Raw genomic sequence first — 72,089 nt, 5'->3', positions numbered from 1 at the left:
TCTGTGATGAGAGCAGGAGGTGATGTCACCAGATGGGGGTGTGGCATATAGCTGTTATAGTCTATGTTACAGTTACTAAGTTAGATGTGTTCTACAAGCTCTATACTTCTATGCTCTGCAATAAAATAGTGTTGTACCTTCTATGCTGTGTCCTGCATCTCATGACATGGTGTCAGAAGTACTTGCCTGCGCTTCTGTTTCCTGAGTAATGGTGATGTCGAAGTTTACCCCACCTGAGGCTTTTGCTTTCTCTCAGCCTGCAGCTTGGCCCATATGGCGTCAGCAGTTTCAATGCTTCACGATTGCTTCCAAGCTGGACAAGGAGAGTGGTGAAGTACAAGTTAATTATCTTTTATACTCTATGGGGAAAGATGTGGAGCCAGTGTTTGATGCCTTTACATTCCAAGAAGGGGAAGAATTTGACTTTGAAATAGTTATGAACAAACTCAGTGCTCACTTTATGCCCAAAAGAAATGTGATTCATGAGAGAGCTTGTTTTCACAAACATGCTCAGCGTGTGGGAGAATCTGTGGAGTCATTTGTGCGCAGCCTGTATGAACTAGCTGAATTCTGTGAGTTTGGTGTTGATAAAGAAGAGCAAATCAGAGACAGAATAGTCATAGGAATTGCAGATGCTGAGGTCTACAGTTGGAAGTTGAATTGACGTTAGATGGAGCTATTAGAATGGCCCGCCAGAGTGAACTAGTGAAAAAACAAAGTGCTGATCTGAGGTCTGAGGTATTGTGGATGAAGTGCAGCAGTTCAGGAGAGCTGCAGGTGAAAGGCACAGTGTGAGCGGTAGACCAAGGGAAACAGATAGGCCCAGAAGCAGATGGGCGCAGCAGGCTCGCTGCACACCCATGATCAGAATGTCATATGCCCCGCTAAAGATAAAAGATGTATAAAGTGTAACCGAATCTGCCATTTTGAAAGTGGCGTGTAAAACTGAATACATTAAGGAGATGCAGGTGGATAGTGACCAGGAGGGTCAAGAAGTGTCCTTTGTAGGGTCTGTTGTTGAACAGTCTGGTTCAGACGAAGAATGTAATCTTCTGTAATGGGAGCCAAGGTTGCCTTCAAGATTGACACAGGAGCAGACATCACTGTAATGTCCTTTGCAGGATTCATAAAACTGCCTCAACAGCCTCAGCTGGCAAAAGTTACAATGAAAGTTCATAGTCCTGGTGGCCACATTGATTGTGCAGGGAAATTTCTTGCCAGCTGTGAGTACAGAGCCTTGTCGACAGAGTGAATGAGATTTTGGAAGACATGTTTGGTGAATTGGGCCTACTGAATTGCAACCCAGTCCGAATATCACTTAAAAGTGATGCAATCCCATAGAGCATTACCACTCCTTGTAGAATTCCTTTCCCGCTCATGCCTCAAGTGGAGAAGGAACTTCTGCGTATGAAGAATATTGGAGTTATTGAAGAGGTTGTTGAAACAACTGACTGGTGTGCCCCTATTATGCCTGTTGCGATGAAAAACGGGAAGGTACGCATCTACGTAGGTTTCAAAAGGCTGAATGAGGCGGTAAAGAGAGAGAGAGATATGTGGTGTTGACGCTTGAAGACAAAGCTCCGAAACTGGCTGGGGTGAAGATCTTCTCTAGTGAAGTTCCAGCGGCTTCTGGCAGATACCTCTAGATCCACAGTGCCGCAAACTGACCACCTTCATTACACCGGTAGGTCAGTTTTGCTTCTGCAGACTCACCTTTGGGATATCCTCTGTTTCTGAAATCTTTCAAAGAGAGATGAGTTCCCTCCTAAGGGACCATGAGGGCATGGCAGTCGTCATGGACAACATTTTAGTGTATGGGTCTACATTGGAAGAACATGATCAGCGATTGTGCTGTGTGCTGCAGACGATTAGAGAGTCCGGGCTGAAATTAAATAAAGAGAAATGCCATTTTAGAAAATCTGAGTTATGTAACTTTGGGCATATCATCAATGGAGATGGCACCAAGCCGGACCGTGATAAAATCCTTGCTATTAAACAGATGAAAAGTCCTTCTGCTGTACACGAGCTAAGACAAATATTGGGCCTTGTGAATTATGTGCGCAGATTCCTTCCAGATTTATTCACAGTACTAAACCCTATCACAGAGTTGTTGAAGAAAGATGTTGCCTGGGTCTGGGGTGCTCCACAGGAAGAAGCTTTTGTACAGGTCAAGTCCTTGCTGGGGTCTGTCTAAAAAGACAGTGGTTAGTGCTGATGCCAGCAGTTATGGGCTAGTGCTGCCTTCCTCCAGCTGAATGAGAATAAACTACAGCCCATCGCCTACTGTTGCCGTACACTGATGGCTGCTGAGTCGAAATACGCCCAAATTGAGAAAGAGTGCCTGGCTTGCAGTTTAGGCCTGTGAGTGCTTCCAGCGTTATCTAGTGAGTTTAGAGAAATTTAGTCTGTAGACTGACCATTAACCACTAGTCTCTCTAATCAACTCCTATGATATTGACAAAACACCCCTAAGATGTCAGAGACTTCTGATGAGGCTGCTCAGGTTCAACGTTCAGGCAGTGCATGTGCCGGGGAAACAACTGGCAGTGGCAGATACACTTTTCAAGCTCCCACTGGTTGTTGCTGAAGAATCTTCAATGGAATCAGATGTGAAGGTGTATGTGGATTTAGTTCTGGCATCCAAATCCATTTTGTCAGGAAAGCTAGAGCAAATAAGAAAGGAGAAAAGGTTTAGATACAGACCTTCAAGAAGTTATTAAGTACATAAAAGAAGGATGGCCCGATAGCCAGGCAACCTGGATGTCTTTAAGTTCTTACCAGTCAGAGAGGTTGCAGCTCACAGACCTAGATGGGTTAGTGCTGTTCCAAGACCGCATTGTCATTCCTGTTAGCATGCGGCAGGAGATGTTAAGCAGGATTCATGATGACCACTTGGGCATTACAAAGTGCAGAGAAAGGGCAGCTATGGTGGTATGTTAGCCTGGGATCCTTTCCGACATTGCAAGCCACTTGTCAAAATGTGCCTTTTGCCTGGAACGCCGGCCTACTCAGAGAAGGGAGCCCTTGATTTCTACCCCACTGCCTGCAGGCCCATGGCAGAAAATAGCTGCAGATTTGAGCAAACTGCATGGGGAAAAGTACCTAGTCATGATTGACTACTATTCCAGGTATTTGGAAATCGCACCCTTGAATGAGATCACCAGTCAAGTCGTTATCATTTGTCTCAAGAGCTTGTTCGCCCGGTGGGGCATACCAGTGGAGTTAGTGAGTGATAACGGAATGAAGTTTGCTTCCATGAAGTTCAGTTCTTTCAGCAGTGAATATGATTTTGTCTTTTCTAAGTCAAGTCCACATTACCTGCAGGCCAATGGAATGGCTGAAAGGGCAGTTCATACAACAAAGTTCATTTTAAAGCAATCTGAGCTGTACCTACCTCTCTTGGCCTATAGGGCAGCCCGCTCTGTTCCTCGGGACGATGTCATTAGGAGGGATGAAGAGCAAAAATGGGGGCTACTGATTCTTCTACGACAGAAAGCACTCTGTGAGACCCTTGCAAGAGCTGAATGTGGGCCAAAATGTCAGAGTTAAGCTCGATAATGAGAAGAAATGGAAGACGCCTGCTACGGTAATAGGACCAAAGTCTTATGTAGTCCTTACTGAAGAAGGGACAGTCACACATCAAAATAGAAGACATATTCAGCCAGTACCTGAGAGTTTGGGACTGGATGCCTCAGAGCCACAGCCGGTGGGATCCACCCCAATAGAAGTCTTTTATGTGAGGGATTTAATGCACCCACGCTATCCAACATGTAGATGCTAAACTATCATTTGAGCAATAAAAATAACAGTGCAAATATAGAAGTGCTACTGATTGCTCTTGAACAGTGTTAATGAACAATAGTTTTAATATTTTTATTCTCCACTGGTTATATAGGCCAGTATGTTTAAAGGGACATAAACATTTTTTTTCCAAAATATATTTACTAGCATTAATATAAATAAAAAACTTATTCCTGTTTTTAAAATGTTACCTTTTTCCTCTCTGTTTTGATCCTCTGCTTCCTCACCTTCCAAAGTAACAAGTCTCCCTGTCAATTATAATTTACATATTAGAGTATGGTCTGTGTATGCCCTTTTTGCTGCTGCACATGCTCTGTAAATGTGTGGTGATGTCATCCTCCCTATAACACCAGGCGAGTTACATTTCCCCTTCTGATTGACTCCCTCCTAACATGGGACATGTTGCATTCTTTGTACTTAAGACACATAGAGAAGATAATGCCCACAGTAAAGTTTCTTTGTCTTTTTGCTAATTGCACTCTCCTCACCAGGGCCGTATTGGCCTAACGGGATACCAGCACCTTTCCTTGCGGGCTGCCTGGCTGGGGACAACAGTAGCTGTGAGGGAAGCCACACGTGGCGCCACAGGCTGCTTTGTTTGAGCACATAGCGCCCACATGAACAAGGCAGCTGCTTAGCTAGCGCAAAATTAGCACTGCGGGAAGAGGGAATTGATGTGAGTGACGTACTCTGTGTCTGCTGCCTGCACTGGTGCTGCACAGTACCTCAGCCGTATTAGCACCCTCAAATCAAAATTTTAAAATAGACTTCATTCAGTTGGTTAAATCTTTGTTAGATCAGGTTTGATCAATTATTATTTTCGTTAGATCTAGCATACAAGGAGCGGCATTAACAGTCATTTGGAGGGGGCCTAACCCATCATCAGCCCTCCCATTATCAAAAAATTGTACAAAAAGTTATTTTATTTGATAGATATTTCTTAGATCAGGTATGAACAGTCAGTTGTTTTCTTAGATATAACATAATCACAGAGATATTAGTTATTAAATTAGGGGTGGCTGCCCCCCCCAATCAAATTTTCAGACTAAAAATAATTCAAGCTAATAGATATTTGTTAGATCCGGTTTGATCAAGTGTTGTTAGATCTAACAAACTAAAGCTGTTATAAAAAAATATTTGGAGGGGGTTAACCCCTTAACAAAAATTAGACAAAAAGTTATTTAATTTGATAAATATTTGTTAGATCGGGTATGATCAGTCAGTTGTTTTGTTAGCTCTAAAATAACTACAGAGATATTATGTAATAAATTAGGGGGGCTGCCCCCCAAATCAACATTTCAGACAGAAATCAGGCTAATAGATCTTGGTTAGATCAGGTTAGATCAAGTGTTTATTATGTTAGATCTAACAAACAAAAGGTGGTATTAATAATCATATCATGTAAGCTTCTATGAATTCAATATGCGGTTGCCAGCCCCCCATAACAAAAATAAACAAATAGTTATTACATTTGACAGGTACGACCAGTCAGTTGTTTTGTTAAATCTAACATAATTACAGAGATATTAGGTATTACCAGTGGCGTCACTAGGGGGTGGGTGGGGTTGCGGGCCGCACCTGGGTGACACCCTCCAGGGTTTTTTTTTTTTCATTTTATTTTTTTAATTTTAAGGAAATTCAAAGAAATACAATGTTGAGATGCATAGATTATTTTATTAGAGGGTCTGGCATTTATGAACATTAGTGGGACCCGGGAAGTTGTAGACACACAATTTTTTTGCCCCTTGAGCCAATGCTGCAATTTCAACAAATAGTTTTCCCAGCTGATTTTGCTTGTTTGTACTTTGCTCCTCCCCTGCCCAATTTCACTATGAATGTTGTGGGCATGCCGTGGGGCTTGCAAAGTTGCGCTGCTAGCCTAAACCTGCCTGCCTATCTGTGCTCACTGATCAGTGACATGAGGCCCAGGGCTGTGCACTGACAGACTTGGAACAGGGTCAGAGAGCAGAATTTTCATAGTTTGGGCGCCTAAACCTTTTCTTCAGTGATTTATTTTAGAGTGCTCTGTTTATCTTTCATTTGATGCTCTGCTGAGCCAGGCAGCAGCTCTAGGCATGAGCTTTATAATTAATGCAGTGCAGTTTACATATTTTGTATGTGTGTGTCTGAGTTTTTGTGTGTGTGTCTCAGTGTTTTTGTGTGTGTGTTTGAGTGTGTTTCTGAGTGTTTGTGTGTGCATCTGAGTATGTATTTAAGTGTGTCTTAGTGTTTGTATGTGTGTGTGCCTGTGTTTTTGTGTGTCTACTTTCTGGGGGGGGTGACACCATAACTTACCGCACCGGGTGACACCAACCCTAGTGACGCCACTGGGTATTACATTAAGGGCTAACCTACCACTTAAAGATTCCAGGCAAAAAAACATTCAGCCTAATGGACCTTTGTTACATCAGATAGATGATGTGTTTATTATGTTAGATCCAACATGCCAAAGGTGCTATTAAAGGAACATAATATGCATATGCAAAATCTCTTGAATGTGGTGTAGCCTAATTGTAAAAATCTGACAAGAAAATATCACCTGAACACCTCTATGTAAAAAAGAAAAATATTGTAGCTCAATTTTTTTTCAGTTTATAAGTTTAGTAAGTGCTTTGTGAACAGTAATCCTGCTGCTGCTGTCAGCTGCATGTTAAATAAAACAATCAATCAGCTTCATCATTGCTCATGTACTTTGCCTAACTGTGATCTTGCGAGATTTCATAGTAAACATGACTATGCTGCACATGCCTGATGCATGACCCCTTGCCCCTCTCGGGACTAATATCCTGATTGGCTGCTTTTCCCCTTCACTGAAAGTGCCGGGAGAGAAAGTCTGCGGCATCACCTGACCACCAGGATGAATCAAACAGAAGCCGAAAGGTAACAAAAAACTTGCCAAAGAGCTTCCAATAAAAAGTTACAATTTATTGAGGCTTGCAGTATAAAAACAAAAGCCCAAAGGCTGTCACATCAAGGGAGAAGGGTCAAAGGAGGCAGGAGACAGACATGTTTTTTGTGCGGGTCCACCACACTTGTTCACTGCTGACTACTGCCTCTCTTTCACTCCTATTTAAAGGAATATACTAAGTTAAAAATATTGATTGCATTAACCCCTTCATACCTGAAAAATCCCTTACTCTGGAGAAACACAGTACACATTTGTTAGAGTTCTAAAGTAACTACCCTGTAATATAAACATTAAACAGTAGAATACTTAAATACCAATTTGCATTACCACTCCTTATGGATTAAACATAAAGATAGAGAACAAGAGGCCGTTAAATGAAAAGATTTACATCACTCTCCTTATTAATACCTAAAGGATGTCTGGTGTGGAGATTGAAAATCCACTGCGCCTCTTTATAACTGAGTGTGTATTCTCTATCACCCCCCCCCCCCCTTTTGGGTGGGCGTACATGATCAATGGCTTGTATGGACAAAAGAGAGGCATTTGCCTCATGCATGTTTTTAAAGTGTTTAGCAACTGGAGTGAAAACATACGGATTTTCTATGTCCCTAATGTGCTCCAAAGCTCTGTCCTTCAGAACACGTTTTGTTTTTCCAACATATTGTATATTGCTCCCCCCTACATTTAAGGAGATATACTACATGATTGGAACTGCAATTTAAATTATATCTCATTGTGTATGTTTTGCTTGTTACAGTAGAACTGAAGGTTTCACCCTTAATAACATAGTTCTAAGTTTTACATTTCATAGCTTTACATTTATAGAAACACTTCATACCTGCTAACCAAGTCCTAACATTCTTTGCAGGAAGGTAAGAAGGTGCAACCATGTTGCCAATAGTTCTCGCTTTTCTTGCCACAAACCTACATCCTGTAGATGCAATGTTTTCCAAGGCTGGATCCATGGTAAGGATGGATAAACATCCCCTTATTAGATCACAAATCGTATTCAATTCTAGGCTATATGGGGTACTGAAAATCAATTTGCCACTGGAGCAAGACTGGTTTTGGTTTTCACCTTCCATTCTTGGTTTTCTATATTGTAATAGAGAATCCCGTGGCATCTGATCCACCAATGCCTTAGTCTTATTCAATAAAATATCCGGATAACCCCTCTCTCTGAGTCTATCCTGTAATACATTGCATTGCTCAATATATGCAGAATTAGTGGAGCAATGTCTCTTAGTTCTAATATACTGGCCTTTGGGTATTGCCCTTAATACATGTTTTGGATGACAGGAATAGTATTTTAAGATGGTGTTACTAGTCTGTGGATTTTCTAAACAAACAGGTCTTAATTGTGTGTTGCTCTTAAAGGGACAGTCAACCATAGAATTGTTATTGTTTTAAATGATAGATAATCCCTTTATTACTCATTCCCCAGTTTTGCATAACCAACACAGTTATATTAATGTACTTTTTACCTTTGTGATTACCTTGTATCTAGGAACCTTCTTCCAGCCCCCTGATCACATGACTGTGACTGTTTATTATCTATTGTCTTAAATTTAGCATTGTATTGTGCTAGATCTTAAAGGGACAGTCAAGTCCAAAAAAACATTCATTTTTCAAATAGGGCATGTAATTTTAAACAACTTTCCAATTTACTATTATCAACATTTTTGCTTTGTTCTCTTGGTATTCTAGTTGAAAGCAAACCTAGGAAGGCTCATATGATAATTTCTAAGCCCTTGAAGGCCACCTCTATTTTATTTACTTTTCACAGCAGGAGAGCACAAGCTCATGTAGGCCATATAGATAGCATTGTGATCACGCCCGTGGCTAGTGGCAGACACTGCACTAATTGGCTAAAATGCAAGTCAATAGATAATAACTAAAAGTCATGTGATTAGGGGCGGTCAGAAGATGCTTAGATACAAGTTAGTCACAGAAGTAAAAAGTGTATTAATATAACAGTGTTGGTTTTGCAAAACTGGGAAATGGGTAATAAAGGGATTATCTATCTTTTTAAACAACAAAAATTCTGGTGTTGACTGTCCCTTTAAATAACTTTCTGTGCCTGAACACAGTGTTATCTATATAGCCCACGTGTACTTTCTGTCTCTTTGTGTTGAAAAGAGATTTAAAAAGAATGTGATAAGAGGCAGCCCTCAAAGGCTTAGAAATTAGCATATGAGCCTACCTATGTTTAGTTTAAACTAAGAATACCAAGAGAAAAAGCAAATTTGATGATAAAAGTAAATTGGAAAGTCAATTAAAAAAGTCCTATCTGAATAATGAAAGTTTAATTTATACTTGACTGTCCCTTTAACTCAATATCAAGAAATCTGATTGTGCAAATATGTTGTTCACCCACAAACTTCAAATTGAGAGAACTCTCATTCATAGACTCCATAAAAGATACAGCAATGTCCTCATCTCCACCCCACACCAGAAACAAGTCATCTATATAACGTCCATAGTAAATAATATGCTTCTTGTAGGGCAGTGTTTCTCAACTCCAGTCCTCAGGACCCTTAACAGGCCAACATATATTTATTATATCTTAACTAGAGCACAGGTGAAATAATCAGCTGATGGGTGAGAGCAGGTTAGTAACCATGGTTACTGATCAGCTGATTATTTCACCTGTGCTCTAGTAAAGATATAATGAATATGTGACCTGTTAAGGGTCCTGAGGACTGGAGTTGAGAAACACTGTTGTAGGGGTTAGTATCTCCATAGATGCGGAACAGCTCCCACCATCCCATGAAGAGATTAGCGAAGGAGGGGGCAAATTTCGCCCCCATTGCTGTTCCACGTCTCTGGAGAAAAAAAAAACCCTTTAACAAAAAGAAATTATGTGTGAATAAGGACTTAATAGCAGTAATAACAAAAAAGCAAAAAAAGATTTACATCTTCAGAGTAATTAGAAACATTATTAAGAAAAAATGAAATAGCCTGTGGACCCTGCTGATGTGGGATGGAGGTGTAGAGCGATGAAACATCCATGGTAATAAATCTGTAGGAATTTTTCCATTCTAAGTTCTGTGTGGTGTCCTTAATGTAACTCATTAATTCACTAACCAAAGGCTGTAAAAAGGAGTCTACTAACTCAGAGAGTGACTCCAAAAGGGACCCCCACCTCCGAGATGATAGGTCTCCCTGGGGGGGGGGGGTTACAACTGTCCTTGTGCAACTTAGGTAGAAAATAAAAAATTGGAGTAAGGGGCGATGGTGGTAAAAGTGTATCAAAAAGAGATTCAGGAAATACACCGCTTTATTGGAAGCTCTCTGGCAAGTTTTTTGTTGCTTTTCGGCTTCTGATTCATCCTGGTGGTTAAATGATGCCGCGGACTGTCTCTCCCTGCACTTCTGGTTTTCTGCAGTGTCGTGATGAAGACGCTGTCTGTTCGAGCTCCTGGACCGAGGATTATGCACTGGCAAGCTGAGTGACTGTTCAAACGCTGAAGAGACGCTGCCCAGACGCTGCCACTGTTGTGGTTTTTCCTTATCCCCTTCACTACTGGGACATTCAGAGAAGAACTTGCCAAAAATACTGGCGAATTTTTAGCATTTTTGCTATCACTCAACTTAAACAGAAATAGAGCCTTGTTTTTTTTTTTATTTGCCTTTCAAAACTATATAAGTAGAGACAACCCAATGTATTGATCTAGGCCCATTTTGGTATATTTCATGACACCATTTTACAGCAAAATGCGATCAAATAAAAATTATTGTTTTATTTCACTTAAATTTTTTCACAAACTTTGGGTTTCTCACTGAAATTATTTATATACCGCTTGTGCAATCATGGCACAAATGATTGTAAAAACTTATCTGGGATGCTCTTTGTTCAGAAATAGCAGACATATATGGCTTTGTCATTGCTTTTTGGTTATTAGAAGGCCGCTAATTGCAGCTGGGCACCACACTTCTATTATTGCCGGCAGTGAAGGGGCTAATCAGGTAGCTTGTAAGGTTAATTTTAGCTTTAGTGTAGAGATTATACTCCCACCTGACACTTCCCACCCCTAATCCCTCCCAAACAGCTTTCTTCCCCACCCCTCACCCCCAACTGGTCACCATCATCGTAGGTACTGGCAGGCAGTCTGCTAGTATACAGTAGATCTAACATTATAAATACTTGAAGTAACCTGATCTAAAAAAGGTCTATCAGCCTGATTGATTTTTTTTGACTGAAATTTTTATTTGAGGGGCTAGTCTCCCCTAATTTAATACCTAATATATCTGTAATTATGTTAGATCTAATAAAGCAACTGACTGATCATACATGATTTAACAAATAAATATAAAATTAAATAATTTTTTGTCCAATTATTTGTTAAGTGGAGCTGATGATGGTCTATTCCCCAACCAAATAATTGTTAATACCAGCTTTTGATTGTTATATCTAACATAATAAACACTTGATCTAACCAAGATCTATTAGCCTGAATTATTTTTTGCCTGAAATTTTGATTTGGGGGGCCAGCCCCCCATTTAATAAATAATATCTCTGTAATTATGTTAGATCTAACAAAGCAACTGACTGATCATACCTGATTTAACAAATATCTATCAAATTAAGTAACTTTTTCATCCAATGTTTTGTTAAGGGGGGCTGATGATGGGTTAGCCCCCGCCAAATAATTGTCAATACTGCTCCTTGCATGCTAGATCTAACGAAAACAACAATTGATCAAACCTGATCTAACAAAGATCTAACCAACTGAATGAAGTTTGTTTTAAAATGTTGATATGGGGGGATATCCTGGCTGAGGTCTGCACAGTCTGGCCCTGCCCATTACTTATTTCTCTCAGCAACACTACCCAGTCTTCATACAATACTCTAAGCTATATATACGTTGGCACATATTATTGAGATGCTCCAATGCTTTTATGACCACTAAACTCTAATAATATCAAGTAGCATAGCTGCTCACTACTATTATATCTGTGCCTCAGAAAGTGACCATAAATCTCCCTTTAAAGCATCTGATTGGCTGTGATTGCAGTCATATGCAGCAAATAGTAGATAACGGAGAGTGTGTCACATGACCAGCCATAAAGGTGTCCCTTTGAGTAAATATGTCACTAGACTGTTGCCTAGTGTAGAATTTGGACACTGCAATATTCTCTCTTAAAAACCAGAGCACTGTATGATCCATTTTCAGATTATCAGCACTGAATTATGTGCTCCTCATACCCAGAGCACTGCATTCTACCTACTCACACTAGCAGCACAGAATTCTTCCCTCCTAATATTCACAGTGCTGCCTTCTCCCCTTCTAATATCTGCAATGCTGCATCCTCACTCTCAACACCTGCAGCTCTGGATCATCCCTTCTAATGTTAATTAGTTTGCCATTAGCTTGGAAGCAAAACTTAATAAACTTTACTGACAATGAAATGCAAATTTATGACAATGGAGCAGCATAATTGCATCTAATATTCATACCCTATTTATTAAAGTGTCTATACTTTAATGTGCTATGAATTTCTAGGTTAGATAACAAGTGTAAATTTGTTGTGAGTGTTATATTATAATAAATGTGGTAATTTTACAAATTTATAAATTAAGACGATCACTTTATGTTACAGTAAATCTACTAAATTTCTGAATGTTTGTATTCTGCCTGCATTACTTATTATTCAAAAAAGGGGTTAACAAAAGACTTAATTTTTGTATTATGTTCAGAATCTCACATCTCAATTAAAGTTCAAGAAAATAGAATAACATTCACAGCTTATTCCCTTAGATACACGCTTCTACAACTTCTGATTAAGATGGATTCTTATTGAGAATTACAAATCTTGTTACTCCTAATCAGGACTTTAGTTATGTGTTTAACCCCATAGCATGGCTTAAATACATAGTAAGCTTGAGTATTTAATGTAAAAAAAAAATGCTTTAACCAGCTAAGGTATCTTATTTTTGCATTTGAATGCCACTTAAATACATTTTTTTCAATAATCTTACCATATGTAAAAACCATGTTTTACTTTAGAAAATCTTTAAATAGGGTAAAATGTCAAAGCAAACTTACTTTTAGGGAGACTGTACTGTAAAATGTCTTTCCCCTTAAAGTAAAAGTCAATCCTAGCGTTTTACAAATGCTACGATTGACTATTGAAACAAATAAAGGGGACTTTAATTTATGAAGTATAAGCCAATAGCCGTGCAGTAAATCCAGCTCCCAAGGGCGCCAAGCCGGATTTACCGCACGGCTATTGGCTAAGGGGTGAAAACGTCACCTCTTAGCAAAACATTTTTTTTAGCCGTGTGCTGCTGTAGCAGCTAAGAACGGCGATCGATTGAAACAAATAAAGGAGCTTTCTACATGAAGTATCTTATACTTCATGAATGAAAGTCCCCTTTATTTGTTTCAACAGTCAATCCTAGCGTTTGTAAAACACTAGAATTGACTTTCACTTTAATGGCTTCCAAATGACTTGTTATACTTACTGCAGAGTATTAAATGTATCCTTCATGTTTTTTTTTTTGTATTTGAAACAAACCATCACCTACTGTTCTCAAGGATATGCTTTTTTAAATGGGCTGGTCCTTCAGAAAAAGCCGACCAGTCTAATAGTTAGGTATTGAAATGCTAATTAAAGCATCGGGAGTTTAAATGATAAAACAGCTATTCCAGATAAAAAAATATCTCTCTTTTTAGCCTCCTCACACACTGGGAGTTCAATGTATGCTGTTCTCTCCTGATTACATAACTTTTCTATTGAGCATACAAACATTCATATTTTCAGTGTGGATGGCAGTTTAAACAGGCAAAATCAGCTATTTAAAATGGTAAAATAAAGTTAAAGTTGTTTGAAAACACTTTAATATACTCCAGCAGGTAAAAATAATTGGGAACACATTAACCCCTTAAGGACCAGCAACAAAACCTGTACATCGCTGGTCATTCTATGGAGATTGCATTATTATAGGTACACTGAACCCAAATTTTTTCTGTCATGATTCAGATAGAGCATGCAATTTTAAAGGGACACTGAACCCAAATTTTTTCTTTTGTAATTCAGAAAGATCATGCAATTTTAAACAACTTTCTAATTTACTCCTATTATCAATTTTTCTTCGTTCTCTTGCTATCATTATTTGGAAAAAGAAGGCATCTAAGCTTTTTTTTGGTTTCAGTACTCTGGAGAGCACTTTATTATTGGTGGATGAATTGATCCACCAATCAGCAAGGACAACCCAGGTTGTTCACCAAAAATGGGCCGGCATCTAAACTTACATTCTTGCATTTCAAATAAAGATACCAAGAGAATGAAGAAAATTTGATAATAGGAGTAAATTAGAAAGTTGCTTAAAATTTCATGCTCAATCTGAATCACAAAAGAAATTTTTTGGGTACAGTGTCCCTTTAAGCAACTTTCTAATTTACACCTATTAACAATTTTTCTTAATTCTCTTGCTATCTTTATTTGAAAAGCAAGAATGTAAAATTTAGAAGCCGGACTATTTTTGGTTCACAACCTGGGTTGTCCTTGCTGATTGGACAGCACCAATATTTAAGTGCATTGAACCAAAAATTATCTGGTTCCTTAGCTTAGATGCCTTCTTTTTCAAATAAAGATAGCAAGAGAACAAAAAAATGATAATAGGAGTAAATTAGAAAGTTGCTTAAAATTGCATGCTCTATCTGAATAATGAAAGAAAACATTTGGGTTTATTGTCCCTTTAATAGTGCGGTCGCGTCCAAAAAAATATACATGCTATGAACTAAAGTAGATTAGTTTAGAATTAATGAAGACAAATAGGGAGAATATGTTAGGTTCAATTAGAAAATAAAACTGTTTAAATTTAAATAGCACAGTCATTTTTATGTATCAGCAACAATATAATATTATGTCTCATGTTTGTGTATCCATAGCTTAAATAGAAAAAGTTATTTGTTTTTCCATATAAAAGATTCACATTTTGGAACGTATGATTGGGATTTTTGAAAAATGGATCTTCCTGTGCTAAATAAACCTAATTTGTATGTATTGTTCCTACCAGCCAGTGAACCAGGAGCACAACCACGTACCTCTAGCTACATTCACTCTAAACAGTTTTTACCTAAAAAAAACAATTTTAACCATATTTACCTATTGCTCTTTCAAATATATGATAGAAAAGTTTCCATTATAAATATCAGTTTCCACATGCTTCTGTCTAGGAATCTATAAAGTGACTGTTCTACTGTCAATAGCTTCATGCTAATCGATCAGTATTCCCATGTGACGTACCTGATTTGGCTTTTTTAGGGTCTTCAAATTTGAAACCATTCCAATCCATTAGAAAACCTATAAATAGCCATTTATTAAAAGCTTTTAAAGGGACACTCAAGTCAAAATAAACATTTATGACTCAGAAAGAGCATGCAGTTTTAAGACACTTTACTTCCAGTTCCATTATCAAACTGTGCACAGTTTCTTTATAATCACACTTTCTGGGGCACAAGATCCTACTGTGCACGTGCACAAGCTCACAGGTATACGTATACTAGTCTGTGATTGGCTGATGTCTGTCACATGATAAAGGGGGCCGCAAAATGGGATAAAAGATAAATTTGTCAGAAAAAGAATCTGCTTCTTATTTGAAATTCAGTGTAGGTGTTATTGTCTTGTCTTTTTATTATGCACTTGTTAATTATGTAATTCTGCTGCATTGAGTGGTCCTTTAAAAATAATTTGTGGTACAATAACAATCCCACATATTGCAGAATTGTCACAGTTTTACAACTCGTCCCCACTGTCCCTAGTGCTGTTTCAACATCAGGGCAAAAGTCCTGGTTTCCAGAGTGCAACGAAAGACTGTTCTAGTTCAGCCAAAGGCTCTGACTCCATATAACGTTGCTCATGACGCACTTAATCCAACACACTGAATCCCCAGTTCACGTACTGAAAAATAAACATTTTGCGCTCCTTAAGTTGTAACAGTAGAGCTGTGGGCGTGTTTATATCCCACGGACTAGGTGCACACTTTCCCTTAGTCTCAAAATCAAATAAAGATGTGTAATTTAACCTTTTGCACACCAAAATATATTGTAACATGAAATTATGCTCTTACATATGCATGCTAGAAACATGTTGTTATTGTTTATTTATATTATTCGTTATCTATAAAGCACCAACATATTATGTATTTTTTTTTTACTTTGATGTCACAAAGTATTTAGATGCAAAAATGTGAATAAAAAATTATAGCAAATTATTTTAAATTATTAATTGTACCTGTTAGGAATTACATTTAAGTGAAAAACCTGCCTTCAAATCTATTACACAGTCATTGTCAATATTGACTTATTTAACTGTCATGTTTTGATTTGGCTGCATATATTTTGCCTCTGCAAAGGTCTGTGAAAATCCCTTATAAAACCATTAAAAATCCAGCAATAGTACCATTTCTTCTATTTTTTCTTCTATTTTATATAATTTACTGCTTTGAGTGGTTTTAATAATTTAATGCACTTTTAATGAAATGGAGTGGCTTAGAAAAAGGCAAAGAAATCGGCTGAGCTACAATATGCCATATTCATTGATGCTTGTAAATTTGCTGACTGTCCTTGATGGAAAGTCGAGATCATGTTTCAAAATTCATTCACCATTCTTGTCCATTAGTGGGCGCTCCTGTCATTAACATCTATAGTGTCTGAGGTTCCTATGCCTAATAAAAGAAACCCTCAACATCAAACAACAACGGCAAGCAATGCTGAAAAACAATAATTACAAGCGCAACTATTGGGAAACACGCTTACAAATGTTCTTATAATATATTTGCATGCCTATTTTGTTATGGTAGTCTTACTCGATACAAAGGTATCTCCATGGGCTGGGTGTTCAAGGGCTTTATAGAGCAGTGGGTTAGCACTAACACTCCCAGCACAATGTCTAGCCCCCCATGTGCCTCCTCCACCTGTGATCATCGCTCACTTTCCCACCACCTCACTGTACTGACTTCCCTTATCTCCACCTGGCCCCACCCACTGCCCTGCCCATGAACAACCCATCCCCCTTCCACCAACCACCTGGTCCTGCCCTTGCCCTGGCCACAAAACGCTGAAGGGACTCCAGAAAGTGTCCCCCCAATAATTAATTCCTGGAGACACCACTTTTCTGCTGGCATGGTCACGATTTTTCACCTATACCTCGGCCCAACATTCATAATTTTAAAAGATTCTGTTGCCCTTGTGACATATCTGTCTTGCTTGGGGAGGGAGGGAGGTTCTTTTCATTTGAAGGTGTTTTTGTGATGTTGACATCTTTCACAGTGGAACTAGTTCTTTGCGCCAAGAGATTCTTCTCCATTGATTACAAAGTAGGGTGAATTGAAACTTTTGACTGTGATGAGGGGTGGATACAAATTAATTTCTATTTAACTGTAATGTTGTGACCAGTTTCTACCGTGAGAAATTAATTTCACAAACAGATTTTATTGAATCTAGGCCAATGTTTTCACACCCAAAGTGATATGGATTAATAATAATATTGTGACTGTACTGTAACAAATGTGTTTTTAATAAAGATAAATAAGTATAACACATTCAGAACAATGACAACTTATATTGTAATTAAAAATAGAATATTAAAAAAAAAGTCAATTAAAAAAAAACAAGATTTTAACAGTGCAAAGTTAAAAAAAAAAAAAAAAAACTAGAAAACCATGGCTTCTATGAAATATTAATATCCTGAAAATGGAGATTGCAGGCATAACAAATATATAGGTATTCTGTGGGAGTTTCTAATTTTAAAAGGACTATACTCCATCTTAGATGCACCTTTTCAGCCATATTAGTCTCGCCAGCTTTTCAGGTGCAAGATTTTCAAACGTAAGAGATGTACTCAATGTACAGTAAAACTTAATTTACATATGCAATATTTGAAAATTAACAATACAGAAACCAAAGAAGAAACAGAGAAAGAAGTTTGTCTAAATTCCTTTGTGGCCTGAAGGTAGAACTTCAAGGCACATCACCGTAGTGGTGTCCCAAAGGAAGGCATTCTTATTAAAGGGACACTCAATCAAAACTAAACTTTCATTATTCAGATAGAGCATGCCATTTTAAACAACTTTCCAATTTACTTCCATTAACAAAATGTGCACAGTCTTTTTATATTTAAACTTTTTGAGTCACCAGCTCCTACTGAGCATGTGCAAGAATAAGTGTGTATGCATTTGTGAATGGATGGTGTCTGACACATGGTATGTGTATGCATTTGTGATTGGCTAATGACTGTCACCTGGTACAGGGGGAGTGGAAAAAGACATAACTTTTAAAATTGTCATAACAAAATCTACTACTCATTTGAAGTTCAGACTAAGTGCTATTGCATTGTCTTGTTATCTTGCATTTGTTGATTATGCAAATCTACTATGTTGACTGGTCCTTTAATGCAGCATATTTAGAGTTTTATAGGCCTATCTGTGTGAGTGATAATGAACAGCAGGTGCAGATCCAACGCTAAACACCCCTTGTGCACATTCGCCCGTTCACCCTGCTTGTATCTGATTGGGAAACGTCAGCTGTCTCTGAACCCATGGCGTTACAGATATGCCCATAAGTCGTTGTGCAATAGCAGCATAATCCATGGATACTGTCATTCAAAGTCAGATGTTCCGTGTACAAATTTGCATGTCTGTCCTACTTTCAGGTAGGAACTTGAATCCAATAGGAGGATGTCATCTGAACCAGTGGCCAATGAGATTTCCATTCGTAGTTGGAGAGAAACTAACCGCATGGCTAATTTCCATATTCACAACCTCCAAGGTACGCCCATATGACGTCATTAACTACGGCAGAAACAGGTACATGTCAAATGAATACACAAGATAGGATTCTTTATTCCTGTAGCTTCCTTTTGTGGGTGATTCGCCCCCTTCTCGTGCCCCACCTCAATAAAGCGGGCCTTCCTTCATAACATTACATGTACATCAATATTTCCATCTGGCCAATTTAAAGTTGAATTTTCCTTGTTCATGTGAATAATATGGTTAAAAAGTCATAGGGGGATCTGTATCAAGCCGTCAACCGCAAATACGCCGGGATTCCGCAGCGTAATTGTTGCGAGCTTGAAACAACTTGATTATCAAAGCCTACAGACCGGCAAATGTTGAAATTTGTGACATAACATACGATCCGCCAGTCTCAATCCGACGCAGATCGATGCTTACGTCATTACAGATGTTTTCCAAATACACATTCGGCTCTATCTGACACTTTTTCCCATTTATCAAATTTCTAACAGGTACGCTCGTGGCTATTCCGGCACAGCGTAACTGGTTTTCAATCCGCCACCCTGGAAGCCACAGATGCTATAGAAATCAATGGGAGTATGAAAGCAGTGAAAACTTATGTTCAATGCTGCCAGATATCCAATTGATTTATATGGTTGAAAACAAGTTACGTTTACACCTAACACCCTAACATAAGCCCGGAGTCTAAACACCCCTAATCTGCCGCCCCCAACATCGCCGCCACCTACATAATATTATTAACCCCTATTCCGATGCTCCCCGCCACCCCCTAGTGTTTTTATTTTTTGTAACTTAGTGTTTATTTTTTTAATTTAGTAATTTTTAATAAGGTTTAATAGTATATTTAACTAATTTGAGTAGGGTTAGGGTTTTTTAATATGTTATTTAGTTTATTTAATTGCTAGTTTAATTTAATTGTAGTATAATAGTAAGGGTAGGTTAATTAATAGTTTAAAAATAGTTATTTTAATTCTACAGATAAGTTTACATTTACTTTAAGATAGGGATGTTGTAATTTTAATTTAAAGTTAACGGGTTGTTAGGTTTAGGGGTTAATAGCTTAATTTAGTTTATGGCGATGTGGGGGCTGACAGTTTAGGGGTTAATAGGTTTAGTTAGTGGTGGCGGGGTCGGGGAGCGGCGGGATAGGGGTTAATAACTTTATTTAGGTTGTGGCGGGGTTGGGGAGCGGCGGGATAGGGGTTAAACATTCTAGTATAGTGGCGGCGTTTAGTGACAGGGTATAAATAAAGTTGGGAAAAAGTTGAATAGACGCGAGATCGATGACTGTTAGTTAACAACAGTCCGATGCTCATCGCCCCGTACTTGGTGCGTGTCTTTTTGCCGGCTTTTTTTATAAATATGGAGATCATATTCAGGTCCGCGGCCGCGATGTTAGGCGATGTTAGGCGAGCGTATTGATGCTGTCGAATGCAACACAGTTGACGGCTTGATAGATATCTCCCATAGACAGCAGAGTCCAAACGTGATTGTTCATTTATGTAAACATTTCTCACACTCAGGGGAAAAAACCTCAATGAATATCAGGTAAATCAAGTACCTGTAAAAAATTGTAAACAAGTGAGTTTTAAAACAATCCAATATCTCATGCACATAATAGGATAGGGGAAATTATCATCATCGCAGATTCCATTTATTTTGTATTTTCTAGGTAGCTCCTCCTATGATATGTCAGGAGATTCAATTTTCTTTGATAATCCTTTGTCATCTTTTTGTGTGTGCTACAAAGCACAATAGGTCCATTCTCAGCCGATAAATGGATCAAAATCCAGTTTAACGTTCAGTCTCATGGGGGGATACCGTGTACAGCATAAAAATCCACCTGGATTCCAGTTGTAGCAGCATTCTGGTCTCTTTTGGAGAGGGACAGGATCGATCACCATAGTACGTAAGCTGGATAGGTTATGTTTATGTAAGGCAAAGTGGCCTGACACAGGAAGGTCAGACTTGCCATTTCCAGTCGCTCTCTAATGGAACACCTATCGTTAGCCATTCTTTCTTTGAAAGTGGTAGTCATTTTACCGACATAAAATAAGGAAAATATTTTTTATTTTTTTTTGTACCTCCTAGAAAGATTTCTGCGGTCGTTCATGCTCACGACTCTTAATATATCTGTTATTGATATTGAGTTACATGTCTCATATCTGTTCTTTAACCACACTTGCATGTGATATAGACATAAGTTATACATTATTTTCAGCATCTCACAACTTCCTTTTTATTATTACAGACGTCACTAGCACAAGTGGCACCTGTGGAATAGACATCACAGGTATTATTGATGAGTCTGCTAGCTACACATAATCATCATTGTCATTATACATACGATTAGCTAAGTGCGCTTTCAGCTATGTATCACTGTACATAAGAAGTTGTGTCATTTCCTTGAATATCTTTATATTACTCTAGAAGAAGATTATTTCAGTAGACCTGTGACACATTTACGTGTATGAAATATAAACTTTCAGGCAGCTCATCTCTGGTACCCCTTATCTGCATGTGCACAAGCTTCAAGCTACATAGAAACAGAATAGTGTGTACAGGTGATATAGCTATAGATAATGGTGTGTAATAGGAGATATATCTGTAGATAATTGTGGGTAATAGGAGATATATCTGTAGATAATTGTGGGTAATAGGAGATATATCTGTAGATAATTGTGTGTAATAGGAGATATATCTGTAGATAATTGTGTGTAATAGGAGATATATCTGTAGCCTTTGATTAAAAAAAAAAAAAAAGAATGACAAAAGTGCATCATGTGTTTGGCTAGATTTAACACCTCTCTGATTTATGTACCTTTAGGTAGGTACCTAGTTTTGCATATAACAAATCTGATTTGCATGCCGCTAATGCCTTAGGTGACACAACCGTTTTAGGCACGGAGCTTATTGAATCCATATAGGAAACTATGAACTTTTCCATATTCTATATTTAACCGGTATTCAGTATTAAACTATTGTATTGTATACATTTCATGGTTTAAATGTTAAAGAGACAATAAACCCACAATTTGTCTTTCATCATCATTCAGATTGATCATACAATTCAAAACAACTTTCCAATTTACTTATATTATCTATTTTACTTAATTCTCTTGATATCCTTTATTCAAGGAGAAGTAGTGCTCCAATGATAAGAGGCAGCAGCATCTGAGCCTACCTATGTATGCTTTTCCACAAACGATACAGAGAGTACAAAACAAATTAGGTAACAGAAATAAATTGGAAAGTTATTTAAAATTGCATGATGTTAATCATGAAACAAAAAAATATGGGTTTCATGTCCCTTTAAACATCAATAAATTCTTATAATGTAAATCTTTGCATCATTACATTATTAACTTATAAGTGGCATAGCTATTTTAGAGCTTGCAATTAATAACAATTATATTTATGCATCGTTAAAATGGCTAGTGAAAAAATGTTATACAGCCTGTATCATTCTCTTCCCTACAAGACTGTAGCTTCTATCAACACTTGATGTATCCCACCCTCCCACTTCTCATCTCTGTCATTTTGTTTTCAGCACATCATGTCTACTCTCACTATTAGCCTGTGTTGCTCTTTTTGATTTTGCCACTCAGGCCTCTGAAAGCTTCTTGCTGTTCTCCATGCCTCATTTACACCTGATGCATTCTGCCTCTGTTGCAAGTTTCTTCCAATTTAATAGGAATATACTGCATGTGACATATCAAGAGGATCAGTTAAATCTCCACTTCCTTTAATATATGATCTTGTCTGTCTGCATGTAACACAAATTACCAGCCTGTGATAAATAACTAATTTACATGTTAATCATGCTGCCTGATCATATATCCCTTTATATTTACCAGCTTAATTACACCGTCTTATACAGTGTGTTATCATAGGAGCCCTTTTAACAATATAATCATTCATGCAATCAAGCATCATTAATTCATAGTATGGAGTAAATGGGAAATAATTGTTGAAATATGACAAGGCCTATACTGAGCAACTTGCATTAATAGACTTAGGAAAGCTAAGGTCAACGGGTGGACAATTATCTAGGTACAATACAGATAAGGAATTAAATAGCAAAGCACAATAATATATGTCTTTGACAGAGAATGAATTGTACTAAAGGACCTCATTAGTACACACATGTAGTTGGAAAATTTACTACATCATTAGTAAGTATCTAGCGTAATGACTTCACGACTCCATTAATCTATCCCTAAATTGATAATTATTTATACTCTACTACCATAGCCTTCTGATATTAATATACATATACTACACTTGCAATATAAAAGAAGGTTACGATAGGCTATTAACACATATACATTTTACTGTATCTACTCCTCAGAACAAAGCATCTACTACAGTTGGAATTCATTGTACTTTCTAGTGCACTGGCATAATTTGACTCAAAATAGAAACACAGGATGAATTAACTTGACCTATCTTGGGGCCATTGGGGTGGGAAATATGAAGAGGATAAAGGAGGATATCAGACGTTGGGTTCATTCAAGGAGCAGAATGTATGAGGACAAGCTGTTACCCTCCCTCCCTTTATAGGTGTCTTGGTTTGTATGTCACATCTTGGGGGTGCTAACCTATTAGGTGGCTTTGGTCAGAGTGGGGATTCATTTTACCTCCTGAGGATTTTTATGTAAATGTTTATTTGTGTATTTGCTTAGGTTTTAGCTATGTTGTTTCTGTGTGTTCAAGAAAAGCAAGTCGTAGCCTTTATAACCCATTGATGTCAATGTATAAATTTCCGTGGAATATAGGCACTAATATGAGGTCAAAAGACTCCAACTCTGCTCTGCTACAGGCCAACCAGTTTTAAGAGCCTTTACCACTTAAAAAAGCCATTTTGGTCTGTTTATATATATATATATATATATATATATACTGTATATAGATACAAATGCAACATTTGGTTTAGCACACGTTACAAAAAGTTTATATACACATCTTTGGGAGTGCTGCCAATATGACCCAGTAATTACACAAACAAAAAGGTATTGGCGCACATCCATTTTCAAAAGCACAACATATTTTTTTGAACTGCTGCAAAAAATTGCCTGCAAACAACATCAAGGGACAACTATTCTTTTTAAATAAAATTGGGATCTTAGTCACACAATATGGCCATATTTTGCTTAGAGAGTCACCACTTACAAGATGCCCCAATATAGACTGGTCCTAACACTTCAGTCCTTTGCCTCAGAGGGCTGAATCATTCCTGCTTTTACTCTTCACAATAGAATGAGACTCCCTGGCTTAATATTCACAAATCTATCGTCAACACTACCTAAACCTATTAACCCCTAAACCGCCGCCCCCCACATTGCCAACACTAAATAAATCTATTAACCCCTAAACCGCCGTTCCCCAACATCGCCGACACTAACTAAACCTATTAACCCCTGAACCGCAGTTCCCCCACATCGCTGACAGTAACTAAACCTATTAACCCCTAAACCGCAGTTCCCCGACATCACCGACACTTACTAAAACAGTAAATAAACCTATTAACCCTTTAAACCACCGTTCCCAAACATCTCCAACACTAACTAAACCTATTAACCCCTAAACTGCAGTTCCCCGACATCGCAACACTAACCAAACCTATTAACCCCTAATCCACAGTTCTCTGACATCGCCGACACTAGTGAAAATAAATCACAGTTCCCCGACATCGCCGACACTAACTTATCCTATTAACCCCTAAACTGCTGTACACTCACATCTCCAACACTAACTAAAACGCTAATTAAACCTATTAACCTCTAAACCGCCACTCCCGGCATCGCAACAACCTAAATTAGACTATACTAACCCCTAAACCTAACACCCCCTAACTTTAATTAAAATAGACCTAAATTAAAGTTACAAATATTAACTACCTATTTAAAAATAAATACAAACTTACCTGTGAAATAAAAATAAAACCTAAGCTTACACTAATAAAACCTAACATTACTATTGTATGGGCATTACCCTTAAAATGGCATTCAGCTATTTTTCGGCCCATTAAAAATAAAAAATGCCTAATCTAAAAAAAAAATACCCCAAAAATAAAAAAAACCCCATTACAAAAAATAACAAACAAAATTATCCAAAATAATAAAAAATATTCTTATTCTAATACCCCGTTTAAAAAAAAAAAGAAGCCACCCCAAAATAAAAAAACCTAATCTATAATAAACTAACAAAAGCCATTAAAAGGGCCTTTTGTAGGGCATTGCCCTAAAGTTAACAGCACTTTTGCTAAAAAATTACAACAAACACCCCCTAACATTACAAACCCCCACCCCCCCAAACCCACAAAATAAAAAAACCTAATCTACCCATAGCCCTGAAAAGGGCATTTGTATGGGCATTGCCCTTAAAAGAGAATTCACCTCTTTTACTGCCCTTAAAAGGGCATTCAGCTCTTTTTCGACCCATTAAAATAAAAAAGTTCTAATCTAAATAAAAACACCCCAAAAAAAAAACAAAAATCTAACACTAACCCCAAAATTGGTACTCATAGTTGCTGAAGTCTGGTGAAAGATCTTCATCCCAGCGGCAAAGCATCTTCATACAGGCGGCTCCATCCTCATCCATCGTGGGATTGGCATCTTCTTCATCCCTGCAGAGGCACAGCGGTTGATGCATGGAGGCAGAGGTCCAGGTGGAGGTCCATTGGTCTGACGTGTAGGTCCTCTTCATGCGATTGTCTGCCGCACACTGAGGTTTCAATGGAAGGTACCCCGTTCATATTGTGGTACCGTTGCATTCCTATTGGCTGAAAAATTTAAATCAGCCAATAGGAATTAGAGCTGCTTAAATCCTATTGGCTGATTTGAACAGCCAACGGGATTTAAACAGCTCTCATTCCTATAGTCTGATTCAAATTCTTAAGGGCCATGGTAGTTTATTATAGATTAGGGTTTTTGCATTTTGGAGTTGTTTTTTTTATTTTTTTTTTAAACGTGGTATTAGAAAAGGAATAATTTTTATTATTTTGGATACTTTCATTAGTTATTTTTTGTAATGGTAGATTTTTTTTATTTTTTTTTATTTTAGTGCTTATTATTTTTTGTAATTGTAGTTTTAATGTTTTTGTAATCTTAGGTTTTTTTATTTTTAGTAATGTTAGGTTTTATTAGTGTAGGCTTAGGTTTTATTTTTATTTCACAGGTAAGTTTTGCATTTATTTTAACTAGGTAGTAAGTAAATAGTTATATTGTAGCTAGCTTAGGTTTTATTTTTATTTCACAGGTAAGTTTGTATTTATTTTTAAATAGGTAGTTAGTTAATAATTGTAATTGTAATTATGTTAAAGTTAGGGGGTATTAGGTTTAGGGGTTAATAGTTTTATTTAGGTTGTTGCGATGTGGGGCCGGCGGTTTAGGGGTTAATAGGTTTAGTTAGTGTTGGTGATTTTTGGGAACGGTGGTTTAGGGGTTAATAGGTTTATTTAGTGTTTCAGTTATTGTCAGTGTTTTCAAGTAACTGCGGTTTAGGGGTTAATAGGTTTAGTTAGTGTCGGTGATGTTGGGGAATGGCAGTTTAGGGGTTAATAGCTTTATTTAGTGATTTAGTTAGTGTCGGCGATGTTGGGTAAGATTAGAACAATGAAAACTTCCGAATATGAATAAAAAATGGATTTGAAAATTTGGAAACTGATTTATTAATTTTCAGAATTTTTCAGGATTTTAGTTATGGTGCCGATTCGGAAATTCGGATTAATTTGAATCTCTGAATCAGCCAAAATTCGACAGAAAAAGAAATTTGGCCGAAACGAATTGCACATGTCTAATATATATCTATATATATGTATGTACAAAATATATCTATATCTGTATATATTCATGTACTGTAGATATATAGATATAGATATATATTTAACAAAAAATTATCAAATATATATTGAAATATATATTTTAAAATAAAAATATTTTTTTTTTCTATGTAAAGATAATAGGAATTTAAATTATTCTTAACTCACTTCATGTTTAGCACAGTTGGTCTTGCGGGGTGTCTGGTTCGCGCGAAAGCGATAACAGTTTTTTTTCAGTGTGCCTCATTGAAATCTAATGGGAGAAGAATTTAACACAGTTACGATATCAAAATTCCCGAAGTTAGTGTGCCTGAGTCTTTAGCTTGTGCTCTTACTTTTTACTTTTAACTTGTAATACGAGCAGAAAAAAATTAGCACATCACTTGTAATCTGGCCCATAGACATTTTTGTTTGAAAACAATAAAGGAAATGCTCTTTATTTTAACCCTTTCGTGACAGGGTTAAAGTGTCTACATCGGAACACCTGTTCCGATGTAGACAAATTGAAACTACGCGATCGTGCATACGATCGCGAGATTTCAATTATTGGATCGCATCTGGGGGGCATCCCTACAACCCTAGGAACTCCCTCCAGACCGCGATCAAGTCCTTGAAGTGCAGAAGGCTTCAGGACAGCCGTTTGATATGACGTTCTATTCCGTCATAACGGCTTTAAAGCCCAGTGTAAATATGACGGAATAGAACGGCATAACGGCGTTAAAAGGTTAATAGTTAATTTGATTACCAGAATCAGTTATGTACTTCCTACTGAAGCTTATCGTATTATTGGTACTTCCTACTAACACTCAGTGAGCATTTGCGCGAAATAGCCATCAACCCATGAGCTTTAACAGGAAGCTCCTATCAGCCAATGAGCATTAGTAGGAAGTTCCCATCAGCCAATGAACATTAGTAGGAAGTACACATTTGTCAAAACTGGAATTTTACAATGTGCAAAACTGAAAAAAATTACTTTTGTATAACAACTGTCTTCTATGGGATATTAATATCCCATGCACTAAATTTTCTCCCTAAAAATTAAACTCAAAAAACTTCCAAAAGTCTAAAACACTTTTATTTAACGAAAACTCTTTACATAAATCTGTAAATTTCAAGTTGGGGGCGCCAAATAGTATATCCTTTGAAAACATCCATCCATCACACCACACCCACTATTGTACTCACGTGTTGTTCTACACCAAACTAATGGTGTCTATAAGCACACTCGACCCTCTGCGTTGTCCAGTTAACTGACTCTGGACCAGCAGCCAATTCATCCACAATCGTTTTAATTAAAAATGTTTCAAAAGAATCTCTTTATATTTTACATAAAATCTCAACATAAAAACATATATTAGTGTTTAATCACAACATCTTTCCCAATCCTTGTCAACAACAAATATGGCTGTTTCATCAGGTGCATAAAACCCTTTAAGAATGCATATGCCCTTATACATCCATATATATCATAGCCACTGGCAATATGGGCGGATTTTTGTTCAGGCAGTGATCCCTACTGTTTCCTATGGAAGGCACATTACTACTCAGAAAAAGAGAGGGTCAGCCCTGTTTTTTTTTTAATAAAATATTGCTGGATGCATGGATTGTGAACGGTTGCAACAAAAAAGGCCATTGCTCGAGGGCGGAGCCAGCGCTTAATGGAGACTGCTGCACCCTAGGTGAGCTCCTGCTCCGGAACCAAGTAAATAAGCAAGAAGAGCATGAAAAACCTCACCCCCAGACTACCTTTGCTATAATCAACAGCGAGTAAACCTGCGACTTCTATCAGCACTCTGGAAGACCCGTTAAACACCCTGATAGCCAGAAACACAGGACAGCTTGAGTAGGCTGCGAAAAAGCGCTACTCCATTTTTAGACCGTGAGATTGTGGCAAACATCAAGTTTCAGGCAAGTGTAACCAGTAAGACAACCTGCCAAGCACAGACCATCTCAAGTGGACCGCCACCTATTACTATCAGTGTCCAGCTACAGTGACTAGGAGTAAGTTTACTTTGACACGCAGACAGCATATTGGGGTTAGTACATGCATTACACTTTTTATTGAGCCCGGTAGCTGCTATAATTAATATTCAAGCAAGAGGTGCTGGGGGAGAGGTAAAAATAAAAAGGAAAGATTCCTTTATTGTGTATAACACCAGAAAAGATAAAGGCACTTTTAAAATCATAATAAGCACCCACGCAATAGAGGCCACATTAAGCTAAATGAGCCTGGGAGTACATCATAACATAAAAGAGGAGGATTTGTGGAATGATATTCATTACATCAGAACCTAACAGATAAATACCTAACCTAGGCTGCTTAAGTCAGACAAAATGTCTCCAAAAAAAAGGGAGTAAAAAAGACTGCCAAAGGAAAGCCACACCAGCAGTTATACCATCAGTTAGTAATTATTTCAAAGCACTGGAGACCTCCACTCTTCATAATGTGCAAGCAGCAGCCCTAAAACTGAGAGAACCCATAACTTCTTCAGACTCTGAGGAGGAAAACACAACTGAAATACTTACAATCCGAAAAGCACTATTGGATTCATTACCTTCTAAGAAGGATTTTTCTTCCTTAGTCATGCAAGTCAAGCAGTGCATAAAAGAGAAACTTCTGGAATTTAGAAAAGACATCACAGAGATGGGCCATAGAAATGAAAAAATAGAAACTGACCAAGATACCCATAACACTGCCATAAACAAAGTATTTTCCCAAATGCGACAAAGAGATAAAACAATTCTAGAGCTGGAAAATAGAATTGATGACATTGAAAATCGTAGTCTATGACATAATATCAGAATCCGAGGAGTGCCAGAGTCCATCATAACTCCTGATATAGAGTGGTACCTACAGGGCCTATTTAACTTCTTAAAAGAAGATGACGCATTAGGTATTGTTGAAATAGATAGAGCCCACAAATAGATAGAGCTTTACTCCCCAAACCTAAGGACACACAACCTCCGAGAGATATTATTGTCAAAGTTAATTATTATTGTCAAAGTTAAGAGGACATCATGAAAGCAGCGAGACAGAAGCAACTAGACTTGCAAATATTCCCGGACTTAACAGTCCAAACTTTACAAAAAAGGAAAAAACTGTCACACCTCACAACAACACTCAGGAAAAACAAAATTTATGCTTACCTGATAAATTTATTTCTCTTGTGGTGTATCCAGTCCACGGATTCATCCATTACTTGTGGGATATTCTCCTTCCCAACAGGAAGCTGCAAGAGGACACCCACAGCAGAGCTGTCTATATACACTCCTCCCCTAACTGCCACTTCCAGTCATTCGACCGAAGACAAGCAAGAGAAAGGAGAAACTATAGGGTGCAGTGGTGACTGTAGTTTAAAAATAAAAAACACCTGCCTTAAAATGACAGGGCGGGCCATGGACTGCATACACCACAAGAGAAAGAAATTTATCAGGTAAGCATAAATTTTGTTTTCTCTTGTAAGGTGTATCCAGTCCACGGATTCATCCATTACTTGTGGGATACCAATACCAAAGATATAGGACACGGATGAAGGGAGGGACAAGGCAGGCACTTAAACGGAAGGCACCACTGCCTGTAAGACCTTTCTCCCAAAAATAGCCTCCGAAGAAGCAAAAGTATCAAATTTGTAGAATTTAGAAAAAGTATGAAGCGAAGACCAAGTCGCCGCCTTACAAATCTGTTCAACAGAAGCCTCATTCTTAAAAGCCCATGTGGAAGCTACCGCTCTAGTGGAATGAGCTGTAATTCTTTCAGGAGGCTGCTGGCCAGCAGTCTCATAAGCTAAGCGGATTATACTTCTTAGCCAAAAAGAAAGAGAAGTTGCCGAAGCCTTTTGGCCTCTCCTCTGTCCAGAGTAGACCACAAACAAAGCAGATGTTTGACGAAAATCCTTCGTAGCTTGTAAATAAAATTTTTAAAGCACGAACCACATCAAGATTGTGTAATAGACGTTCCTTCTTTGAAGAAGGATTAGGACATAGTGAAGGAACAACAATCTCCTGATTGATATTTTTATTAGATACCACCTTAGGAAGAAAACCAGGTTTGGTACGTAACACTACCTTATCTGCATGGAAAATGAGATAAGGGGAATCACATTGTAAAGCAGATAAATCCGAAACTCTTCAAGCCGAGGAGATAGCTACTAAAAACAGAACTTTCCAAGATAAAAGTTTAATATCTATGGAATGCAAAGGTTCAAACGGAACCCCTTGCAGAACCTTAAGAACTAAATTTAAACTCCATGGTGGAGCAACAGGTTTAAACACAGGCTTGATTCTAACTAAAGCCTGACAAAACGCCTGAACATCTGTATCAGCCAGACGCTTGGCAAAAGAATAGACAGAGCAGAAATCTGTCCCTTTAAGGAACTTGCTGACAATCCCTTCTCCAATCCTTCTTGGAGAAAAGATAATATCCAAGGAATCCTGACCTTACTTCATGAGTAACCTTTGGATTCACACCAATGAAGATATCTAGACAATATCTTATGATTTTCCTGGTGACCGGCTTTCGAGCCTGAATTAAGGTATCAATGACTGACTCAGAGAAACCACGCTTTGATAAAATCAAGCGTTCAATCTCCAAGCAGTCAGACGCAGAGAAATTAGATTTGGATGGTTGAAAGGACCCTGAAGTAGAAGGTCCTGCCTCAGCGGCAGAGTCCATGGTGGAAGGGATGACATGTCCACCAGATCTGCATACCAAGTACTGCGTGCCCACGCAGGTGCTATCAAAATCACCAAAGCTCTCTCCTGCTTGATCTTGGCAATCAGACGAGGGAGCAGAGGAAACGGTGGAAACACATAAGCCAGGTTGAAGGACCAAGGCGCTGCTAGAGCATCTATCAGCGCTGCCTTGGGATCCCTGGACCTGGATCCGTAACAAGGAAGCTTGGCATTCTGACGAGACGCCATGAGATCCAGTTCTGGTTTGCCCCAAAGTTGAATCAACTGTGCAAATACCTCCGGATGGAGTTCCCACTCCCCCGGATGAAAAGTCTGCCGACTTAGAAAATCCACCTCCCAGTTCTCTACTCCTGGGATATGGATAGCTGATAGATGGCAAGAGTGAACCTCTGCCCATAGAATTATTTTTGAAACCTCCAACATTGCTAGGGAACTCCTTGTTCCCCCTTGATGGTTGATGTAGGCTACAGTCGTGATATTTTCAAGCAAAAAGAAATCCAGCGAACTCGGGCTTCAAACAAGGGGTGAGTTTATTGAAATCATAAATTCAATATGTTCCAACACAGTGAGAACCAAAAAAAACACTTAAATGAGGGTGGTAAAAATTAAATGAAAAAGAGCTAGGTAATTGCGCTGTGACCTTAGGCTACCAGTCGGTCTTACGTGTTTCGGCTGGAAAGTTTAGCCTTAATCATAGACCTTAAAGTGTAGCCTGTGTTATGCCTTAAAAACTATTCTAGTGATAACTAAGGGAAAACAGCTGGGGTCACAGTGCAATTAATCAATTAATGTTTGCAACAAGCTGATTGGAGGACATATTATTTCATTTAGATGAATTGTATGTAAAAACATTATTCTGTTTTATATTATATATGCTAATAGATTGACTGCAAAATGTACATATAAACATATTGAACTGCAGTACTCTTTTCCTTGTAGCATTTGTTAAACAGAAAAATGTATAATTATTAACCATCAGATTTGATCCTTATAAATGGGCAATCCATATAATAACTTGAAAAACAGAGTATTATAAGCAGGATAACATCTATAATATAAATTATATAAAATTCTACATCATTGTATCTAAGCTTAATTAAGGTATTACTCTTTATCTATACAAATGCATATATGTATCCCAATTATAGCTTAAAGACCAGGATCTTCAAAACAGCTTGATATAAGTAACATGGTTTGTATGTAGTTCAACATCATTATATGTATACTTTGGAGTGTCATTGCTCTTTATCTATATATATACATATATAAATATCAATTACTCACAGACCTTCACTGTAACTTTTATGTCACTTTATCCTACTTCCAGAAATTAATGATGTCTCCTGCTATATTAAAGCCTTTGGGACGTCTGGTCTGGAGTGTAAAAATCCAGAATGCCTCTCTATAGAGGAGTCGTTGCATTCTATCTCCCCCTCTAGGTTTAGGGAGGATTGTTTCTATTACTTGCCATTTGAAACTATTCACTGACTTGTTGAGTTCATATATAAAGTGATGCACCAAGTCTGAAACATCTCTATCTTTGTCAATGTTATTTAAATGCTCTCTAATACGTGTACGTGCCTCCCTAGAGGAGCACCCTACATATTTCTTTTTACAGACTGTACACTCCACCAGATAAATAACATAGCATGTTCGGCAATTGGTACAAGAGTTCATTAGAAATACTCTTTGTGTGCTTCTGGATTGGAATTTATCAGTTACTGTTGTGTGACTACAGGCTATACAATTGGAAAAATGGCATTTGTAATGCCCTTTTACCTGTAACCAACTACTTACTGTTGTTGGTGGTTTCTTTATCATACTAGGGGCTACCAGATTTCCAATTGTACGTCCCTTTTTAGAAATATAATTGATACCTTCCCTGGTTAGGTCTCTAAGACTATCCTCCCCTGTTAAAACAGGGAGGTGTTTGTTAATGATGTCACAAATTGCTTTGAATTGAGGACTATAGGTGGTAATAAAGTTAGGTTTATTTTCATTAAATCTGTTTAGTGTCCCATAACGATTTTTTTGAAACATTTCTCTTCTGTCTAGCCTATCTACTTCTAAAAAGGCCCTTTTTATTACTTTCATTTTATAGCCTCTTTCTAGTAGTTGCTGTTTCAATGTGTCTGACTCTACACGAAAATCACAATCTGTAGTACAATTACGTTTTAGTCTTATAAACTGGCCCTTGGCCACCCCAAACCCTGTATGTTTCGGGTGGCAAGAGCGTGCATGTAGTATAGTATTCGAGGTAATTGGTTTCCTGTATAGTGTTGTTGTGACTTTTCGTGTAGATGGATCTCCCATAAGATAGACATCAAGGTAGGCTATCTTACTTATATTTGACGTGTAAGTGAATTGTAAATTAACCTCGTTGTTATTTAGGTATTGAATAAAGCCCTCCATTTCCTCTAATGATCCTAGCCACACAAACAAAAGATCATCAATGTATCTTTTATATGATCTAATAAGATGTTTGTCTTATCTCCAAAGACGTGGGACCGCTCCCACCAGCCCATGAAAAGATTAGCATAGGCCGGGGCAAATTTAGCACCCATGGCGGTCCCACGTCTTTGGAGATAGAAAGAATTATCAAATTTAAAATAGTTGTGAACCAGTAAGAAATCCAAGCATGTTAGAATATATTCTTTTAAACTGGTATCATAGTTACTATAATGATCAAGGGAAAATCTAATTGCTCTTAGTCCTAGGTGGTGAGGTATACAGGAATATAGTCCAACAACATCTACTGTTAACCATGAGCATTCATTGCTCCATATGAGCTTATCTAAGCCTGTCAGCAGGTGAGTTGTATCTCTAAGGTAGGAGGGCAGCTGCTGGACGATGGGCTGCAACAGGGACTCTAACCAACCTGACATACTCTCAAAGAGAGATCCTATCCCAGATATAATGGGTCTTCCCTTCACCTCCTCCAAGGATTTATGTACCTTGGGGAGGTGATGGAAGATAGGAATGACTGGTGTTTTTACATATAGATAATCAAAAGTATTTTGATCAATAATACCCCCATGCAGTCCATCGTCCAGCAACTCTAGGAATTGTAATTTGAAAACATTGGTGGGATCACCTGAGAGGGGTAAATACACTTCTGGATCCTTAATCTGTCTTTCAGCTTCCTTTATATAGTCTACTTTATTTAATACCACAATGCTGCCCCCCTTATCAGCAGATCTAATGACTATATCAACTCTTTTAGTAAGAGATTCAATGGCCAGTTTTTGGCCTCTCGTTAGATTCGGGGTGGTAGCATTGTGGCATTTAGAAAGGGAAATCAAATCCTCTTCTACTCTCTTGTGGAAAGCTTCCAGGAAGGGACCTCTGTCCCTAGTAGGGTAAAATATAGACTTTGGTTTGAAGCCAATATGTTCAGTTTTAAGGAATTCATTCTGGATATTTGACTCATAATTAAGCTCATGTAGGGAGAAATAGTCACAGGCCTCCTTAAAATCTACTATATTAATAATAGGCTCTATGTGGCTATTTTCCCTCCAAATATCATGATCTCCAGAATTAATAGGAGATACCTCTGGGGATGTTTTGCCCCAGAAGAATTTCCTGAGTGTGAGATCTCTAATTAAACGATTTACATCAGTTATTGTTTCAAAAAGGTTGAACGTTGTACTAGGGACAAAGTTCAGACCTAGACTCAATACTGAGGTTTCATCTTCTGTCAATATGGAATTAGAAAGATTAATTATCTTTAGATGCGATATTTGTTGTATCGTCCCCTGCCTCTTCGTCCTCTTTGTCCTCTTCCTATGTTTTTTCCTTTTTCTCCTCCCCCCTCTGTTTCCATCCCTACCTGTCCCAAAGGGCCCTGAACAGTTTGAACACTATTTTTAAGACATGATTTGATCTGTACATCTGATACTGGAATATCACTTCTATCTACATTTAGAAATTCCCTGCGTCTGCTATCAGTACTTTCATTGTTCCTGTCTCTTTGGCTCGCATTTCTAGTAATTCTTGGTTCTGTTATGGACTGCTGAGAGTCCGTTTTATTGCGAGTTAGTTTACTGTTCTGTTTTGGCTTAGGCATTATTTCTTCCTCATATGATGGTTCACTGGAACCACTCCTACCTGAGTATCCTGATGCCTCATTTTCTGAGGCATCAGAGTCTGTAAAAGTAACTCTCTTATCTGTTTCTGTTTGTTTCTTTTTGTCATGACTGTTACCCCATCTTCTCTTATATCTCCTAGTCTTAACTACTGAGTGCCAAACATAAACTTTATTATTTATGTAATCATCATTGTCACGGTTAAACTTCCTAAGTTTGAAATTATCAAGTTCTACCCTAAATTTATCAACACTTTCTTTTAGTAGTTTGTCAAGATCATTATATTTAGGGTGATCTGTAAACTCATTAAGTTGTATTTGGACATTGACCAAATCCTCCCTGATTTTTATCAGTTGTTTATCTTTATGTTTGACTATAAGACCCATTAGTATTATTGAGCAATTAGTGAGGGCTGTGTTCCATTCAGAGATAAATTCACTGTCATCAACCTGAAATGTGGGAAACTTATTCAGGCGTAAGCCTCTTGGAACTAATTCAAGTAATAAATATTTTTCAAGGGCCCTTTTGTCCCACCAAGTCCGATATTCCTTGATGAGTGTCCTTTCCATTAACAAAAAAATGTCACTTATATCCAGTGTCTCATGTTGCCTGATAAACGTGTCCTCCAATGTCAGTCTGTTAGTATCCAAGTCATTCAATGACTGTAATGAAAAAAAGCTCATTTTACCCCCTCAATTAGTGCTGGAATAATGAAATTCTATGTGTGTTGTAGTATGCTGATTGATTCTTAACAACACTTCCTCTTATTAAACTTTAATACAGCTTAGGATGATATATAAGGGCCGTTACCACGCTGGGGATGAAAAGCACAAATTAGCAAACACAATCCCAAAAGTATTCCCCTGCTAGTGGTCTCAAGGCCTATTGAACACATCCAATGATTCGTCAACACAGTCTTTCCTCAATATATTTGTGGCAGTCTCTGCTTTTTGAACGGTGCGTGCCTCCCATATACTAAAACAACTGTCGCTGGTTGAAAATATGTAAGTTTTTTCTTACCAAATAGCAGCAAATCTGGATCCAGGCCAGCCCGCTTACGAACCAGCTTAATTTACAGATGTAGTTTAGTCCGGGTAGGTACGCGTCTCCTCTCGGTACTCAGATACTTCCCAGAACACTTCCGGGACGCCACTCCATGCGGCTCTGTGCACTCGTATTCAGACGCTTAGACGCTTAGCCGTTCCTTGTTGCGTGTCCACTGCCTGTGACGTTGACGCTGTACGGCCTCTCTGGCCAATCACCCTCCGCCCCAGAGCTCCAGCCAGGAAAGTATAATCGAATATTTTCAAGCAAAAAGAAATCCAGCGAACTCGGGCTTCAAACAAGGGGTGAGTTTATTGAAATCATAAATTCAATATGTTCCAACACAGTGAGAACCAAAAAAAAAACACTTAAATGAGGGTGGTAAAAATTAAATGAAAAAGAGCTAGGTAATTGCGCTGTGACCTTAGGCTACCAGTCGGTCTTACGCGTTTCGGCTGGAAAGTTTAGCCTTAATCATAGACCTTAAAGTGTAGCCTGTGTTATGCCTTAAAAACTATTCTAGTGATAACTAAGGGAAAACAGCTGGGGTCACAGTGCAATTAATCAATTAATGTTTGCAACAAGCTGATTGGAGGACATATTATTTCATTTAGATGAATTGTATGTAAAAACATTATTCTGTTTTATATTATATATGCTAATAGATTGACTGCAAAATGTACATATAAACATATTGAACTGCAGTACTCTTTTCCTTGTAGCATTTGTTAAACAGAAAAATGTATAATTATTAACCATCAGATTTGATCCTTATAAATGGGCAATCCATATAATAACTTGAAAAACAGAGTATTATAAGCAGGATAACATCTATAATATAAATTATATAAAATTCTACATCATTGTATCTAAGCTTAATTAAGGTATTACTCTTTATCTATACAAATGCATATATGTATCCCAATTATAGCTTAAAGACCAGGATCTTCAAAACAGCTTGATATAAGTAACATGGTTTGTATGTAGTTCAACATCATTATATGTATACTTTGGAGTGTCATTGCTCTTTATCTATATATATACATATATAAATATCAATTACTCACAGACCTTCACTGTAACTTTTATGTCACTTTATCCTACTTCCAGAAATTAATGATGTCTCCTGCTATATTAAAGCCTTTGGGACGTCTGGTCTGGAGTGTAAAAATCCAGAATGCCTCTCTATAGAGAAGTCGTTGCATTCTATCTCCCCCTCTAGGTTTAGGGAGGATTGTTTCTATTACTTGCCATTTGAAACTATTCACTGACTTGTTGAGTTCATATATAAAGTGATGCACCAAGTCTGAAACATCTCTATCTTTGTCAATGTTATTTAAATGCTCTCTAATACGTGTACGTGCCTCCCTAGAGGAGCACCCTACATATTGCTTTTTACAGACTGTACACTCCACCAGATAAATAACATAGCATGTTCGGCAATTGGTACAAGAGTTCATTAGAAATACTCTTTGTGTGCTTCTGGATTGGAATTTATCAGTTACTGTTGTGTGACTACAGGCTATACAATTGGAAAAATGGCATTTGTAATGCCCTTTTACCTGTAACCAACTACTTACTGTTGTTGGTGGTTTCTTTATCATACTAGGGGCTACCAGATTTCCAATTGTACGTCCCTTTTTAGAAATATAATTGATACCTTCCCTGGTTAGGTCTCTAAGACTATCCTCCCCTGTTAAAACAGGGAGGTGTTTGTTAATGATGTCACAAATTGCTTTGAATTGAGGACTATAGGTGGTAATAAAGTTAGGTTTATTTTCATTAAATCTGTTTAGTGTCCCATAACGATTTTTTTGAAACATTTCTCTTCTGTCTAGCCTATCTACTTCTAAAAAGGCCCTTTTTATTACTTTCATTTTATAGCCTCTTTCTAGTAGTTGCTGTTTCAATGTGTCTGACTCTACACGAAAATCACAATCTGTAGTACAATTACGTTTTAGTCTTATAAACTGGCCCTTGGCCACCCCAAACCCTGTATGTTTCGGGTGGCAAGAGCGTGCATGTAGTATAGTATTCGAGGTAATTGGTTTCCTGTATAGTGTTGTTGTGACTTTTCGTGTAGATGGATCTCCCATAAGATAGACATCAAGGTAGGCTATCTTACTTATATTTGACGTGTAAGTGAATTGTAAATTAACCTCGTTGTTATTTAGGTATTGAATAAAGCCCTCCATTTCCTCTAATGATCCTAGCCACACAAACAAAAGATCATCAATGTATCTTTTATATGATCTAATAAGATGTTTGTATGGATTAGTATCTCCAAAGACGTGGGACCGCTCCCACCAGCCCATGAAAAGATTAGCATAGGCCGGGGCAAATTTAGCACCCATGGCGGTCCCACGTCTTTGGAGATAGAAAGAATTATCAAATTTAAAATAGTTGTGAACCAGTAAGAAATCCAAGCATGTTAGAATATATTCTTTTAAACTGGTATCATAGTTACTATAATGATCAAGGGAAAATCTAATTGCTCTTAGTCCTAGGTGGTGAGGTATACAGGAATATAGTCCAACAACATCTACTGTTAACCATGAGCATTCATTGCTCCAAATGAATTGTAAGTGATATTGTCCGACTGAAATCTGATGAACCTGACCGCAGCAAGCTGAGGCCAAGCCTGAAGAGCATTGAATATCGCTCTTAGTTCCAGAATGTTTATCGGAGCCCTGAGCCTTCAGGGAGTTCCAGACTGCACCCCAGCCCAGAAGGCTGGCATCTGTCGTTACTATTGTCCATTCTGGCCTGCGGAAGGTCATACCCTTGGAGAGATGGACCCGAGATAGCCACCAGAGAAGAGAATCCCTGGTCTCTTGATCCAGATTTAGTAGAGGGGACAAATCTGTGTAATCCCCATTCCACTGTCTGAGCATGCAAAGTTGCAGCGGTCTGAGATGTAGGCGGGCAAACGGCACTATGTCCATTGCCGCTAACATTAAGCCGATTACTTCCATACACTGAGCCACTGAAGGGCGAGAAGTGGAATAAAGAACACGGCAGGAATTTAGAAGTTTTGACAACCTGGCCTCTGTCAGGTAAATCTTCATTTCTACAGAATTTATCAGAGTTCCTAGGAAGAAAACTCTTGTGAGAGGGGATAGAGAACTCTTTTCTTCATTCACCTTCCACCCATGAAACCTCAGGAATGCCAGAACAATGTCGTATGGGACATGGCGATTTGAAAATTCAATGCCTGTATCAGAATGTCGTCTAGGTAAGGGGCTACTGCTATACCCCGCGGCCTTAGGACCACTAGGAGTGACCCTAGAACCTTTGTAAAGATTCTTGGTGCCATGGCTAACCCAAAGGGAAGAGCCACAAACTGGTAATGCCTGTCTAGGAAGGCGAACCTGAGAAATCGATGATGATCTCTGTGTATCGGAATGTGAAGATAAGCATTTAAGTCCACGGTAGTCATATATTGACCCTCCTGGATCATAGGTAGGATGGTTCGAATAGTCTCCATCTTGAAGAATGGGACCCTGAGAAATTTGTTTAAGATCTTGAGATCTAAGATTGGTCTGAAGGTTCCCTCTTTCTTGGGAACTACAAACAGATTTGAATAGAAGCCTTGCCCCTGTTCCTCCTTTGGAAATGGGTGGATCACTCCCATAACTAGGAGGTCTTGAACACAATGTAAGAATGCCTCTCTCTTTATCTGGTTTGCAGATAATTGTGAGAGATGAAATCTCCCTTTTGGGGAAGAAGCTTTGAAATCCAGAAGATATCCCTGGGACACAATTTCCAATGCCCAGGGATCCTGGACATCTCTTGCCCAAGCCTGGGCAAAAAGAGAAAGTCTGCCCCCTACTAGATCCGTTTCCGGATTGGGGGCTGATCCTTCATGCTGTCTTAGAGGCAGCAGCAGGTTTTTTGGCCTGCTTTCCCTTGTTCCAAGCCTGGTTAGGTCTCCAGACCGGCTTGGACTGGGCAAAATTTCCCTCTTGTTTTGTATTAGAGGAAGTTGAATCTGCGCCACTCTTGAAGTTTCGAAAGGAATGAAAATTAGTCTGTTTGGTCCATAATTTGTTGGACCTATCCTGAGGAAGGGCGTGACCTTTTCCTCCAGTAATATAAGAAATGATCTCCTTCAGTCCAGGCCCGAATAGGGTCTGCCCCTTGAAGGGAATGTTGAGAAGCTTAGACTTTGAAGTAACGTCAGCTGACCAGGATTTAATCCATAGCGCCCTACGAGCCTGAATAGCAAAACCTGAATTTTTAGCAGTTAGCTTGGTTAAATGAACAATGGCATCAGAAACAAATGAATTGGCTAGCTTAAGAGCTTTAAGCTTGTCAAGGATATCATCCAACAGGGTTTCTACCTGTAGAGCCTCTTCTAGAGACTCAAACCCGAAGGCCGCAGCAGCAGTGACTGGGGCAATGCATGCAAGAGGCTGGAGAATAAAACCTTGTTGAATAAAAATTTTCTTAAGGTAACCCTCTAGTTTTTTGTCCATTGAATCTAGAAAAGCACAACTGTCCTCGACAATGATAGTTGTACGCTTCGCTTAGGGTAGAGACTGCTCCCTCCACCTTAGGGACCGTCTGCCACAAGTCCCGTGTAGCGGCATCTATAGGAAACATCTTTTTAAAAACAGTAGGGGGAGAGAACGGTACACCTTGTCTATCCCATTCCTTAGTAATAATTTCTGAAAACCTCTTAGGGATTGGAAAAACATCAGTGTAAACAGGCACTGCATAGTATTTATCAAATTTACACAATTTATCTGGGAATACAATGGCGTCACAGTCATCCAGAGTTGCTAAAACCTCTCTGAGCAACACGCGGAGGTGTTCAAGCTTAAATTTAAATGTAGACATTTCAGAATCAGGTTGAAGTGTCTTCCCTGAATCAGAAAAATCACCCACAGATAGAAGCTCTCCTGCTTCGGCTTCTGCACATTGTGAGGGTATATCAGACATAGCTACTAAAGCGTCAGAGAGCTCTGTATTTGTTCTAGCCCCAGAGCTGTCTCGCTTTCCTTGTAACCCTGGCAGTTTGGACAATACCTCTGTAAGGGTATGATACTGCCGCCATGTCTTGTAAGGTATACGCAATGGGTGCGCTAGATGTACTTGGTGTCCCTTGAGCGGGAGTTATAGGTTCTGACACGTGGGGAGAGTTAGTCGGCATAACTTCCCCCTTGTCAATTTCCTCTGGTGATAAATCTTTTAAAGCCAGAATATGGTCTTTATAATTTATAGTAAGATCAGTGCATTTGGTACACATTCTAAGAGGGGTTTCCACAATGGCTTCTAAACATAATGAAGAAGGAGTTTCCTCTATGTCAGACATGTTTAACAGACTAGTAATGAGACCAGCAAGCTTGGAAAACACTTTAATAAATGTGAAAAAGCAGAATATAAAAAACGGTACTGTGCCTTTAAGGGAAAAAAACAATCAAATAAACTGCAAAACAGTGAAAAAAAGCAGTAAACTCTACAAAATTTTTACAGTGTGTATAATAGACTAAAATAGCATTGCACCCACTTGCAAATGGATGATTAACCCCTCAGGCTCAAAAACGGATCAGAAAAACAATAAAACCGCTCTACTGTGGCTCCTACTTGCCCTTAAAACGACTTTTGTAGGAACAAAAACCCTTTACAGAGGTCCTATATGTCAGGGGACTGCTTCAGGGAAGCTGGATGTCTCAGACTGCAAAAACTACTGCGCAATTAGAGCGCAAAAATAGGCCCCTCCCACCATGCACTCAAAGTGAAAGGGCCATAAATAACTACTCCTAGGAGAAATCTAATCAGCCATGTGGAAAACTAGGCCCCAAATAAAGATTTATCACCTTCAGTAAAAAACGTTTTTTATATATCACGCAAACGTTTTACATACTAAGTAATAAGAGCAATTAACATGAATATTACCCTTTACTACAAGCATGATCCCAGTCGTTTGTTAAATCGCTGTAATCAGGCTTACCTTAAATATATCAGGCACTGTCAGCATTTCTAGACCTTATCATCTCTCTAGAAAAAAATATACTGAACATACCTCAGAGCAGGTAATTCTGCAGGCCATTCCTCCAGCTGACGTTTTCCCATACTCTTCAGTTATGTGTGAGAACAGCAGTGGACCTTAGTTACAAACCGCTAAGATCATCAAAAACCTCAGGCAGAACTCTTCTTCTAATTTCTGCCTGAGGCAAAAACAGTACAACGCCGGTACCGTTTAAAAATAACAAACTTTTGATTGAAGATAAACTACACTGTCACCAAATATCTCTTGATACTTCCTTTCTTGTCGAGAGCTGCAAGAGAATGACTGGGAGTGGCAGTTAGGGGAGGAGCTATATAGACAGCTCTGCTGTGGGTGTCCTCTTGCAGCTTCCTGTTGGGAAGGAGAATATCCCACAAGCAATGGATGAATCCGTGGACTGGATACACCTTACAAGAGAAAGAAACATTGCTTACAAGTGGGGCTTCCCATTTCTCTTAGTGATCAATTGGAGAGGTAAGTGACTAGTTTGTAAATCACCAGACGACATTCCAGAAATTTGCAAAGTGCTGGAGATACCTGAACCTGCACCTACGGATTCTCAACAGAAGCAAAGGCCTAGGTCTCCTAACCACGATCTTACTCCATTGTCACAGAGAACTGAGTGGCAACAATCAAAAGCCAAAAAAACATGCAAACAAGTGACCAGATAACCTCTCAATGGAACCTGAACAAAATAAACTTATATTCTTTTTTTAAAAAAAGAAAAAAAGGTTGAGACTAGGTTTAGACTTACATTAGATTTACCTATTCTCCTTCCTCCCAAGGCAAGCATATAAAGTTCCTCCAGGTCTGGGGTCGAGAATTAATTATACTCTGAGATCTAAGATGCTTTCTTCTCACATGCTGAAGGTGGTTCTCTTCCCCAGCCTGGAGTTCAGGCTGGGAGTATGCACAATCTTTATTCCTGTTAAACTTAATATATTTACATGGGGAGGATGATTTGTATCCTCAGTTGCTGTTCTTTTATTAACTATAGTTCAAAATTGTTTTTTCTATATTAGTTATAAAGTTTTAAGTTTAATGTTCTCCTGTGTACCACCACTTTCATCTAATGGTTGACATAAAAAAGAATGTTGTAACCCTGATAACACAGAATGTAAAGGGATTTAACTGTCCAAATAAAAAACGAATGGCACTGCGAGACTTACATAATAGGTGGTAGATATAGTTATACTTCAAGAGACGCATTTCAAAACAAAAAAATGTACCTAAGTATCTATCTCCACACTACACACAAATGTATCATAGCTCAAATCCTTTAAAGAAAGCTAATGGAGTTAGCATCCTAATAAATAAATCTATACCCTTCACATTATTGAAATTAGATAAGGATAAAAAGGGAAGGTATCTCTGCATAGTAGGTCTTTTATATGGCAAACCAATAACCATAGTTAATCTATATGTATCAAATAAAAACCAACACAGTTTTATTCAAAAAGTTACCTCCAGAATAGTTACATTGGACCTCTGATCCTAGCAGGAGACTTAAATGTCCCACTAAATCCTGTGGTAGATTGCTCTACGTCCAATGCCAAAATATCCCAAAGTGCACTATTATCCATATGGCAGATTCTTTAGCTCCTTACCCTGCATGATACATGGAGATAACTTCACCCACAAAAAAAAGATTATATGTTTTTCTCGCATCCCCAGAAAACCTACTCCAGGTTAGACTACATCCTAGTTGATCACCTTGCTCTCTTATATGTAGACAAATCACACATCAAACACACAACTTGGTCTGATCATTTTATGGCCACGTGTGATATTCGGTGGCCTTCCAGGACTCTTAAAAGTTTCCAATGGAAGCTAGATGAATCCCTTCTCCTAGATAATCAAAATAAAAAAAAAACTTGAAGAAAAGTTCAATACTTTCTTTGATATAAACAACAACCAAGAAGTAAACATGGGAATACTTTGGGAATCACACAAAAGCTATATGAGAGGAGAACTCATAAAATTAAAAGTACAAAAAGCAAACAAGATAGACTTGAATACTCTTCCCTCGCCCAAAAAATAGTAGACCTAGACTATTTACACAAAAGATACCCCACAGATGAAAATATACTAACACAGCTAACTGACTATAGAGACCGGGTAAATAACTTGCTACACATAAAAGCACAAAGACAACTTCTATTCACCCAGCAAAGATTTTATAATGAAAATTATAAAGCAGGCCGGTTGTTAGCAAAAACTCTAAAAAAACAAAACCTTAAAACATATGTACATTCTTTAAATAATAATAATAATGGATCCCCCACTGAAGATATCACAAATATTGCAAACTTCTTTAAGCAGTTTTACCACAACCTATACAATCTTTTTCCTGACAAAAATGAAGAAACGCACAGAAAATGATGTGAAAAATACTTACATGAGATCCCAGTCCCAACCATCCCGCCAGAGTTAAAACTAAACTCACTCAACCTATTTCTGAGACGAAAATTAGAGAGGCTATTAAGAATCTAAAATCAAATAAATCTCCTGGACCAGATGGGTTTTCCAGATCATACTACAAAACATTTGCCAACCAGTTAATACCTCACCTTACCTCACTATTTAATAACATCCCACAATTAATCAATTTTCAAGATACAATGCTGCAGGCACATGTATCTGTCTTGCCTAAACCTGGGAAAATCCCCAATTCCCCTGCTAATTTTAGGCAGATATCCCTACTAAACGTAGATTTGAAACTCTACGCCAAGGTTTTGGCAGCCCGCATGAACTACATTCTCCCACACATAATTCACCAAGATCAGGTTGGATTTATACCTCGGAGAGAGGCTAAGGACAATACCATTAGAGTTCTAAATCTGCTGGAATACACCTCATCCTAGACAAAACAAGCTATTTTTCTATCTACAGATGCCGAGAAGGCTTTCGATCCTTTAGATTAATCCTTCCTGCAATCCACTCTTTTACACTTTGGTTTCCCAAATAGTTTTATTGAACAAATCATGGCATTATATCAGAAACCAACAGTGCAAATCAAAGTTAATAGTTGCCTCTCTGAGGCTTTCAAAATTCGTAATGGATCCAGACAAGGTTGCCCCCTCTCTCCCTTGTTATTCATCTTATCACTTGAACCTCTCCCTATTAAAATTCAGCTAAATCCCAACATTCAAGGAATACAAATTAAAGAACAATCATACACATTGGCTATGTTTGCAGATGACGTCTTACTGACACTCACAGATCCATTGACATTTCTCTCTGCGGTACTAGATGAACTGAATCAATTTGGTCTAGCATCCAATTTGTCTGTTAACCTTAGCAAATCAGAGTTACTCCCAATCAATATGAAAAGCGACATAATGCAAATTAGCCCATTCCAAATTCAAAAAACATCTTAAAAATATCTAGGCATTAATATCACCCCAGAAAATACACTACTTTGCAAACTCAACTATAGCAAACTAGTAGAAGAATTTCAACAACTCACATCTGAATGGCTTCCGAAATATCTTTCCTGGATAGGTAGAATTCAGGCAGTCAAAATGAAGCTGCTACCCAAGGCGCTTTATCTGTTACAAACACTACCAATCTCAGAAGCTACACATGACATATAGTTGCAAAAAATTATAAATGATTACATTTGGAGGTGTAGACCACCAAGATTATCTAAACAGATTTTATACAGATTAACAGCAGAGGGAGGCCTGGGTGTCCCAGATCTTCTTGCATACAAGCAGGGCATCTCTGTGCAAAGGGTAATAGAATGGTCAACATACTCCTCTGAATCTTGTAAAAAATGGGTACATTTAGTAATGCAATTGTCAGATACTCTACATCTAGAAACACAATGCTGGAATCTTGATAATGCACAAAAGACCACAATCTCCACATCCACAATTGTAAATGAGACTTGGCTAGACTGGTCGCACATATGTAAAACACAACCTACAATAACAACAAATATTCCCCACTTACACCCACTCTCCACCTAATAAAATTCCCTGCAGGCAAAGAGGCTCAAATAGGACCATCAATCAAATACTCACAGGGAGGCAGGCCTTTGCCAAAATACCAAATCGAACACTCAAACAATGGCTACCTGAAATCTTGGATCAGGTATCACCAGATGTCAAATTTTATTTCAACACATAAATATAAAAACAATTTGACACAAACTCTTACTGCTTTTGAGCTAATATGTACAAAGGAATTACCACCCAAAAAACTAATATCTTTCCTATATAAATTAATAATGACTCGTAAAAATCCTACAGTACCAGGATATGTCAAGGGATGGGAAAAAGAATTAGGGACCTAAACACCTGGGAAAATTTGGAAAGCAAGACTTAGAGCATTAACCAAATCTGCACACTTGGCCAAAGCTTTAGAGACAAACATAAAGATCATGATGCAATGGTATTTAACCCCAACTAGAATTAAATACATGTTTCCAACTGCAACTGACAGGTGTTGGAGAGACTGTGGAATGAGAGGAGACCCCCTCCCCATTTGGTGGCATTGTGAGAAAATAAAACCTTTCTGGCATATGATATCAAAAGATATTTACTCCAGAAATATCATTACTAAATAAGAGACCTACAATTACCTGTAATATCAAAAATGTATCTTTTTCAAATTTTACTTAATTCAGCAAAGCAATTGATCCCCAGGGTGTGGAGGTCTCCAATTATCCCCACCAAAGTGGACTTTAAGAAAATGGTAGAGTTAACCCTAATAATGGAAAGATATTATTATTTTAAGATAGGGAAGTTGGACCTTTTCCAGGACATAGTTTTTTATTGGGAATCATTCACAAAAACAACACTAGGTTTCAGTTAGCTAGCCATATTTATTATATGGTATGTAAGATTTCATAAAGTAGAGAAGTAATTGAAATGGAAAATTAGGAGCAAATGAGACAAACTAATTTGTACCAATTATCAGAGGCAGATAACCTGTTCTATGATTAGTTTAATTGTTTTGTTTAAATGTATTAAGATTAATTGTTTATAATCTTTTTGGGAAACTAAAGGAACCTGTGTGGCAAGGTATAATTGTCTGACAGACTTACCAATTGAATTCTTGGCAACACAAACAAGAAAGACGAATAGACATTTTCACTAAAAGATGACTGTGTATCATCAATGCACCACAAATTTGGACTAAAATACTTGGATGAAACTTAGTTATTATCTGTATACCAGTTATATGTGTCTATGCATATCACCTTGTATGTACTTTGAATTTTCCCAATATATAAAAAAAAAATGGCCATTGCTCGTGGTCGGGACCTAAGAAACAAGAACTTTTCCTATAGAATGAAAAAGTTAAATTAGCATTCACTAAAATGAAACAACTTTTCACACTTGCTCCTGTCTCGATTCAACCAGATATTGATAACTCGGTTATAACAAGGAGTTAGACAAAGGAGGGGACAACACAGAAACAAGTACTTTTAAATCTCCCTAAATTAACTGTAAACATGCTACACTCTCTAATGTCTGCATTTACAATCTCCTCCCTTCTCCTTAAACTCACAGCTCTTCCTTTCACAAACAGCACTCAGACTATTTATATTTCTCCTTCTCTTCTACCTACCCCCTCTACAACACACATGATCTCTATTCCTATATCACATCCCTCAGACAGCCATGCTTTACTGATTTTAAACTTAAATACTTGCATAAGACACACTCTCATTTTCTTTCTCTCACCATCTTTCTTCTTCTTGCAGCTGTGGATGTCTCACCAAACCCAGGTCCACCCTCTGCTAGCCTCAGTTCACTACCTCAAACGACAACTCATACACCTTGCCCACATAACCCTCTAAACCTCATTAACTGCACTTCTTTAATACTCCGCAATTCTCTTGTGCCCTTTGAAATGCATGCTCTGTATGCAATAAGCTTACATCTATTTACAACCTTTTTATTTTACGTTCACTTAACCTGTTAGCCCTCACTGAAACTTGGCTTTCCTCCTCTAACACAACTGCTGTAGCCTCTCTGTCCTATGGCGGCCTGCTCTTCAGTCACACTCCCAGGCCAGGAGACAAACAAGGAGGGGGAGTAGGAATTCTCCTGTCTCCACACAGTACCTTTCACTGCATTCCTTCACCCCCCTCTCTTTCCTTCTCATCTTTTGAAGTTCATGCTATCCGCCTCTTCTCCCCTGTAGCTCTTCATGTTACAGTTATCTATCGGCCCACTGGCCCAGCATCACAATTTCTGGACCACTTTGCAGCCTGGCTTCCACATTTTCTCTCTTGCAATCTCCCTTCTCTCACCTCAGGGGACTTCAACATACCCGTTGACAATTCTAACATGCCTGCTGCCTCTAAACATCTATCCCTTACCAACTCTTTTGGCCTGTGCCAGTTGACAACATCTCCAACCCACTGTGAAGGCAACTCCATAGACCTGGTCTTCACTTATCTCTGTGCCATTTCCAACTTCTTTAACTTCCCCTTTCCTCTCTCTGACCACTATCTACTAACTTTCTCTCTTACTCTACCTGCTACATCTTTGCAAGTCCCCAAAACACTGCTACCTTACAGGAATTTAAATGACTTGGATCTCACAGACTTTTCCACTCAACTGAATCATCTGCTCTCCAACATTTCATCCCTCTCTTGCCCAAACCTTGTTGCTTTACAGTATAATTTGGCACTAAAATCAATACTTGACAAAGCTGCACCCTCCACTGTTCGAGTACATCAATCACTCGACTGCAAACATGGCACACTAAACAGACCAGATATCTTCAGCGATGTTCACAGGCTGCTTAACGGCAGTGGAGGAAATCACGCACCTGTTCTGATTTCCGGCATTATACATTCATTCTTAAGTCCTACAACTCTGCGCTCAGCCTGGCCAAACAAGTCTATTTCTCCTCCCTTGTGTCATCTCACACATCCAACCCCAGAAAGCTGTTCTCAACCTTTAACTCCCTTCTACATCCACCTGAAACCCCACCCACTACCAATCTCACTGTTCAGATTATTGCTGATCACTTCAAAAATAAAATTGACACCATTAGAAAAGATATCTGCACCTCACACCCCTCAAACCCAGCACTCCTACCCATCCCTTCTATTAACAAAACTCTATGCTACTTCCCTCCTGTAAAAGAGGAAGAAGTCTCTGTACTTATTTCACAACTTGCCCACTTGAACCCTATTCCTTCACAACTTCTTCCCTCGCTCTCTCTATCTCTGCTTCACTAACCCCTACCCTAACTAATCCCTTTAACCAATCTCTCACCGCTGGCACATTTTCTGATACATTCAAGCATGCGTCAATCATACCAATCCTAAAAAAGCCCTCGCTTAACCCCTCCTCCCCTTCTAATTATCGACCGATATCCTTACTTCCCTTTGTATCAAAAATATTGGAACAACTGGTCTATAATCGGCTAACTAAATTTCTCTCAACTAACTCCTTACTTTATCCACTACAATCTGGTTTCCACCCTAAACACTCAACAGAAACCGCTCTTACTAAAGTAACAAATGACCTGTTATCAGCTAAAGCAAAAGGCCACTACTCCTTGCTAATTATTCTTGACCTGTCCTCTGCTTTTGACACAGTTGGCCATCCTCTCCTCCTAAAAATATTACATTCTACAATACTACGGCATCTGAGACACAGCCCTCTCTTGGTTTGCCTCATATCTCTCAAACCGCTCGTTTTCAGTTTCCTTTAACAACATACCTTCGGATCCTATGCCTCTCTCAGTTGGAGTAAAGCAAGGCTCTTTCTTGGGTCCCTTGCTTTTTTCTCTCTATACATCCTCCCTTGGAAAACTTATAGCCTCCTTTGGATTCCAGTACCACTTATATGATGATACCCTAATCTATCTTTTCTCTCCTGATATCTCTCCCTCTTTACTCAACCAGATTTACAACTGCCCCTGTGCGATTTCCTCTTGGATGTTTTTTCCCACTACCTCCAACTCAATCGGTCCAAAACTGAGCTACTTTTTATTCCCCCCTCTTCGAGACATCAAACACCTTACATTTCTCTGACGGTTGGAGACTCTATTCTCAACACCTCACCCAAGGTCCGCTGTCTTTGGATCACACTTGACTCAGAACTCACATTCAACCCACATATACAAGCGCTTACCAATACCTTGTACACACCTACACAACATTTCCAAAATTCATCCCTTCCTTACTCAAAAAACTACAAAAATACCAATTCATTCCCTCATTTTGTCACGCATTGATTATTGCAATTTACTTCTAAATGGCCTTCCAAAACACCGCCTCTCCTCCCTCCAATCTATTATGAATGCTTCTGCTAGACTTATCCACCTAAGCTGCCGATCTAAATCAGCTGCTCCACTCTGCCAGTCTCTACACTAGCTCCCCATACTCTCCATAATACAATTTAAAGTGTTAACCCTAACTTACAAATCACTCAACAGTCTAACTCCCAACTATATTTCCTCTCTCATCTTGAAATATTCCCCATCCCATCCTCTTCGATCAACCTCTGACATAGTCTCTCCCCTCCTGTTATCTCTACATCCCACTCCCGTTTCCAAGACTTCTCACATGCTGCTCCTGTTCTCTGGAACTCTCTACCCTGCTCCATAAGACTGTCTCAAACCTTGTATAGCTTCAGATACTCCTTAAAAACATACCTATTCAGAGAGGCTAACCATCTCTCCTCCATCTCTCATCCTAACCAAAATTATTCTTGAACTGGCTGACTCACTGCTGCAACTACAACCGATGTGACAAGCTACCCCCAACCTGCGCCATAAACCTGTAGACTGTGAGCTCTTCGGAGCAGGGCCCTCTTCCTCCTGTAATAGATTTGTTTTGTTATGTTTTGTATTTTTTCACAAACCCTTGTCATTGTATACCTCTATCATTGTACCCAGCGCTACAGAATTTTGCGGCGCTATACAAATACATTTTAATACTCATTGCCTGACCCCTTCTTGTTTCATGTATGGAGAAACTGCTCTCCAGTTGATGACCCTTGGCTTTCTTGTTACCTTGCTAGTTGTCTTTGTCCTCCTGTACTTCCTTTGTGTGAACTTATTCTCTGTCTCTTACCTTGGCTTGTTTTCAGATACTGGCTTGGCTCAGGTTTCCCGGAAGAGGTCAATGTAAGAGAGTGCTGTATACTCGCAAGTGGATTCCTGCTCAGCAACCTCTGAGGTAATCCTTACAGTGCTTCAGCATACATCTCAGCTGTCCTTGATATTGCAGGATTGTTACGGGTTGAGAGGTCTGCCCCCTGTCCCTCCTGCAGCTCCGCATTTTAGAGCAAAGGTCAGGTTTACAAAAAGCCCCACCCCTAATATGATTCTGCCCAACTCTGCCAACAACACGCCTTGTCCTGCCCACTGCATGCTCACATCCTCACCCCCTCCTGCTGCAGCTCCATTAACCAAACATCAGTACCTCCTGGAAATAATTGGAGATTTGCTTCAGTACTCCAATCATCACAAAAGATCTTAATTTCTCCACTTTACATTTAATTTGTTTATCCCACAGAACCTTTTCCCTACACTACATTCTTAATCCTTCCTTGCTTTTAACCTTTTAACAGCTGCAGGATTTTTTTTATTTATTTTTAATATTATATTTTATTTAATTTTTTCCCTTGTTCACATTTTCTTATTCCAAATATTCTTTTAATATTGGATTGTAATTTAACCATATAACAATGCATCTAAACAATTGGTATGAAAAGGCATAATTTCTACACGTATTAGCAGCTGCTATAACTGAAACAGTAGGGGGAGAGAACGGTACACCTTGTCTATCCCATTCCTTAGTAATAATTTCTGAAAACCTCTTAGGGATTGGAAAAACATCAGTGTAAACAGGCACTGCATAGTATTTATCAAATTTACACAATTTCTCTGGGAATACAATGGCGTCACAGTCATCCAGAGTTGCTAAAACCTCTCTGAGCAACATGCGGAGATGTTCAAGCTTAAATTTAAATGTAGACATATCAGAATCAGGTTGAAGTGTCTTCCCTGAATCAGAAAAATCACCCACAGATAGAAGCTCTCCTGGTTCGGCTTCTGCACATTGTGAGGGTATATCAGACATAGCTACTAAAGCGTCAGAGAGCTCTGTATTTGTTCTAGCCCCAGAGCTGTCTCGCTTTCCTTGTAACCCTGGCAGTTTGGACAATACCTGTGTAAGGGTATGATACTGCCGCCATGTCTTGTAAGGTATACGCAATGGGTGCGCTAGATGTACTTGGTGTCCCTTGAGCGGGAGTTATAGGTTCTGACACGTGGGGAGAGTTAGTCGGCATAACTTCCCCCTTGTCAATTTCCTCTGGTGATAAATCTTTTAAAGCCAGAATATGGTCTTTATAATTTATAGTAAGATCAGTGCATTTGGTACACATTCTAAGAGGGGTTTCCACAATGGCTTCTAAACATAATGAAGAAGGAGTTTCCTCTATGTCAGACATGTTTAACAGACTAGTAATGAGACCAGCAAGCTTGGAAAACACTTTAATAAATGTGAAAAAGCAGAATATAAAAAACGGTACTGTGCCTTTAAGGGAAAAAAACAATCAAATAAACTGCAAAACAGTGAAAAAAAGCAGTAAACTCTACAAAATTTTTACAGTGTGTATAATAGACTAAAATAGCATTGCACCCACTTGCAAATGGATGATTAACCCCTCAGGCTCAAAAACGGATCAGAAAAACAATAAAACCGCTCTACTGTGGCTCCTACTTGCCCTTAAAACGACTTTTGTAGGAACAAAAACCCTTTACAGAGGTCCTATATGTCAGGGGACTGCTTCAGGGAAGCTGGATGTCTCAGACTGCAAATAGGCCCCTCCCACCATGCACTCAAAGTGAAAGGGCCATAAATAACTACTCCTAGGAGAAATCTAATCAGCCATGTGGAAAACTAGGCCCCAAATAAAGATTTATCACCTTCAGTAAAAAACGTTTTTTATATATCACGCAAACGTTTTACATACTAAGTAATAAGAGCAATTAACATGAATATTACCCTTTACTACAAGCATGATCCCAGTCGTTTGTTAAATCGCTGTAATCAGGCTTACCTTAAATATATCAGGCACTGTCAGCATTTCTAGACCTTATCATCTCTCTAGAAAAAAATATACTGAACATACCTCAGAGCAGGTAATTCTGCAGGCCATTCCTCCAGCTGACGTTTTCCCATACTCTTCAGTTATGTGTGAGAACAGCAGTGGACCTTAGTTACAAACCGCTAAGATCATCAAAAACCTCAGGCAGAACTCTTCTTCTAATTTCTGCCTGAGGCAAAAACAGTACAACGCCGGTACCGTTTAAAAATAACAAACTTTTGATTGAAGATAAACTACACTGTCACCACATATCTCTTGATACTTCCTTTCTTGTCGAGAGCTGCAAGAGAATGACTGGGAGTGGCAGTTAGGGGAGGAGCTATATAGACAGCTCTGCTGTGGGTGTCCTCTTGCAGCTTCCTGTTGGGAAGGAGAATATCCCACAAGCAATGGATGAATCCGTGGACTGGATACACCTTACAAGAGAAAGAAACATTGCTTACAAGTGGGGCTTCCCATTTCTCTTAGTGATCAATTGGAGAGGTAAGTGACTAGTTTGTAAATCACCAGACGACATTCCAGAAATTTGCAAAGTGCTGGAGATACCTGAACCTGCACCTACGGATTCTCAACAGAAGCAAAGGCCTAGGTCTCCTAACCACGATCTTACTCCATTGTCACAGAGAACTGAGTGGCAACAATCAAAAGCCAAAAAAACATGCAAACAAGTGACCAGATAACCTCTCAATGGAACCTGAACAAAATAAACTTATATTCTTTTTTAAAAAAAAGAAAAAAAGGTTGAGACTAGGTTTAGAAAGCCGAGTTGACTTACATTAGATTTACCTATTCTCCTTCCTCCCAAGGCAAGCATATAAAGTTCCTCCAGGTCTGGGGTCGAGAATTAATTATACTCTGAGATCTAAGATGCTTTCTTCTCACATGCAGAAGGTGGTTCTCTTCCCCAGCCTGGAGTTCAGGCTGGGAGTATGCACAATCTTTATTCCTGTTAAACTTAATATATTTACATGGGGAGGATGATTTGTATCCTCAGTTGCTGTTCTTTTATTAACTATAGTTCAAAATTGTTTTTTCTATATTAGTTATAAAGTTTTAAGTTTAATGTTCTCCTGTGTACCACCACTTTCATCTAATGGTTGACATAAAAAAGAATGTTGTAACCCTGATAACACAGAATGTAAAGGGATTTAACTGTCCAAATAAAAAACGAATGGCACTGCGAGACTTACATAATAGGTGGTAGATATAGTTATACTTCAAGAGACGCATTTCAAAACAAAAAAATGTACCTAAGTATCTATCTCCACACTACACACAAATGTATCATAGCTCAAATCCTTTAAAGAAAGCTAATGGAGTTAGCATCCTAATAAATAAATCTATACCCTTCACATTATTGAAATTAGATAAGGATAAAAAGGGAAGGTATCTCTGCATAGTAGGTCTTTTATATGGCAAACCAATAACCATAGTTAATCTATATGTATCAAATAAAAACCAACACAGTTTTATTCAAAAAGTTACCTCCAGAATAGTTACATTGGACCTCTGATCCTAGCAGGAGACTTAAATGTCCCACTAAATCCTGTGGTAGATTGCTCTACGTCCAATGCCAAAATATCCCAAAGTGCACTATTATCCATATGGCAGATTCTTTAGCTCCTTACCCTGCATGATACATGGAGATAACTTCACCCACAAAAAAAAGATTATATGTTTTTCTCGCATCCCCAGAAAACCTACTCCAGGTTAGACTACATCCTAGTTGATCACCTTGCTCTTTTATATGTAGACAAATCACACATCAAACACACAACTTGGTCTGATCATTTTATGGCCACGTGTGATATTCGGTGGCCTTCCAGGACTCTTAAAAGTTTCCAATGGAAGCTAGATGAATCCCTTCTCCTAGATAATCAAAATAAAAAAAAAACTTGAAGAAAAGTTCAATACTTTCTTTGATATAAACAACAACCAAGAAGTAAACATGGGAATACTTTGGGAATCACACAAAAGCTATATGAGAGGAGAACTCATAAAATTAAAAGTACAAAAAGCAAACAAGATAGACTTGAATACTCTTCCCTCGCCCAAAAAATAGTAGACCTAGACTATTTACACAAAAGATACCCCACAGATGAAAATATACTAACACAGCTAACTGACTATAGAGACCGGGTAAATAACTTGCTACACATAAAAGCACAAAGACAACTTCTATTCACCCAGCAAAGATTTTATAATGAAAATTATAAAGCAGGCCGATTGTTAGCAAAAACTCTAAAAAAACAAAACCTTAAAAAATATGTACATTCTTTAAATAATAATAATAATGGATCCCCCACTGAAGATATCACAAATATTGCAAACTTCTTTAAGCAGTTTTACCACAACCTATACAATCTTTTTCCTGACAAAAATGAAGAAACGCACAGAAAATGATGTGAAAAATACTTACATGAGATCCCAGTCCCAACCATCCCGCCAGAGTTAAAACTAAACTCACTCAACCTATTTCTGAGACGAAAATTAGAGAGGCTATTAAGAATCTAAAATCAAATAAATCTCCTGGACCAGATGGGTTTTCCAGATCATACTACAAAACATTTGCCAACCAGTTAATACCTCACCTTACCTCACTATTTAATAACATCCCACAATTAATCAATTTTCAAGATACAATGCTGCAGGCACATGTATCTGTCTTGCCTAAACCTGGGAAAATCCCCAATTCCCCTGCTAATTTTAGGCAGATATCCCTACTAAACGTAGATTTGAAACTCTACGCCAAGGTTTTGGCAGCCCGCATGAACTACATTCTCCCACACATAATTCACCAAGATCAGGTTGGATTTATACCTCGGAGAGAGGCTAAGGACAATACCATTAGAGTTCTAAATCTGCTGGAATACACCTCATCCTAGACAAAACAAGCTATTTTTCTATCTACAGATGCCGAGAAGGCTTTCGATCCTTTAGATTAATCCTTCCTGCAATCCACTCTTTTACACTTTGGTTTCCCAAATAGTTTTATTGAACAAATCATGGCATTATATCAGAAACCAACAGTGCAAATCAAAGTTAATAGTTGCCTCTCTGAGGCTTTCAAAATTCGTAATGGATCCAGACAAGGTTGCCCCCTCTCTCCCTTGTTATTCATCTTATCACTTGAACCTCTCCCTATTAAAATTCAGCTAAATCCCAACATTCAAGGAATACAAATTAAAGAACAATCATACACATTGGCTATGTTTGCAGATGACGTCTTACTGACACTCACAGATCCATTGACATTTCTCTCTGCGGTACTAGATGAACTGAATCAATTTGGTCTAGCATCCAATTTGTCTGTTAACCTTAGCAAATCAGAGTTTCTCCCAATCAATATGAAAAGCGACATAATGCAAATTAGCCCATTCCAAATTCAAAAAACATCTTAAAAATATCTAGGGATTAATATCACCCCAGAAAATACACTACTTTGCAAACTCAACTATAGCAAACTAGTAGAAGAATTTCAACAACTCACATCTGAATGGCTTCCGAAATATCTTTCCTGGATAGGTAGAATTCAGGCAGTCAAAATGAAGCTGCTACCCAAGGCGCTTTATCTGTTACAAACACTACCAATCTCAGAAGCTACACATGACATATAGTTGCAAAAAATTATAAATGATTACATTTGGAGGTGTAGACCACCAAGATTATCTAAACAGATTTTATACAGATTAACAGCAGAGGGAGGCCTGGGTGTCCCAGATCTTCTTGCATACAAGCAGGGCATCTCTGTGCAAAGGGTAATAGAATGGTCAACATACTCCTCTGAATCTTGTAAAAAATGGGTACATTTAGTAATGCAATTGTCAGATACTCTACATCTAGAAACACAATGCTGGAATCTTGATAATGCACAAAAGACCACAATCTCCACATCCACAATTGTAAATGAGACTTGGCTAGACTGGTCGCACATATGTAAAACACAACCTACAATAACAACAAATATTCCCCACTTACACCCACTCTCCACCTAATAAAATTCCCTGCAGGCAAAGAGGCTCAAATAGGACCATCAATCAAATACTCACAGGGAGGCAGGCCTTTGCCAAAATACCAAATCGAACACTCAAACAATGGCTACCTGAAATCTTGGATCAGGTATCACCAGATGTCAAATTTTATTTCAACACATAAATATAAAAACAATTTGACACAAACTCTTACTGCTTTTGAGCTAATATGTACAAAGGAATTACCACCCAAAAAACTAATATCTTTCCTATATAAATTAATAATGACTCGTAAAAATCCTACAGTACCAGGATATGTCAAGGGATGGGAAAAAGAATTAGGGACCTAAACACCTGGGAAAATTTGGAAAGCAAGACTTAGAGCATTAACCAAATCTGCACACTTGGCCAAAGCTTTAGAGACAAACATAAAGATCATGATGCAATGGTATTTAACCCCAACTAGAATTAAATACACGTTTCCAACTGCAACTGACAGGTGTTGGAGAGACTGTGGAATGAGAGGAGACCCCCTCCCCATTTGGTGGCATTGTGAGAAAATAAAACCTTTCTGGCATATGATATCAAAAGATATTTACTCCAGAAATATCATTACTAAATAAGAGACCTACAATTACCTGTAATATCAAAAAAGTATCTTTTTCAAATTTTACTTAATTCAGCAAAGCAATTGATCCCCAGGGTGTGGATGTCTCCAATTATCCCCACCAAAGTGGACTTTAAGAAAATGGTAGAGTTAACCCTAATAATGGAAAGATATTATTATTTTAAGATAGGGAAGTTGGACCTTTTCCAGGACATAGTTTTTTATTGGGAATCATTCACAAAAACAACACTAGGTTTCAGTTAGCTAGCCATATTTATTATATGGTATGTAAGATTTCATAAAGTAGAGAAGTAATTGAAATGGAAAATTAGGAGCAAATGAGACAAACTAATTTGTACCAATTATCAGAGGCAGATAACCTGTTCTATGATTAGTTTAATTGTTTTGTTTAAATGTATTAAGATTAATTGTTTATAATCTTTTTGGGAAACTAAAGGAACCTGTGTGGCAAGGTATAATTGTCTGACAGACTTACCAATTGAATTCTTGGCAACACAAACAAGAAAGACGAATAGACATTTTCACTAAAAGATGACTGTGTATCATCAATGCACCACAAATTTGGACTAAAATACTTGGATGAAACTTAGTTATTATCTGTATACCAGTTATATGTGTCTATGCATATCACCTTGTATGTACTTTGAATTTTCCCAATATATAAAAAAAAAATGGCCATTGCTCGTGGTCGGGACCTAAGAAACAAGAACTTTTCCTATAGAATGAAAAAGTTAAATTAGCATTCACTAAAATGAAACAACTTTTCACACTTGCTCCTGTCTCGATTCAACCAGATATTGATAACTCGGTTATAACAAGGAGTTAGACAAAGGAGGGGACAACACAGAAACAAGTACTTTTAAATCTCCCTAAATTAACTGTAAACATGCTACACTCTCTAATGTCTGCATTTACAATCTCCTCCCTTCTCCTTAAACTCACAGCTCTTCCTTTCACAAACAGCACTCAGACTATTTATATTTCTCCTTCTCTTCTACCTACCCCCTCTACAACACACATGAACTCTATTCCTATATCACATCCCTCAGACAGCCATGCTTTACTGATTTTAAACTTAAATACTTGCATAAGACACACTCTCATTTTCTTTCTCTCACCATCTTTCTTCTTCTTGCAGCTGTGGATGTCTCACCAAACCCAGGTCCACCCTCTGCTAGCCTCAGTTCACTACCTCAAACCACAACTCATACACCTTGCCCACATAACCCTCTAAACCTCATTAACTGCACTTCTTTAATACTCCGCAATTCTCTTGTGCCCTTTGAAATGCATGCTCTGTATGCAATAAGCTTACATCTATTTACAACCTTTTTATTTTACGTTCACTTAACCTGTTAGCCCTCACTGAAACTTGGCTTTCCTCCTCTAACACAACTGCTGTAGCCTCTCTGTCCTATGGCGGCCTGCTCTTCAGTCACACTCCCAGGCCAGGAGACAAACAAGGAGGGGGAGTAGGAATTCTCCTGTCTCCACACAGTACCTTTCACTGCATTCCTTCACCCCCCTCTCTTTCCTTCTCATCTTTTGAAGTTCATGCTATCCGCCTCTTCTCCCCTGTAGCTCTTCATGTTACAGTTATCTATCGGCCCACTGGCCCAGCATCACAATTTCTGGACCACTTTGCAGCCTGGCTTCCACATTTTCTCTCTTGTAATCTCCCTTCTCTCACCTCAGGGGACTTCAACATACCCGTTGACAATTCTAACATGCCTGCTGCCTCTAAACATCTATCCCTTACCAACTCTTTTGGCCTGTGCCAGTTGACAACATCTCCAACCCACTGTGAAGGCAACTCCATAGACCTGGTCTTCACTTATCTCTGTGCCATTTCCAACTTCTTTAACTTCCCCTTTCCTCTCTCTGACCACTATCTACTAACTTTCTCTCTTACTCTACCTGCTACATCTTTGCAAGTCCCCAAAACACTGCTACCTTACAGGAATTTAAATGACTTGGATCTCACAGACTTTTCCACTCAACTGAATCATCTGCTCTCCAACATTTCATCCCTCTCTTGCCCAAACCTTGTTGCTTTACAGTATAATTTGGCACTAAAATCAATACTTGACAAAGCTGCACCCTCCACTGTTCGAGTACATCAATCACTCGACTGCAAACATGGCACACTAAACAGACCAGATATCTTCAGCGATGTTCACAGGCTGCTTAACGGCAGTGGAGGAAATCACGCACCTGTTCTGATTTCCGGCATTATACATTCATTCTTAAGTCCTACAACTCTGCGCTCAGCCTGGCCAAACAAGTCTATTTCTCCTCCCTTGTGTCATCTCACACATCCAACCCCAGAAAGCTGTTCTCAACCTTTAACTCCCTTCTACATCCACCTGAAACCCCACCCACTACCAATCTCACTGTTCAGATTATTGCTGATCACTTCAAAAATAAAATTGACACCATTAGAAAAGATATCTGCACCTCACACCCCTCAAACCCAGCACTCCTACCCATCCCTTCTATTAACAAAACTCTATGCTACTTCCCTCCTGTAAAAGAGGAAGAAGTCTCTGTACTTATTTCACAACTTGCCCACTTGAACCCTATTCCTTCACAACTTCTTCCCTCTCTCTCTCTATCTCTGCTTCACTAACCCCTACCCTAACTAATCCCTTTAACCAATCTCTCACCGCTGGCACATTTTCTGATACATTCAAGCATGCGTCAATCATACCAATCCTAAAAAAGCCCTCGCTTAACCCCTCCTCCCCTTCTAATTATCGACCGATATCCTTACTTCCCTTTGTATCAAAAATATTGGAACAACTGGTCTATAATCGGCTAACTAAATTTCTCTCAACTAACTCCTTACTTTATCCACTACAATCTGGTTTCCACCCTAAACACTCAACAGAAACCGCTCTTACTAAAGTAACAAATGACCTGTTATCAGCTAAAGCAAAAGGCCATCCTCTCCTCCTAAAAATATTACATTCTACAATACTACGGCATCTGAGACACAGCCCTCTCTTGGTTTGCCTCATATCTCTCAAACCGCTCGTTTTCAGTTTCCTTTAACAACATACCTTCGGATCCTATGCCTCTCTCAGTTGGAGTAAAGCAAGGCTCTTTCTTGGGTCCCTTGCTTTTTTCTCTCTTTACATCCTCCCTTGGAAAACTTATAGCCTCATTTGGATTCCAGTACCACTTATATGATGATACCCTAATCTATCTTTTCTCTCCTGATATCTCTCCCTCTTTACTCAACCAGATTTACAACTGCCCCTGTGCGATTTCCTCTTGGATGTTTTTTCCCACTACCTCCAACTCAATCGGTCCAAAACTGAGCTACTTTTTATTCCCCCCTCTTCGAGACATCAAACACCTTACATTTCTCTGACGGTTGGAGACTCTATTCTCAACACCTCACCCAAGGTCCGCTGTCTTTGGATCACACTTGACTCAGAACTCACATTCAACCCACATATACAAGCGCTTACCAATACCTTGTACACACCTACACAACATTTCCAAAATTCATCCCTTCCTTACTCAAAAAACTACAAAAATACCAATTCATTCCCTCATTTTGTCACGCATTGATTATTGCAATTTACTTCTAAATGGCCTTCCAAAACACCGCCTCTCCTCCCTCCAATCTATTATGAATGCTTCTGCTAGACTTATCCACCTAAGCCGCCGATCTAAATCAGCTGCTCCACTCTGCCAGTCTCTACACTAGCTCCCCATACTCTCCATAATACAATTTAAAGTGTTAACCCTAACTTACAAATCACTCAGCAGTCTAACTCCCAACTATATTTCCTCTCTCATCTTGAAATATTCCCCATCCTCTTCGATCAACCTCTGACATAGTCTCTCCCCTCCTGTTATCTCTACATCCCACTCCCGTTTCCAAGACTTCTCACATGCTGCTCCTGTTCTCTGGAACTCTCTACCCTGCTCCATAAGACTGTCTCAAACCTTGTATAGCTTCAGATACTCCTTAAAAACATACCTATTCAGAGAGGCTAACCATCTCTCCTCCATCTCTCATCCTAACCAAAATTATTCTTGAACTGGCTGACTCACTGCTGCAACTACAACCGATGTGACAAGCTACCCCCAACCTTATGTCTCTGCGCCATAAACCTGTAGACTGTGAGCTCTTCGGAGCAGGGCCCTCTTCCTCCTGTAATAGATTTGTTTTGTTTTGTTATGTTTTGTATTTTTTCACAAACCCTTGTCATTGTATACCTCTATCATTGTACCCAGCGCTACAGAATTTTGCGGCGCTATACAAATAAATTTTAATACTCATTGCCTGACCCCTTCTTGTTTCATGTATGGAGAAACTGCTCTCCAGTTGATGACCCTTGGCTTTCTTGTTACCTTGCTAGTTGTCTTTGTCCTCCTGTACTTCCTTTGTGTGAACTTATTCTCTGTCTCTTACCTTGGCTTGTTTTCAGATACTGGCTTGGCTCAGGTTTCCCGGAAGAGGTCAATGTAAGAGAGTGCTGTATACTCGCAAGTGGATTCCTGCTCAGCAACCTCTGAGGTAATCCTTACAGTGCTTCAGCATACATCTCAGCTGTCCTTGATATTGCAGGATTGTTACGGGTTGAGAGGTCTGCCCCCTGTCCCTCCTGCAGCTCCGCATTTTAGAGCAAAGGTCAGGTTTACAAAAAGCCCCACCCCTAATATGATTCTGCCCAACTCTGCCAACAACACGCCTTGTCCTGCCCACTGCATGCTCACATCCTCACCCCCTCCTGCTGCAGCTCCATTAACCAAACATCAGTACCTCCTGGAAATAATTGGAGATTTGCTTCAGTACTCCAATCATCACAAAAGATCTTAATTTCTCCACTTTACATTTAATTTGTTTATCCCACAGAACCTTTTCCCTACACTACATTCTTAATCCTTCCTTGCTTTTAACCTTTTAACAGCTGCAGGATTTTTTTTATTTATTTTTAATATTATATTTTATTTAATTTTTTCCCTTGTTCACATTTTCTTATTCCAAATATTCTTTTAATATTGGATTGTAATTTAACCATATAACAATGCATCTAAACAATTGGTATGAAAAGGCATAATTTCTACACGTATTAGCAGCTGCTATAACTGAAACAGTAGGGGGAGAGAACGGTACACCTTGTCTATCCCATTCCTTAGTAATAATTTCTGAAAACCTCTTAGGGATTGGAAAAACATCAGTGTAAACAGGCACTGCATAGTATTTATCAAATTTACACAATTTCTCTGGGAATACAATGGCGTCACAGTCATCCAGAGTTGCTAAAACCTCTCTGAGCAACACGCGGAGGTGTTCAAGCTTAAATTTAAATGTAGACATATCAGAATCAGGTTGAAGTGTCTTCCCTGAATCAGAAAAATCACCCACAGATAGAAGCTCTCCTGCTTCGGCTTCTGCACATTGTGAGGGTATATCAGACATAGCTACTAAAGCGTCAGAGAGCTCTGTATTTGTTCTAGCCCCAGAGCTGTCTCGCTTTCCTTGTAACCCTGGCAGTTTGGACAATACCTGTGTAAGGGTATGATACTGCCGCCATGTCTTGTAAGGTATACGCAATGGGTGCGCTAGATGTACTTGGTGTCCCTTGAGCGGGAGTTATAGGTTCTGACACGTGGGGAGAGTTAGTCGGCATAACTTCCCCCTTGTCAATTTCCTCTGGTGATAAATCTTTTAAAGCCAGAATATGGTCTTTATAATTTATAGTAAGATCAGTGCATTTGGTACACATTCTAAGAGGGGTTTCCACAATGGCTTCTAAACATAATGAAGAAGGAGTTTCCTCTATGTCAGACATGTTTAACAGACTAGTAATGAGACCAGCAAGCTTGGAAAACACTTTAATAAATGTGAAAAAGCAGAATATAAAAAACGGTACTGTGCCTTTAAGGGAAAAAAACAATCAAATAAACTGCAAAACAGTGAAAAAAAGCAGTAAACTCTACAAAATTTTTACAGTGTGTATAATAGACTAAAATAGCATTGCACCCACTTGCAAATGGATGATTAACCCCTCAGGCTCAAAAACGGATCAGAAAAACAATAAAACCGCTCTACTTTGGCTCCTACTTGCCCTTAAAACGACTTTTTTAGGAACAAAAACCCTTTACAGAGGTCCTATATGTCAGGGGACTGCTTCAGGGAAGCTGGATGTCTCAGACTGCAAAAACTACTGCGCAATTAGAGCGCAAAAATAGGCCCCTCCCACCATGCACTCAAAGTGAAAGGGCCATAAATAACTACTCCTAGGAGAAATCTAATCAGCCATGTGGAAAACTAGGCCCCAAATAAAGATTTATCACCTTCAGTAAAAAACGTTTTTTATATATCACGCAAACGTTTTACATACTAAGTAATAAGAGCAATTAACATGAATATTACCCTTTACTACAAGCATGATCCCAGTCGTTTGTTAAATCGCTGTAATCAGGCTTACCTTAAATATATCAGGCACTGTCAGCATTTCTAGACCTTATCATCTCTCTAGAAAAAAATATACTGAACATACCTCAGAGCAGGTAATTCTGCAGGCCATTCCTCCAGCTGACGTTTTCCCATACTCTTCAGTTATGTGTGAGAACAGCAGTGGACCTTAGTTACAAACCGCTAAGATCATCAAAAACCTCAGGCAGAACTCTTCTTCTAATTTCTGCCTGAGGCAAAAACAGTACAACGCCGGTACCGTTTAAAAATAACAAACTTTTGATTGAAGATAAACTACACTGTCACCACATATCTCTTGATACTTCCTTTCTTGTCGAGAGCTGCAAGAGAATGACTGGGAGTGGCAGTTAGGGGAGGAGCTATATAGACAGCTCTGCTGTGGGTGTCCTCTTGCAGCTTCCTGTTGGGAAGGAGAATATCCCACAAGCAATGGATGAATCCGTGGACTGGATACACCTTACAAGAGAAAGAAACATTGCTTACAAGTGGGGCTTCCCATTTCTCTTAGTGATCAATTGGAGAGGTAAGTGACTAGTTTGTAAATCACCAGACGACATTCCAGAAATTTGCTAGGTGCTGGAGATACCTGAACCTGCACCTACAAATTCTCAACAGAAGCAAAGGCCTAGGTCTCCTAACCACGATCTTACTCCATTGTCACAGAGAACTGAGTGGCAACAATCAAAAGCCAAAAAAACATGCAAACAAGTGACCAGATAACCTCTCAATGGAACCTGAACAAAATAAACTTATATTCTTTTTTAAAAAAAAGAAAAAAAGGTTGAGACTAGGTTTAGAAAGCCGAGTTGACTTACATTAGATTTACCTATTCTCCTTCCTCCCAAGGCAAGCATATAAAGTTCCTCCAGGTCTGGGGTCGAGAATTAATTATACTCTGAGATCTAAGATGCTTTCTTCTCACATGCAGAAGGTGGTTCTCTTCCCCAGCCTGGAGTTCAGGCTGGGAGTATGCACAATCTTTATTCCTGTTAAACTTAATATATTTACATGGGGAGGATGATTTGTATCCTCAGTTGCTGTTCTTTTATTAACTATAGTTCAAAATTGTTTTTTCTATATTAGTTATAAAGTTTTAAGTTTAATGTTCTCCTGTGTACCACCACTTTCATCTAATGGTTGACATAAAAAAGAATGTTGTAACCCTGATAACACAGAATGTAAAGGGATTTAACTGTCCAAATAAAAAACGAATGGCACTGCGAGACTTACATAATAGGTGGTAGATATAGTTATACTTCAAGAGACGCATTTCAAAACAAAAAAATGTACCTAAGTATCTATCTCCACACTACACACAAATGTATCATAGCTCAAATCCTTTAAAGAAAGCTAATGGAGTTAGCATCCTAATAAATAAATCTATACCCTTCACATTATTGAAATTAGATAAGGATAAAAAGGGAAGGTATCTCTGCATAGTAGGTCTTTTATATGGCAAACCAATAACCATAGTTAATCTATATGTATCAAATAAAAACCAACACAGTTTTATTCAAAAAGTTACCTCCAGAATAGTTACATTGGACCTCTGATCCTAGCAGGAGACTTAAATGTCCCACTAAATCCTGTGGTAGATTGCTCTACGTCCAATGCCAAAATATCCCAAAGTGCACTATTATCCATATGGCAGATTCTTTAGCTCCTTACCCTGCATGATACATGGAGATAACTTCACCCACAAAAAAAAGATTATATGTTTTTCTCGCATCCCCAGAAAACCTACTCCAGGTTAGACTACATCCTAGTTGATCACCTTGCTCTCTTATATGTAGACAAATCACACATCAAACACACAACTTGGTCTGATCATTTTATGGCCACGTGTGATATTCGGTGGCCTTCCAGGACTCTTAAAAGTTTCCAATGGAAGCTAGATGAATCCCTTCTCCTAGATAATCAAAATAAAAAAAAAACTTGAAGAAAAGTTCAATACTTTCTTTGATATAAACAACAACCAAGAAGTAAACATGGGAATACTTTGGGAATCACACAAAAGCTATATGAGAGGAGAACTCATAAAATTAAAAGTACAAAAAGCAAACAAGATAGACTTGAATACTCTTCCCTCGCCCAAAAAATAGTAGACCTAGACTATTTACACAAAAGATACCCCACAGATGAAAATATACTAACACAGCTAACTGACTATAGAGACCGGGTAAATAACTTGCTACACATAAAAGCACAAAGACAACTTCTATTCACCCAGCAAAGATTTTATAATGAAAATTATAAAGCAGGCCGATTGTTAGCAAAAACTCTAAAAAAACAAAACCTTAAAACATATGTACATTCTTTAAATAATAATAATAATGGATCCCCCACTGAAGATATCACAAATATTGCAAACTTCTTTAAGCAGTTTTACCACAACCTATACAATCTTTTTCCTGACAAAAATGAAGAAACGCACAGAAAATGATGTGAAAAATACTTACATGAGATCCCAGTCCCAACCATCCCGCCAGAGTTAAAACTAAACTCACTCAACCTATTTCTGAGACGAAAATTAGAGAGGCTATTAAGAATCTAAAATCAAATAAATCTCCTGGACCAGATGGGTTTTCCAGATCATACTACAAAACATTTGCCAACCAGTTAATACCTCACCTTACCTCACTATTTAATAACATCCCACAATTAATCAATTTTCAAGATACAATGCTGCAGGCACATGTATCTGTCTTGCCTAAACCTGGGAAAATCCCCAATTCCCCTGCTAATTTTAGGCAGATATCCCTACTAAACGTAGATTTGAAACTCTACGCCAAGGTTTTGGCAGCCCGCATGAACTACATTCTCCCACACATAATTCACCAAGATCAGGTTGGATTTATACCTCGGAGAGAGGCTAAGGACAATACCATTAGAGTTCTAAATCTGCTGGAATACACCTCATCCTAGACAAAACAAGCTATTTTTCTATCTACAGATGCCGAGAAGGCTTTCGATCCTTTAGATTAATCCTTCCTGCAATCCACTCTTTTACACTTTGGTTTCCCAAATAGTTTTATTGAACAAATCATGGCATTATATCAGAAACCAACAGTGCAAATCAAAGTTAATAGTTGCCTCTCTGAGGCTTTCAAAATTCGTAATGGATCCAGACAAGGTTGCCCCCTCTCTCCCTTGTTATTCATCTTATCACTTGAACCTCTCCCTATTAAAATTCAGCTAAATCCCAACATTCAAGGAATACAAATTAAAGAACAATCATACACATTGGCTATGTTTGCAGATGACGTCTTACTGACACTCACAGATCCATTGACATTTCTCTCTGCGGTACTAGATGAACTGAATCAATTTGGTCTAGCATCCAATTTGTCTGTTAACCTTAGCAAATCAGAGTTACTCCCAATCAATATGAAAAGCGACATAATGCAAATTAGCCCATTCCAAATTCAAAAAACATCTTAAAAATATCTAGGCATTAATATCACCCCAGAAAATACACTACTTTGCAAACTCAACTATAGCAAACTAGTAGAAGAATTTCAACAACTCACATCTGAATGGCTTCCGAAATATCTTTCCTGGATAGGTAGAATTCAGGCAGTCAAAATGAAGCTGCTACCCAAGGCGCTTTATCTGTTACAAACACTACCAATCTCAGAAGCTACACATGACATATAGTTGCAAAAAATTATAAATGATTACATTTGGAGGTGTAGACCACCAAGATTATCTAAACAGATTTTATACAGATTAACAGCAGAGGGAGGCCTGGGTGTCCCAGATCTTCTTGCATACAAGCAGGGCATCTCTGTGCAAAGGGTAATAGAATGGTCAACATACTCCTCTGAATCTTGTAAAAAATGGGTACATTTAGTAATGCAATTGTCAGATACTCTACATCTAGAAACACAATGCTGGAATCTTGATAATGCACAAAAGACCACAATCTCCACATCCACAATTGTAAATGAGACTTGGCTAGACTGGTCGCACATATGTAAAACACAACCTACAATAACAACAAATATTCCCCACTTACACCCACTCTCCACCTAATAAAATTCCCTGCAGGCAAAGAGGCTCAAATAGGACCATCAATCAAATACTCACAGGGAGGCAGGCCTTTGCCAAAATACCAAATCGAATACTCAAACAATGGCTACCTGAAATCTTGGATCAGGTATCACCAGATGTCCAATTTTATTTCAACACATAAATATAAAAACAATTTGACACAAACTCTTACTGCTTTTGAGCTAATATGTACAAAGGAATTACCACCCAAAAAACTAATATCTTTCCTATATAAATTAATAATGACTCGTAAAAATCCTACAGTACCAGGATATGTCAAGGGATGGGAAAAAGAATTAGGGACCTAAACACCTGGGAAAATTTGGAAAGCAAGACTTAGAGCATTAACCAAATCTGCACACTTGGCCAAAGCTTTAGAGACAAACATAAAGATCATGATGCAATGGTATTTAACCCCAACTAGAATTAAATACATGTTTCCAACTGCAACTGACAGGTGTTGGAGAGACTGTGGAATGAGAGGAGACCCCCTCCCCATTTGGTGGCATTGTGAGAAAATAAAACCTTTCTGGCATATGATATCAAAAGATATTTACTCCAGAAATATCATTACTAAATAAGAGACCTACAATTACCTGTAATATCAAAAAAGTATCTTTTTCAAATTTTACTTAATTCAGCAAAGCAATTGATCCCCAGGGTGTGGAGGTCTCCAATTATCCCCACCAAAGTGGACTTTAAGAAAATGGTAGAGTTAACCCTAATAATGGAAAGATATTATTATTTTAAGATAGGGAAGTTGGACCTTTTCCAGGACATAGTTTTTTATTGGGAATCATTCACAAAAACAACACTAGGTTTCAGTTAGCTAGCCATATTTATTATATGGTATGTAAGATTTCATAAAGTAGAGAAGTAATTGAAATGGAAAATTAGGAGCAAATGAGACAAACTAATTTGTACCAATTATCAGAGGCAGATAACCTGTTCTATGATTAGTTTAATTGTTTTGTTTAAATGTATTAAGATTAATTGTTTATAATCTTTTTGGGAAACTAAAGGAACCTGTGTGGCAAGGTATAATTGTCTGACAGACTTACCAATTGAATTCTTGGCAACACAAACAAGAAAGACGAATAGACATTTTCACTAAAAGATGACTGTGTATCATCAATGCACCACAAATTTGGACTAAAATACTTGGATGAAACTTAGTTATTATCTGTATACCAGTTATATGTGTCTATGCATATCACCTTGTATGTACTTTGAATTTTCCCAATATATAAAAAAAAAATGGCCATTGCTCGTGGTCGGGACCTAAGAAACAAGAACTTTTCCTATAGAATGAAAAAGTTAAATTAGCATTCACTAAAATGAAACAACTTTTCACACTTGCTCCTGTCTCGATTCAACCAGATATTGATAACTCGGTTATAACAAGGAGTTAGACAAAGGAGGGGACAACACAGAAACAAGTACTTTTAAATCTCCCTAAATTAACTGTAAACATGCTACACTCTCTAATGTCTGCATTTACAATCTCCTCCCTTCTCCTTAAACTCACAGCTCTTCCTTTCACAAACAGCACTCAGACTATTTATATTTCTCCTTCTCTTCTACCTACCCCCTCTACAACACACATGAACTCTATTCCTATATCACATCCCTCAGACAGCCATGCTTTACTGATTTTAAACTTAAATACTTGCATAAGACACACTCTCATTTTCTTTCTCTCACCATCTTTCTTCTTCTTGCAGCTGTGGATGTCTCACCAAACCCAGGTCCACCCTCTGCTAGCCTCAGTTCACTACCTCAAACCACAACTCATACACCTTGCCCACATAACCCTCTAAACCTCATTAACTGCACTTCTTTAATACTCCGCAATTCTCTTGTGCCCTTTGAAATGCATGCTCTGTATGCAATAAGCTTACATCTATTTACAACCTTTTTATTTTACGTTCACTTAACCTGTTAGCCCTCACTGAAACTTGGCTTTCCTCCTCTAACACAACTGCTGTAGCCTCTCTGTCCTATGGCGGCCTGCTCTTCAGTCACACTCCCAGGCCAGGAGACAAACAAGGAGGGGGAGTAGGAATTCTCCTTTCTCCACACAGTACCTTTCACTGCATTCCTTCACCCCCCTCTCTTTCCTTCTCATCTTTTGAAGTTCATGCTATCCGCCTCTTCTCCCCTGTAGCTCTTCATGTTACAGTTATCTATCGGCCCACTGGCCCAGCATCACAATTTCTGGACCACTTTGCAGCCTGGCTTCCACATTTTCTCTCTTGTAATCTCCCTTCTCTCACCTCAGGGGACTTCAACATACCCGTTGACAATTCTAACATGCCTGCTGCCTCTAAACATCTATCCCTTACCAACTCTTTTGGCCTGTGCCAGTTGACAACATCTCCAACCCACTGTGAAGGCAACTCCATAGACCTGGTCTTCACTTATCTCTGTGCCATTTCCAACTTCTTTAACTTCCCCTTTCCTCTCTCTGACCACTATCTACTAACTTTCTCTCTTACTCTACCTGCTACATCTTTGCAAGTCCCCAAAACACTGCTACCTTACAGGAATTTAAATGACTTGGATCTCACAGACTTTTCCACTCAACTGAATCATCTGCTCTCCAACATTTCATCCCTCTCTTGCCCAAACCTTGTTGCTTTACAGTATAATTTGGCACTAAAATCAATACTTGACAAAGCTGCACCCTCCACTGTTTGAGTACATCAATCACTCGACTGCAAACATGGCACACTAAACAGACCAGATATCTTCAGCGATGTTCACAGGCTGCTGAACGGCATTATACATTCATTCTTAAGTCCTACAACTCTGCGCTCAGCCTGGCCAAACAAGTCTATTTCTCCTCCCTTGTGTCATCTCACACATCCAACCCCAGAAAGCTGTTCTCAACCTTTAACTCCCTTCTACATCCACCTGAAACCCCACCCACTACCAATCTCACTGTTCAGATTATTGCTGATCACTTCAAAAATAAAATTGACACCATTAGAAAAGATATCTGCACCTCACACCCCTCAAACCCAGCACTCCTACCCATCCCTTCTATTAACAAAACTCTATGCTACTTCCCTCCTGTAAAAGAGGAAGAAGTCTCTGTACTTATTTCACAACTTGCCCACTTGAACCCTATTCCTTCACAACTTCTTCCCTCTCTCTCTCTATCTCTGCTTCACTAACCCCTACCCTAACTAATCCCTTTAACCAATCTCTCACCGCTGGCACATTTTCTGATACATTCAAGCATGCGTCAATCATACCAATCCTAAAAAAGCCCTCGCTTAACCCCTCCTCCCCTTCTAATTATCGACCGATATCCTTACTTCCCTTTGTATCAAAAATATTGGAACAACTGGTCTATAATCGGCTAACTAAATTTCTCTCAACTAACTCCTTACTTTATCCACTACAATCTGGTTTCCACCCTAAACACTCAACAGAAACCGCTCTTACTAAAGTAACAAATGACCTGTTATCAGCTAAAGCAAAAGGCCACTACTCCTTGCTAATTATTCTTGACCTGTCCTCTGCTTTTGACACAGTTGGCCATCCTCTCCTCCTAAAAATATTACATTCTACAATGCTACGGCATCTGAGACACAGCCCTCTCTTGGTTTGCCTCATATCTCTCAAACCGCTCGTTTTCAGTTTCCTTTAACAACATACCTTCGGATCCTATGCCTCTCTCAGTTGGAGTAAAGCAAGGCTCTTTCTTGGGTCCCTTGCTTTTTTCTCTCTATACATCCTCCCTT

Source organism: Bombina bombina, chromosome 1 (assembly GCF_027579735.1).
Source record: "Bombina bombina isolate aBomBom1 chromosome 1, aBomBom1.pri, whole genome shotgun sequence".
NCBI classification, from domain to species: domain Eukaryota; kingdom Metazoa; phylum Chordata; class Amphibia; order Anura; family Bombinatoridae; genus Bombina; species Bombina bombina.
This window is presented reverse-complemented; position numbering follows the sequence as displayed.